At 43.3% G+C, this 71,182-nt stretch overlaps 2 protein-coding genes and 2 long non-coding RNA genes across 10 annotated transcripts; 3 read left to right on the top strand and 1 right to left on the bottom strand.

The window, feature by feature from the left end:
• Positions 1–766: 766 nt before the first annotated feature.
• Positions 767–3,356, top strand: LOC125401547 (uncharacterized). Its single transcript, XR_007232377.3, has 3 exons — positions 767–1,038; positions 1,248–1,297; positions 2,044–3,356. It is a non-coding gene; the product is annotated as an uncharacterized LOC125401547 (long non-coding RNA).
• Positions 3,357–9,419: 6,063 nt separating this feature from the next.
• Positions 9,420–26,541, top strand: Zfp62 (ZFP62 zinc finger protein). Of its 3 annotated transcripts, none has more exons than XM_048435902.3 (2): positions 9,420–9,527; positions 22,746–26,541. In XM_048435902.3, the coding sequence occupies exon 2, from the start codon at positions 22,766–22,768 to the stop codon at positions 25,523–25,525; it is 2,760 nt and encodes a 919-aa protein (XP_048291859.2). In that variant the 5' UTR covers positions 9,420–9,527; positions 22,746–22,765; the 3' UTR covers positions 25,526–26,541. The 3 variants fall into 3 exon arrangements, with proteins under 3 accessions (XP_048291859.2, XP_048291858.2, XP_048291860.2); XM_048435901.3 differs by having other exon boundaries at positions 9,446–9,523; XM_048435903.3 differs by lacking the exon at positions 9,420–9,527 and adding an exon at positions 9,630–10,049.
• A 17,687-nt stretch (positions 26,542–44,228) lies between these two features.
• On the bottom strand, positions 44,229–48,581 carry LOC125401498 (uncharacterized). The gene is made up of 2 exons (XR_015003566.2): positions 48,344–48,581; positions 44,229–45,575 (listed from the first exon to the last, which is right to left on the bottom strand). It is a non-coding gene; the product is annotated as an uncharacterized LOC125401498 (long non-coding RNA).
• A 4-nt stretch (positions 48,582–48,585) lies between these two features.
• Mgat1 (alpha-1,3-mannosyl-glycoprotein 2-beta-N-acetylglucosaminyltransferase) lies at positions 48,586–65,936 on the top strand. 5 transcript variants are annotated; one of them, XM_048435896.3, is made up of 3 exons: positions 48,586–48,691; positions 49,545–49,953; positions 63,467–65,936. In XM_048435896.3, the coding sequence occupies exon 3, from the start codon at positions 63,589–63,591 to the stop codon at positions 64,930–64,932; it is 1,344 nt and encodes a 447-aa protein (XP_048291853.1). In that variant the 5' UTR covers positions 48,586–48,691; positions 49,545–49,953; positions 63,467–63,588; the 3' UTR covers positions 64,933–65,936. The 5 variants fall into 5 exon arrangements, with proteins under 5 accessions (XP_048291853.1, XP_048291856.1, XP_085551010.1 ...); XM_048435899.3 differs by having other exon boundaries at positions 48,621–48,691; positions 49,612–49,953; XM_085694884.2 differs by lacking the exon at positions 48,586–48,691 and adding an exon at positions 48,920–48,937.
• The last annotated feature ends 5,246 nt before the right edge of the window (positions 65,937–71,182 follow it).

Genomic DNA, 71,182 nt, shown 5'->3' with positions numbered 1-71,182 from the left:
CAGTCATGAGTCGCCATGTGGAATTGAACCCAGGTCCTCTGGAAGAGCAGCCAGTGCTCTTAACCACTGAGCCATCTCTCCAACCCAGCAGTCCCTGCTTTAAGGGTCTCACATATATTAATTTAGTCTTTAAAACAATCCTACGAAGCAGCTATTATTATTGTCTATTTTGCAGATGGTGAAACTGAGACTCAGAGAAGTTAACAGCCTGAGGCTATACAGTTATGTGGTCACAAAAGAAACCCAGAACTCAACAGAGATAAAAAAGAAATACTTTGGACCTGGGTCATTTTTCAAGAGTTCTTCCTCCAAATTCGAAAAACAAAGGTCAACTACTCTAAAAACAGAAGTCATAATTACATGTATTTATTTATGTGTATGTATGTATGTGTGCCATGGTATACCATGTGTGGTGGCCGAAGGACAACTGTCAAGAGTCTGTTCTCTCCTTCAACCACGTGAGTTTGGGAATCCAACTCAGGTCATCCATCACAATTGGCAGCAAGTACTTTTGCCCACTGAGCTATCTCACTGGCCCAGGACAATTTCTTTGATTTCCTATCTCCTGTGTTAGTCCATGTGTACAAGTTCAGTTGTCTTCCTTTATAAAGACTCTGTCCCCCTTCATAAAATGACAGCTGATAGCAAGGATTGGCAAGGGTGTGGAGGAAAAGGCTGTGTGTGGTCCCTGTGGAAGGTAGCATGCAAATCTGCTCCTTCCTTTTAGAACTTTGTTCCGGACTTGCCCTTCAAAGGTTGAGAGCAAGCTTCTAAGGCCAGTCCACTCTCCCCTCCCCAAGTCAACAGTGCCACCTGCCACACACTCTGCACATCCATGAGTTTCCAGGTCTGAAAGGAAAATGGAATCAATCACTGGGCACATGGAAAGCAATGCTCAGGACAGATTTCAAAGGCGACTCTCCCCTTAAGGCAGCAGATGTTCCTGCGATGAAGAACAAAGCCACACAACACTTTGGGAAGATGCGCCTCTAGCATAAGGACAGGTAGTCCCTAGGGAAGCCACAGAACCAGGCAAAGGTAAGTTAAGCCACCGGATCCTCTCAGCCCGCACATTTGGAGAGAAATCAAGTTGCAAAGCACAGAACCAAAGTTTGCATCAGGTTGGTTTGGTTTCCTCGCCAGTACGTCCCTTGAGAGTTTAGCAGTCAGTCTGACTCAGTTTAGGTTTGGTTTAATTTTTCACTCATGAATGCATTTACTTATTATTGCAAATATTTATTCAACAGGTAACACAGGCCAGTTGACTTTGCCCCAGTCCTTGAGCATACAAGGATGGGTAAGAAGACTTGTATTTTGTGTGTGTGTGTGTGGCTCTTGTACTCTAGTTATACTGTGTATTGTGACTGGGGTCATGGAGTAAGCTGGTGTAATAAGGAAGTGAAATCGCTCACTTTCCAACTACCTTATGATGTTTAAATTTAGACTTGAATAAACAAATTAAAAAAGTCTCTTGGTTCAAAGTACAAGGTTAGGTACTGAAAATTCTCCTTTCCACCTCTGTCTTCCAGCAGCCCAGGCACCCCACAGTCAAAGTTAGTGGTTTCTGATCGAATGTTTGGGAGCATTTTTATGAGCATATATGAGTATGTCCATGCTTGTTTACCTTATATAAATTATATAGTATTAATGGCTGGGATATATAGCTTCTTAAAACACAATCTTTTCTCTCTTTTTTTTGGCGGGGGGGGGGGGGTAGTGTTGTTATTTTGTTTCTTGTTTGTTATGTTACCCAAACTTCCAGGCTCAAATGATTCTCCTGCACAAGTTCCTTGAGTTTCTGAGACTAGGCACCTACACCACAGCACCTGGCTTATACCTCTTTATAAAGAGTTCCACTCTTCCTTCTTCATAGCTCAGCATGGTATTAAGGTTTGACTATGTTCTCAAAGTGCATACCTTGACGTTCTAGCCCCCAACGCCCCAGAAACTAATCTAATTTGGATCTCAGATCAGTTCAGATATAAACAACTAAGCCAAAGTCATAGTGAAGAAGGTTAGCACAGTGTGTTTGTGTGTTTTTAGGTAAAAGTGCAACATTTCTATGCAAACGAGAGAGATAAGAGCATCCACAAATTCAGGAAGAACACTGTGAAGACAAAGGAAGAGACCAGAATAATGTGTCTATGTGGGAAGGAACACCAAAGACTTTCAGCAAGCCACCAGGAGCTAAGTAAAAAGCGTGGGATAGATCCTGTCTGATAGGATCCAGGAAGAACTGATCCTGGGCTCTTTTTTTAAAGCTTTGTGTGTATATGTACATGGGTGTGTAGGGCTGAGGTAAACAATAGGTGTCTACCTCTATCATAATCCACCTTGCTTTTGGAGACAGGGTCACTCACTGAAGCTGAAGCTCACTGATTCACCCAGCTACACAGTCACTGCACCCTGGTAGGGGGTTTCAGACCTATGCTGCCAAGTCAGAAGTTTTCCATGTGTGCGGGGGGTGGGGGGGAATCCAAACTCCAGGACTCCCACTCTCACAGCAAGTGCTTTACTCCCCGAGCCATCTTCCCAGTCCTGTAGACTCTTTTGACCTTGGATTTTAAGCTTCCTGAACTGTGTGACAGTAAGTTTTTGCTATTTAAGTCACATAGTCTGTGGTGTTTGATCATGGCAACCCAGGCAAACTAAGTACACATGGGTGTACAATAATTCCTTCTGTGGAGGTCCAAAAATGTGAGCCATTTTCACCCTGTCTGAAGGTCAGAGAGTTTGAGGTTGCTCAAAATTGTTGATAACAGCAAGGACTATACTCCTGACCAAGGGTGTGCTTACTTGGTTCTTTTGACATTAAGATGGCCCATACAGTTGGATCCATTCGAACCTGACCAATGGTCAGCATCAAGCATACTTCTTCTTTTGTATTAGGAAGTTTAACCTGGGAGTGGCTGCCTTCAGGATACTTGGTCTAGGGTGGCTTCACTGCCTAAATCACAGAATGCTAATGACTTGATGCCTCAAAGTACTGAAGCAAATAACTGTTCTAGCTCTCCTTTGTATCATGTTAAAGCAGTCTGTTGTCCAATAAGGACCTGAGACATACATGGATCTAATCTACATGGGAAGTAGAAAAATACAAGATCTTCTGAGTAAATTGGGAGTATGGGGACCATGGGAGAGGGTAGAAGAGAAGGGGAGAGGAAGAAAGGGGAGCAGAGAAAAATGTATAGCTCAATAAATCAATAACAAAAGAAAAATATCTGAAAATTTTTTAAAAAATTAAAAAAGGCAGTTTGTTCTCTTCTCCCCCTTTTTGTATTGGGGTATAAAAGTGTATGAAAAATTAAATGCAGGGATTTCAGTATTCACTGAAACGCCCTCCTGGTACTGCCCTATGTTTATGTTTTATTATTTTTACTTGTGTCTTTGTCCTCTTTTCTGATCCCTATGCCCCTACCCTGGCAAGTGGTATTTTTGTCGAGGCTGGTCCCCAACATCCTTCCATACTTTGGACTTTTAGGTGTTTCTCTACTCTGTTACCTAAAATTACAGCAATTAATCATCTTTTGCTACACCATTCCACACTTGTGTGTGTGTGTGTGTGTGTGTGTGTGTGTGTGTGTGTTAACCAGTTTTTTTTGTCACTATGACAAATGCCTAAGCTGAATCAAATTGGCGAAAATAATCATTTGATTTGACTAGCAGTTTCAGAAGTTCTAATCCATGGTTGCTTGGCCCTGTTGTTTTTGGTCTGTGACAGCAAAGTATATCCTGGTAGGAACAAGCCGCCTACCTTGAGTCAGCCAGAAAGCAGAGAGAGACAGAAAGGGCCTGGGGTCTCAGTACCCTCTCACAGGACATATTCTCAATGGCCAAACTACCTCCATTAGGTTCAACCAACTCCTAATAATGCCACGGTGCTCAAGCCTCCAACACATGAGTCTCTTAGGGATATTTTGGATACAAAATATAGCACTATCATTAAGCCACACGGTGAGTGTCTAGAACAGAACTGGTGTGTGTGGCAAAGGCTATGTGCACATGAATCCATACTGCCCAGTGTCTTCCCTAGAGGCTCAGTCAGGAGCTCCAACCCCACAGCAGATGAATGTGTTTCCATCCACATACATCCAGTATGTTATCAGGTTTAGGGCCTGACATTTTGATAAAAGAAAAAATGGTGTTTCTGTAAAATTTGGGTACGCATTGCTCGAAAAATAAAGGATTTGTTTATGTGTGTGAGTATATTGCTTGCATATGTGTTTGGACGTGCACTGTGTCCATTCCTGGTGCCTGGGTAGACCAGAAGGCTAGAACTGGAGCATAGGTGGTTGTGAGCTGCTATGTGGGTGCTGAGAATCAAACTCCAGTCCTCTGCAAGGGCAGCAAGTGCTCTTAACTGCTGAAACCAATTTTCCAGTGGGTTGTGCATCTTCCTCATGACTTCTAGAAAAGCTCCTTGTGTTGCAGGAGAAATGGCCCTTTGTGATGTAAGATGCAAATATTTTTCTTAGGTAGTAATTTGAAAATTTATTTTCCTTGTTGTGACTTTCCATAAAAAGTATTTGATGTTGGTGTGGTTATTTTTCCACTGTTTATCTTTTGTGTTATAATAAAAAAGAAAAGCATTTCTGTATTTCAATATGATCAGAAATTTTCTGTGATTGTTTTCCTAATACTTGTATGGAATTGGTAGCAGCAATGGTGATGGTCAATGCCTATGCATTTCCTTGTTTATTCATGACAGGTTTGCTGTGTTGCCCAGGGGAGCCTCGATACCCTGAGCTTAAGTCAGCTCACTGCTGGAGCCAATTATGTGTCTTAGACTACAAGCATGCACCTTCCTCATCCCATTCCTGGCTCATGCATGCATTTAACACACACACACACACACACACACACACACACACACACACAGTGTAGGCTGGTATGAAGACTGGGGTTTAAAGGGAAAAAAATCATTTTTAAAATGCTTCCCAGTTGTGCCATCTTCCCCATACTCATTTGAAATATGACCATCATACATTAAATGCCTGTCCTGTGATGCTCTATAGTTAGGGTTTATATGCATGCTTTGGAATTTTGCCCACTTAATTATTGATATGTTTTAGCAGCCCTCCCCCCATCGCTAGTTCTTTTTCTAAAACATTTTCTGGCTGGAAACAATCAAAGGTCTGTTCATTTTTCAGGTGAGTTTCAGAGTCGATGGTAAGTTACAAAGAAGGTTGTTGCTGTTTGCTACTGGAGCCATTACAGATAAGAAAAGGGGCGTCGTTCTGATACCAAGTCATTCCTGACATTTGAATCCAAGAAGCTTTGCACAAGTTCAGTTGCACTTCTGTATTCCCAGGAGCACTGCAAAATTTCCTCATATAGATCATGCGAGTGTTTTGTTAGTTCCTATTTCATTTTTGCTTTGTTTCTACTGTAAATGCACTTTTGCTTCATTTATTAGAATTATAGCTTATACATAAGGAAACTATTGCTTTCTTTGTGTTAATTTTGAAAACACATACTTTACAGTGTTGTCTTATTGTTTACTCTGGTTTTCCAAGTTAATTCCTTTGGGCTCTATAAAAGTAAAATCTTGTTATCTGGAACTAGGATAATTATACCCTTGCTGTGCAGTGTTTATATTCTATTTTTTTCCTTCTCCAGCTGCAATGGGAAATAATGATAGTAATGGGTAGCCTCTTGTTCTGGCTCTTTGAATGCTTTCAGTGTTTCCCCTGCTGCACTTACAAGTGCCTCCATCCCTATTGTTCTTATTTTTAGGACTCTTTACCATGTTTTGTCTGTTGATCCAGTAATCCTCCTTTTGTCAACCATTTCAAGAAGCATTCAGAAAAATCTTTGTACAGTATTGTTTATTATAGAACTAACTGGCTTTCTCGAGACTTAATTAGGAGTACCTCATAAGTGAACAAGAGAAGAATGGTTAATGCAATTCTAACTCAACAGAACATCACAGAAAATAGTAGCACCGTGGGAAATCATAACATATAACATTGCTTTTTTAAAATCACTATAAAAGTACATCCGTAGTTTGATTGCAACACTCTGAAAAATATCCATTCACTAATGGTAGAAAAGGAAGGGTGGCTTGGTGTGGTGACACACATATTTAGAATAGCACTGTGGAGACAGGCAGGTGGATCTTTTTGAGTTCAAGGCCAGCTACAGAGTGAGTTCCAGGACACCTACATAGTGAGACCCTGTCTCAAAAAAGGAGGAGGATCTTTACAAAGATGTTAATGGTGGTTGTCACTAGGTAATTGTTCTGTTTTTTATTTTTTTGTTTGTTTTGTTTTGTTTTTTGTCACCTTGACACAAGTGAGAGTCATCTGAGAAGAAGGAACCTCAATTAAGAAATAATGGACTACAATCTGTAAGACAGATGATGGGCCACAGTTGCTTTTGGTCATGGTGTTTTATCACAGCAATATAAAGCTAACTAAGCAACACAATGGCAAATAATTTTTTCCTCTTTCTTTCAAATTTTACATGATGAATTGATGCTTTGCTAGTCTCAGAAATGAGATTTTTTTAAAAAAAATAAAATTGTAACCAAATTTAACAGCTATACTTGGGCCACTCCAAATAAGAATAAATTAGAGGCGTCACCATCACGACACTCACTGGCCTTCTGAAGATGCACATCCAATTTTAATGGACATGCAACATTATTCACTATGAAATCTCTGATTTGGGCACATTTAGAGTAAAAGGGGGCATGTGAAATTCATTTCAACAATACATTTTATTCAAGTCAGTGTGAGACTGACCTCTTCCTGAGGCACTGGTAAGTTTTAAATACTATTAACTGACTGTTTCAATCTCTTGTGATCACTTATCGTTAACCAATTTGTTACACTTGAATTGAAAGAATCCCTTCTAATGTTCACCTTCCTGTAAATAGACATATATTGGAGGATGGGGCAATGGGACTCCTTAATTAGTAGCTATCTGACTCTCCCTTGCTGCTCTTCTGCTGGGATTACCTTGAGCAAAAACATTCTGACAGTTAAGTTGACTGGCCTTATGCCAGGATCTGCAGGGAATATGTATGGACACCCTGAGAAAAGCAGAGCTGGTTGGCCCAGGAAACCCACACTAGGACTATTTGAAACGGTCTGTACTGATGTTTTTGCTACCTCAGGCATCAGTAAACTCTAGATGACACTACAGCCATTTCTACCTTGGTTACTGGGGATACCTGCCTGGTGATCTGGCATAGTAATTGTGCTTAGAAGAAAGGCTGTGATTGTCTCCCAAAATATCTGTGATTAGCCCAAATACCCATTCTCAGGCTATATGAGCAGGGTGTTGAGCTACACTTACTGAACCAGCTGGGAGACACTCTCCTGCTCTATCTCCTCTGATGTCGCAACAACAGGTTCAATAAAGCCGTCTGTCTCACGGTCTGACCAGCTCTTGGTAGTGTAGGTTGGGCTAATAACACAGCAAGAAGCAACAGGGACATCAGAGAGTGGCAACGACGATGGTAGAGGCAGCACAGTGGCACCAGCAGTAACAGCAAAGCAGTTGGCAGACCAAACTGAAAGTCGTTAGACAGCGAGTTGCTTTACGGTAGGCAAGAAGCAACTGAACAGTTTGCCTAGCTAGAGTAAAACGAAGGGTGACAAGAAGAGGGAGACAAGAAGGTAGAGGCCTTGTGCTAAAGAGACAAAAGACTGTAAGAAGCCAAAGAGGAGAAGTGGCATCTGGCCATCAGAAGAGTGCCAAGAGCCATCAAGTCTTCGGGGCCAAGGCATCCCTAGGCTAAGAACTGTAACACTGACAACTGCCAAGGCCTAATCATTCTAATACCGAAGGCTTTGCATGGGGACTGTGACTCTAGAGCTCCTGGCCTAACATTGTCACTTACTGCCATCGAACACTGAGAGAAGTTAAAACTGCAAGAAATCACCGGTGCCTAAAAGCCTACCCATGCCTCCCATTCTGGTAGAGCAAAAGAATTCTTAACCAGCTGATTGGTGGCAAACGGAGCCCAACCATTATCACTCTAGCTTGTCACCAGTTTAAGAATAGTAATGTTCTTTTTTAATGTTCTCTTTTCTTTATTAGCTTGGACATCCAGTGTGGGTTTTATATTTATAATGTATCTTAGTTCAGAGTAGCCATAGCTCACGTGTTTTATAGCTACCAAGTGTTCATAGTAGCTCTGCAACGGGTAATCTTGCTCTGTTCCGAAGGGCAAGTTCTGACAAGTGTGTGTGTGTGTGTGTGTGTGTGTGTGTGTGTGTGTGTTAAGGACCAAAAAAAGTGCCTGCAAAATAGCAGAAATCGTGGATGTAAAAACCATCATCTACAATAAATATCACCCAAACCAAGATGCTTTATTTTGGTTTCCCAATGATCCTTCTCTGCTGTCCTTTACTGAACAAAGTGTCCCAATCCAAATATAGATATTGTTATACTTTGTTGTCTGAAAGAAAAAAGAAGCAAACAAAAAAATTCAGACTCTTGGGATGCAGACCAGCCTAATATGATAGCCTTTAGTTAGTCTATGAATTCTTTGGGAGGCCTGAAGGAATTGCCCAAAGCTCTTCCAAGTTGTGCTATCCAGTAAGCTGTCTCCTAGCAATATGTGGCTATTTCACTGAAATGTAATTAGACATTTGGTCGTCAGCTGCATTGGTCACATTTCTAGCGCTGGGTAGCTGTGTCTCAGTCGCTGTTTGAATTGTAGGAGAATTCTACCCCAACCCCAACCTGACCATGATTTTCTCTACAACTTGCTGCTTGCTGGCCGGACAAGGACCTAGGACTCTGCTCCATCTTAGTGTTCACTACGTCACAGCACATTTCCCACCGGCCCTGGCCTCCTTAAAGAGGCATAGAATTCTGTAGCTTAGTGCTCAAATGTGATCAAAGACACTACTACACCAAAACTTCCATTCCCTATGCATATCCACGACAGGGCTTGCTTAGAAAGAAATAAAAACAGGTATAGACTGATGCAGATTACAGGCTTTAAACTGGAGTTTTGTAGCTAAGAATAGGAGAGAGGGAAGGAGGGTTTCTTAGTGGCAGAAAGGGGAAGTTAGCTGTTTTCCCTAGATAAACTTCAGTCTCCAAACAGCTGACTTCCTGGAAATTTGAGCTCATCTGAGGGTCTTAGCTTTGGAGGGACCCCCATCTTTCCTCTCAGGCGCTCAACCCTGCCTCTTAAGAATCTCTCTTCGTAACTGTGGGCTCAGCTTCACAGGCAGGAAGTGAAGTATCTATCCTACCGCCACTGGATTATTTCACTACCCGCCCCCAATCCAGCCCGGAATAGAAAAGCTCAAGACAACAGGAAAACGCCCCCTACACATCTTGGGCATCGGGACAGAAAGACCTATCCACCCCGGTAAAGAGGCCAGCGCGCACCGGCAACCCGCGTGTCACGTGCGCGAACGGGGCCCGACCATCGAGTCAGTCCTCCAGCAGCCTAGAGCGGCCTCGGAAGTGCCCCCTGCGGCGCGGGTCTTTCCGGCCGGGCAGTCCGCGCTTTTGTCCCGCCGGCGGCCGGGCTCCCGCGGCGCCGTCACAGCCAGTACGTGAGTCCCGGGCCGCGCGCTCCCGCCTCTCCCCGGCCCGCCACGCCCTTCCCTTCTCGGCTCTCGGGTCTCGGGCGGGTCCTGGGGGAGCTCGTGACTCCGCACGCACCTCGGGAATCGTCCTCCAGGAGTGGAGGGGAAGAAGCCCAGGCCGGGGCCCCGAGGGCAGCTCCTGCTGTCCGAGCTCGTCCCGGCCGAGGAAGGGGCCGAATCCACCCCGGGCTCCTTGACTGTTCGTAGCCGTCTCGGGCTTAGAAAGGAAAGAGATTCCCGATTATTAGCGCTTGAAAATTTGCCCTGATTGCGGTTAAGTTTGTGAGACTTAGAGGTGACCTGGTTGGGTCACCCCTCCCCTTTATTTTGGTGGGAGAGGGGTGTTGAGAGACACCTGGGGTGTGGAAACAGAACCTTCCACTTCGGGGCCCTTTCCTAGGAGAAGATCACGTGTAGACCAATGGGTGCGACCGGAGAGGGCCGTCTTCCCGACCCCCACCAGAGCCAACGGAGAAAGTGTTGATTTAGGTGAAAGCTTCGAGAAGAGTTGGGGCGGTGATGTGAAAGATAAACAGGCCAGATGGAGACGTGTCCATGCTAGTGTGTTATCTTAAGATGCTTTATCTAGGTGGCCAGGACAGTTTGTATACGCTTTAAGCGTGTGTGTGTCTTTTTGAATATGTAATGTTCATGCGGCCATGACACTAAAATATTGAAAGATTTTAAAAACAAAAATACAAAATATAAAAACGTAAGATTTTCTTCCAGTGTCCTCAACGGTGGTCCTAGGCCCTATGTTAAAAAGTAAACACTTTTGTTAAGATCTTGAATAGACTAACAGGATTTCTTTATTCAAATACTAGCAAATACATAGTTCCTCTTATTAAGACAGGCGGTAGCATAACAAATCCTTCTGCTTCCTTGTTTCTTTTTACTGAATCCATTTTGCAGATCTCTACTCTAGGAAACAGGTTTGGGTTTGTTTTTTTGTTGTTGTTGTTTTTTCCAGATCTATAGTAGATTGGCCATTTTAAAAAATATTTTAGATAAGGATTGTATTTGATAATCTTAGAGTTGTTCCCAGAGTTTTGATCTCAAAGGGTAGTATTTGGAATGATTCTATACTAGAATAAGAATTGTGAAATTAGTGAGGAACTGAGATTAATCAAGTATTTTTTGTTTTACATTAACTCAATCAAAATATGCTTCATTACTTGCTTCAAGCCAGCCCCTACGTGAGCCCTTAGCTTCAGAAAATCTCTCCACTGCCTTTTATAGTCTTTTGCTTCCTTCATCCTTGGAGTAGCTAGAACTCTTCCTCCACTACTATGAGAATACGCCAGTACAAAAATCCCTTCAATCCTTATTCCTAATTTTTAAATAATAGAAACAAATCTTGTTTGCCATTTGTATGTGCTTTTTGTAAATTAAATACAGAAATAACCAAAGAATAAGTCATCCTCTTATCTGTGTGGCTCTTCTCTCTATAGTTCCATCTTCCATTTGCACAGTCTAGCCTTTAGGCGCTCTTGGTCGGCAGTCTCTCTTAATTTCATTCTAGTCATCTTAACATGTTTGAATGACTTTTAGTCATTTGAATGGCTATTATTCATAATAGTCATCAAATATGTTATCTGGGGATTTAAAATATGGAAACCCTGGATTACTCTTGAGATATAGGACATCGCCTTGTTTAATACAGTTAAAATTCAGAAATTCAAAGTTGGGGCGTGCGTGTTGGCACCTGTTTCTTCTTGCAGTCTCTTATTGTAGGAGCCATTTTCCTCTGAACCAGGATTACTTTCTTGTGAATTGTCTCAACCTTTGAGAAGTAACTTCTCACTGGCCAGAAAAGGGAATAATTAGGTTCTTTCTGTCTGCATACGCTTTTGTAAGACTTAGTGGTAGAATGTGAACAAGCACAGAAATAGCCCAGGGTTGTGAGTCTTACTAATTTGTGAGGGACAGAGACCTTTTCATGGTTGACTTCCACTGATGTTACCAGACTGTTAAGGCCATGCTGTCTATCAAAAACAGCTAGAAAGAGTTCCCATCTAATTTTGAGAAATTAAAACCTTTTTTGGTCCTTTCTAATCCTTTGTTAGAGGGGACACATCCATCTTATGATTATCTTATAACAACTTCATCTTAGAACTCTAATTCTTGGTTCTTTTGCCCCTCTCCCATTCCATGCCCTCACTGCTTGGTGGCGGTGGCAGCAGTAGAACCCTTAGTCCTCGGAGGCCGAGGCTCTGTGAGTCAAGGCCAACCAGTGCTGTATAGTGTGGCGCTGTCTTGAAAAGAAACAAAAAGAAAAACTAAGCAAAGTAAAAATAACTGTATGCCCATAGTTTCGGGGTTCTGCTACATTTTTCTCATCTTTGCCTTTTATTTTTTCTTGGTTGAAGCATTTTGAAGCAAATTCCTGATACTGTTTTTGTATTACCCACGTGTTTTAGTTATTAAAAGTGGCATATGCTCCTAACAACTGTAATATCATTATATTACAGCTCATTTTATCTTTGATTTTTTTTTTAAATATTTAGCAGCAGTAGTCAGACTACTGGGTCATTTGTCTACAGTAAGCTAAGTAACATTAATGGAATGTTTATAATCAACAGCATGGCTCTAAAGATCTAAAGTATTAATAGTTATCTGGCCCTTTGAAGAAAAATATTGCCAACCCCAGATTAATAATGCCTATGGTTCTCCTTTACTTAAAACTCCTGAGGAGTAGATGAGTAGATGAATTCTTCAGTTTGAGGCAGACCCTGCTGAGCCCACCTGTCTGGTTTCACCTGCTGCTCTATGCTCCAGATGTCTAAGTGTTACGAACATTAGGTCTCCCTAGTGTGCGCTCCTGAAGTTCTTAGTTCTTCAGGGTGAAGGTCAGCCCTCCCACCTTTTCTGCTGTCAGTGCTGATGCTCTCTGGGTTAGACCTTTTTTCACCTGTCTCTCCATTCCCTAGACAGCCCCAACCCTGTGGGGTGGGGGGGGGACTACTTGTTATGGGTATAATCTAAGTTCCTTGTACCCTCTAAGGTACATTCATAAGGATGGCAGGTATTTTATTACACTTCATTAATTGCCTTGCATACTAACAGCATTTATGCTCCTACTGTCTTGATGGACTTTGCCTATATTTTTGATTGTGTGGTCTACACTGGATGAGTCAAATAGCCTCTACCCAAACAGAGAGAGATAAGGAAGCTTTAGCCTCTGACTAGGTTGGAGAAGCAAGTAGTGGTGGTGGTGATTTCCTGCAGTTGAGGCCAGTCAGTTGCCAATAATACAGTCCCTAGGATTAGAGACATCAGAATTCAGTTTGTCAGATAATTGGTGGAAGGGTTGGAGACATGGCTTTTGCTATCCTCGGGATAGTTCAGGCTCCCATGTGAAAAGCCTGGAGTTGTACCGTACACCTGAAATCTCAACCCTGAGGAGGAGTGATAGGAGACTGATCACTGAAGCTTCCTAGCCAGCCAGCCAGCCAGCCAGCCAGCCAGCCAGCCAGCCAGCCAGCCAGCCAGCCAGCTGAACTGATGAGAAGCCCTGCTCAGAAAGTACAATGGAGAGTGATTGTTGAAGACACCTGACGTCAACACCCTTGGCCTCCACATGCACACACACGTTCACATACTTAAACTTAGGAGCCCAGCACACACACGAGGGAAAGGATAGACTGAGAATTAGTGAGTGCAGTGGCAGTGAGCAATAAGTCAGTGCCCATTTTGTGTCTAAGGACACACACGCTTGGGAAGCTTGATGTAGAGGATTTGGCCTGATGTTGGGGTGTGTGTTAAGGGTTTAGTTTTGTTTTTGTGCCACTCCAGCAAATCCTGCAAACTGGGTAATTTGCACAAGAGCCTGAGAAGTCCCAAATTAAGGTGTCATCTCTCGAGGCCTTCTTGCTATGTTTTCACATGGTGAAAGGCACCACATGGTAGATGAGCAGAGAGAACCATAATGAGTTCTTTATGAGGAACCCAGTCCCACAATAATGGCATTAATATGCAGTAACATAAAGACAGTGTCTCTATGACCGAACCCACCAACTTCTACCATGAACAGTGTCACACTTTTGTTATCCCAGATAATTGACAAGCTGAAGCTGGAATCTCTGAGCCTGAGGTCTCAAGTTCAAGGCCAGCCCCAGTGACATAGTGAGCCCTGTCTTATATATATATATATATATATATATAAATAAATATAAAATATATATGAATATTATATTGGCAGTTTAACCTAAGCGTGAATTTTGTCTTAGCTTGGTGTTAAAGTCTAGCAGAAAATGACCAAGTATATATTTCATAGCAGCTCTTAGAGGAAGAGTTGGGTGGGAAAAGAGTGAAGGAGACAGACTCTAGGGCAGCAGTCCAGAAGAGAATTGTGGAGGGCTGAAAGTAAGGCATAGAAGCCGATGCTCATACAATAAAATCTGCTAGTTTTCCAGGCTGTTCTGGATGAAGTGTAGAGAAATAGAAGAGCCTGCTTCTGATTTAGGGAAAGAGACCAGTGGGGTGGATAACAGGATCTGTGTTTGGATGAAAGGCTGTGGACCAAAGATGAATTTCTAAAGTCACCCATCAGAGCTGTCTGTGCAGAGGAAAGATTAAATGAAAGGATTAGGAACATATGAGCAGCTTCAGCTCTGCAAAGGAAGCATATAGAAAAAGCTAGTGCAGTGAAATTTAGTGGTGGAGTGAAAGAAATCAGGTTGAGTAGATGAGACTTAAAGGGACACAGGTCACTAAACAGGCAGGTGTGAGAGTGACACCTAGGAGGGATGGAAAATTGATGGAATTCTAAGTGATTTTTTTTGATATTTTGAAAACTTTGTATTTGAAGGTAATTTTAAATATACAGAAAAATCCTAAGAGTAGGACTAGCAAAGGGGGTTAGAGAGATGGCTCAGCTGTTGAGAGCACTGGCTTCTTCTATTCCAGAGGACCAGGATTCCTTTCCCAGCACCTGTATGGTAGCTCACAGTAGTCTAACTCCATTTCCAGGGGCTCCAATTCCTGGCTTCCTCAGTCACCAGGCGTACATGAGGAATACAGACATACATACAGGCAAACATTTATACACATAAAAAGAAATCTTTAAAAAAATAGTGAATGATATCTTTTATTCATATTCACCTGTAGTTAATATTTTATTTCATTTTGTCTTCTTGTTTTCTCATATACATTTTCCCTCAGGTTATTTGAGGATAATTTAATACATCATAGTCCTATCCTTAGATACTTTGTCATATATATTTTGTAATTTAAATATTAAATTTCTACCATTTATTTGCACATGCCAAATCGTAGGTATTTGTTTCTCCTTCCACTATGTAGGTCCTGTCAGTCTTCAGGCCTGCTGAACCACCTCACTGGCCCCCTTCCGTAATTTTTTTTTTATTAAATTATAAAAGTTTCCATTTCAGCCCCTCCTCCCAACACCCTCCCACTCCCCCCACTCCCTCTCCTCCTCCCTCTCCATCCCCTAGAGCAGTCAGGGTTTCCTGCCCTGTGGGAAGTTCAAATTCCTCCCCCCTCCCTCCAGGTCCAGGAAAGGTGAGAGTCCAAGCAGACTGGAGCGCCAAAATCCAGTATATGCAGAGGAAGCAAGTCCCAGTGTCATTGTCAATGGCTTTTCAAAAAGGCTCCGGACCAGCCACATTCAGAGAATCTGGTTGGATCACGTCCTCGTTCAGTCCCAGTACAACAGGCCTTGGTGAACTCTCATTATATCAGTTCCCTTGTATCAGTGGGTGCTCGCATCCCTCGCAGTCCTGATTACTTTTTTTATTTTCTTCATCTTTCTGTTCCTCATTTGGACCGTGGAGTGCTCAGTTCGGTGTTCCAATATGGGTCTCCATCTGTATCGCCATCCAACGTCGGATGAAGGTTTCCTCTGCCCTTGCCTTCTTTGCTCACGTTTTCTTTCCTTCTGCCTCTTATTTGGACCTAGGGAGCTAGGTCCAGTGTTCCAACGTGGTTCTCCGCCTCCATCTCCATCCATCGCCAGATGAGGGTTCTATGGTGACATGCAAAATATTCATCAGTATGGTTGTGGGCCAAGGCCGGTTCAGGCACCCTCTCCTCTGTCCAGAGAACCATCTGGGGATCTCTCCTTGGACCGGGGATCCCCTTTATAATCAAGTCTCTTGTAAACCCTAAAATGATTCCCTTAGTTGAGGTATATACTTGCCTGATCCCATATCCATCCTTCCTCCCTCCCCCCCATCCCAGTCCCCCGATCTTTCCCCAATCCTCCCCTACTCCCTTCTTTCTAACCCTCTCCCTTTCCGACAACCCTCCCACCCTCCCCCATGCACCCGAGGTTACCTGGGACTCTTGTCTATTTCCTACCACCTGGCGGATAGCTAAATAATCTTCATCAGGTTCATCTTCTTATTTAGCTTCTCTAGGATCACGAATAATAGGCTCAAAGACCTTTAATTATGGAACACTCATCCATTGTTGGTGGGAATGCAAACTTGTGCAGCCACTGTGGAAATCAGTGTGGCGGTTTCTCAGGAAACTGGGAGTCAACCTCCCTCAGGACCCAGCAATTCCACTCTTGGGAATATACCCTAGAGATTCCCTAACATACTACAAAAGCATTTGTTCTACTATGTTCATAGCAGCACTATTTGTAATAGCCAGAACCTGGAAACAGCCTAGGTGCCCCTCAATAGAAGAATGGTTAAAAAAGGTGTGGAACATATACACATTAGAATTTTACTCAGCGGTAGAAAACAATGACATCTTGAATTTTGTATGCAAATGGATGGAAATAGAAAACGCTTTACTGAGTGAGGTAAGCCAGACCCAAAAAGAGGAACATGGTATGTATTCACCCTTCCATAATTTTTAAGGATAGGGATATTCTCTTAACCAACTACAGTAGTCAGTTTTAGTAAGTTTAAAGTTAATATTTTATTTTCCAATTTTGTCAGCTGCCACTTTGTCTTTTGAGACAGATTCTTACTGTATAGCTCTGGCTGTCCTGGATCTCACTATGTAGAGCGGCCTGGCCTTGAACACAGAGATAGTCCTCCTCTGACTTGACTCCTGAGTCCTGGGATTAAATGTATAGACACACCCAGCTCTGGCACATTTAAAAAATGTAGCAGTTTTAACCTTCTTTAGCCTATAACATTTCTAGAACTTCTCTTTGTCTTATAAAGGTTTGCAAAATCGAGTTCCTCCACTCCCCACAGCCCCTTCAACAGAATCATCTTCATTTTGTATTAACCTGTTTCCTTATGGTTCAGTTCATGTAATAAATTCTCGTAGGTCCTGTCCTCAGGATGTCATTACAGGAAGCATATGATGTTTCTCTGCCCCACTAGAAATATTAATGTAGAACATCTGTCAAAGCTTTGCCTAATTTCATGCATAATTATTATTTTCTCTCTAAAAAGCATTCTGAGAAGGAATATTTAAATTCAACAAATAGCCCATTCTTTGTAAAACTTTCTCCCTAGACTTAGAATTCATTGGTGGTTTTTATCTAGTCTTTGATATTTACAGAATGCTAATATATTCTGTTTTAATCAAGAGGCCCCCCTTTCCTGGCTGTTATCTGTAGGGCTTGTGCTGTCCTGTTTTAGTAGACTATTTGCCATTACTGTGCCTAAACTGGTTGTTGAAGCCGGCTCTTGTAGTGCCTCACCTCTTCTGTTCTTTCCTTATCTGGAAATAAACACCACACCACAGCTCCTCCTGTGCTTCTCCTGTTCCTAGCCTTTTCTCTAAAGACTTGGGTCCTCTTTAGTATACCAGATACTAGAAGAAATCAGAACTTGATATGCTTCTACTGTACCACTGTGGTGGTTCTTTTCTCTTCTTGGTTTGCTGTCAACCAGAGTTAAAGAATCTATGTAAAAATAAAATGTATATATGTTTATACTTACATACACATGTTGTTTTAAAATGTTGAGTTTACACAATACTTGTAATTTATCCGTATAAGATTTTTTGTTCTGTTGTTGATGATGATGGTAGTGGTGTTTTTTTGTTTTGGCTTTTTTTTATTGTTTTGGTTTGGGTTTTTTGCTTTTTCCTATACATTATTTTTATGTCTTTTCTTTCTTCCATGAGAATCCTGGCTCCTAACAAGTCACATATGAGTTTCACAGCACATCAGAAATTGTTTTAGAATTGCGTCGTCTGTACTACTAACAATAATTCACTTGTTTGACATTCTCCCCTGCACCTCCCCACGAAATCTTCAGAAGATTTAATGTGAACAAGTATGTAATCAAATATTGTGTTCCTAAGTTACATAGATTAGACTTTTTTGTTTCTGTTTATTCTCTTCCCGTGGTTTTGTTATCCCTGTGGAACACAGATGAGGTCACTGTTTCTATTTACTTCCCATTTTAGCAATTTCCCCTCCCGCATATTCACAGATTTTATTTTATTCTTTGGTTATGCAGAACTATGTGTAGTACTGTACTATAGTCAAGTGTCTCTGCACCTCCCCTCTCCCTTATGCCTATTCTCTGACCCCACCCTTTGCAAATATCAGTGTTTCTTCATATTACCATAAAGATAAGCAGATAAAATACTTTTTTCTTCCTTTTTTTTTGATCTGCACTTTTTCACTCGTTCTCCTTCTCACGTTCCCCTCCTTCTCTCTCCTGCTCCTCCTTCTTTTCTGAAAGTTCATACAAGGCTTAGTATATTCCAGATGGGTCCTGATGGGTTCTAGACAAGACAATCTTGATTATGCCGGGAATGGCCAGTGGTTTCATGACTTCCAAGGTTGTCATTCGAGCACTTCAGATTTCTTAGATTTTCAACTTTCTACATTGTTGGACTGGTTATGCTAGAATTGGTACAAGAATTGGGCTTGAATACCTGGAATGAAGTTAAACTTCTCTTAACACCTTGGAGGCCCTGTTTTTCCAGGAACTTCTTGTTCCAGATTCTTAAAGGAGTCACTTTTCTAGGCCCTTTAGGTAGGTTGACTCAGATATTACTATGGAGTCTTCAAAGTCTGGCAGAAAGAAATCTGCGCATTCTCCAAAGTTTCTTTTGTCCTGGGTGGCAAAGGGTGGGGTGGGAGGTGCTGGGTATATATATATATATAAAATGAACATGAAGACCAGAGCCAGGTTTGCTTTTTACTTCAGTTTAGCCCTTGGGATATAACTTATTTTCTGTAAGGGCTGATCTTTGATAAACTAGCATGAGGTTTCAGGTGCTTGGGAATCAGAATTGTCTTGAGGGACTCAAATGTAATGGCCTGGTTCAGAGCGGTTATATCAGCTTTAAAGATCAGGACAGTGGGATTTTTAGGCTTAATGGCCAAATTGCCCAATCTTTCTAAGCACATGGATATTGGATTGGCTAGATTTCTGTTTGACTATATTCCAATTAAAGACAAATGTTTTGTCCCAAAACCATTAGAATGGCCTATCCTGCTATTGAAGTGTCTTCTCGTTTATATAGCTACAACTCCGGTCTTTAGAGGCATTGTAATGGTTCATACAACTGAATCAGCATTTAGCAACTGCACATCATCTGTACTTTGTTCTTCCTGTAGTGTTCCAGCAACAGCAAGCTCCAGCACATCGTTATGCCTTCACAGCAGTTCTAGTACTGAAGCAGCCACTCTGTTCCAGGAAGATTTCATTCTGCTTAGCTTAGAGTATCAGTAACTCTTGATGAGCAAAACAGGCTTTGGACAGATCCAGGCACCTTGTCATGCAACCTTAGGTCCTGAAGTAGAGTTCTTAGGAAAGTATAGCCTTTTCCCTTACCTCTCTCTTATCACAGCTCTGGCAGTGTTTTGTGCCATTTTCTCTTGAGAGTAGGGGTTAGAATTGTGGATATGCTATTTTTACTGTAAAAGCACATCAGTCTTCTGCATCTTGTTTATGATTAGGAAACTTTCCTTATACCCAGGTTATAGGGTTATGAACTTGTGTTTTTTTTAATAGTATTTGTTATTCTAGTGTCTGTTATATTATTTCTAGCTTCTTTATATTTAGAGATCTGTTCCATTTGGAGTTTGTCCCTTTGTGCGGTATAAAAGATCTAATTTTATCTTTGTTATTCCCCAGATGGCTTATATTTGTTTCAACACTATTTTAAAAAACTGTTTTTTTTCTCCAGTAATGCCATCCTCATCTTCAATTTCTGTGTGTTGTTGAGATAATTTCTGGCTATGTCTATTTATATGCCATTAACACATTTAAATTATAGAAGCACATTTTTAATTATAGCTCATGTTAATAGCCAGTATGGCTAGTAGTCACAGGTCTTTTTCTTCCCTAGCAACTTTTATTTTAGGAAATTGTTTTTTATGGCTGTAAGAACCTTCACATTTTCTCTTCTGAAGAAATTAAGATGGAGTGGCTAAAATTGAAAAGGAAATAGATAGAAAGTCTTCTGTTGTATTGGAAATAGCAGAGTATAATAATGTGTGCTCTATGGATTGTGCCAATGTTGTACAAAATGTCATTGTTCTAAACCTCTTTGTGATTGCTTATGCTTGTAGACTACTGTGTTCTCTGAGTGGAGCAAGTCTTTTCTACAGGGGGACAGTTAAGGAGGCCCAAGCTAACTAACTACCTCTTTGTTGCAGATTCAGTGAAGGAAAGAACTGGTTCCCAGCTCCCTTGGGACCCCAGACATTAGCACAACTGACTTCCATGATAGAAATAATTCAGGCCATAAAACTCAGCATGCAGACAATACCACCTGCCAAAATGAAAACAAAGATTTAATTCATCAAAGTATAAAAGTTCTGGAAAAGTCTCTAAATGTACTACCATTGCTTTTTGACTTCTATAGCTCTGCTTCTGGCTAACTGTTCTTGTTAACTGAAATATGTCAGGCCATGATATGGTTTTTGCACTTAAAAGCTCACCCTGGGAAGGGCAAACACCCAGTGTAGTCACAGCTGTCTAATAAAGACTTTCTATTGACTTAGAAAAAAATATGCTGCTGTTGAAGCTTCTGGAACTACACTAACCCACCCATGAGTTCCACTTTTGAAGTGTTGTGGGCTCTACCCAAAGTAATACAGGAAGTCATGGAACTAGGCTAGGCTACCATTCTTCAGTGACCTCATACATGGGACTTAATGTTATATATTTTTTCAGCTGAACTAGCTTTTGTTTTAATGTCTGCTTGGTGATTCTTTATCTTCTAAGTGGTCTCCTAAATGTCTTGCTATTTCTATTCCTAAAGGAGATCATTATTTCTATGGAAATGAGATGGGTAATATGACTCTTTACACATGTTCACTACAAATTATGTATCTTTTATTGCCCTTTTTCCCTCAGATACTTACATATAGAGTTTTCTAAGATTCACAGAATTTCACAATAGTGTTCCAAAATGTTACCCAGGGTAGGAGAGAAAGATCACAATTTATATTATTAGAAATGCTTTGTTTTCTAGGATTTTACAATAAGTTAGAACAGTTTCTTCTTAGAAGTTGGTATGTCAGAAAGTAGGTATTGATGCATGTAAAATACCTTCAGTAGAACAGGGTCCCTACTTGAGTATTATCGTCTGTTTTGGGAAGTTTATCTTTTTCTGAATCATGCTTTTTCTATACATTTTAACCCTGGTTCAATAGCTTAACCTTTAATACCATAATAAATAATAAAATGAATTTTATTAACATTTTGCCCTGATCAAGGGACATGTATTGTTCTTACTGGTTTTACATGGCTGTCATCTAATATTTACAAATGATGCTATTACAGATGAAAAAACTGTTGTACAGAGAAATTAAGTAGCTTTCTCGAAAGTCATATAACTAGGTATTTGAACCTAGTCAGTATTCTAGTCATATTCTGACCTATATGAGGGGTTGGTTTGAAGCTCTCACAGATAGCAGAGTATAACACAGATGCTCAAGTCCCCTATATAAAATGATGTAGTATTTACAAATGACTTTCACAAATCATCCTGTGTACTTTAAACCATTTTTTAAATTACTTACAGTGCCTAAAAACAATACAAGTCTTTGTTATATTGTATTATTTATGGGCTAATGATAAATATTAAAGACTATATATGTTCAGTACAAAAGTAACTTTGTTTTTCTGAATATTTTTGAGCCGTGGTTGACTGAATCTGCAGATGTAGAACCTGCAGGTATGGAGGACCAACAATACTTTGCTCAGTGGCTTGAGGTGTTGTCATCCTTGTCTCACCATCCTCAAGACAAGGTCTTACACTGTAGATCAGACTCACCTAGAACATGTAGTCAGTCACCTTCCTACCTAAGCCTCCAAAGTGCTGGAATTATAAGATTGAGCCATCACACTTTGCTGTTTATAATCTTTGACATGATATATGAGTAAATTATTCATAAATAGTAATGAAAACTTCATTCTTTGGCAGGCTGGAACATGTTCTGCCATATAAGTTCTTCCACAATTAGCTACTTTCCAAGGACAGTGTTTTCTGTACATAGAAAAGTCCAGAAGGCCAGATCAGTAGCTGCAGGTTTCTTTCTTTCTCATTTCTTGGTCATTGTCTTCATAATCTTATAACACCAACTACCTGTCTGATCTCTCTTCTAGGGTACTGATTTAGTTTTACCTAAAACTTATTAGTTTTACCTACTCTGTCTTGATTTATGTCTAACTTTCCAAAGAAAAATTAACCTTGCCTTTGTTTTTCCAAATTTTTTTTTTCTGTCATCTGCTTTTCAGAAACTTTTTGTTTTTCTGTGAGGTGACACTGAAACTGATTGGCATTGGCTGTGGTTCTGTGCATTAGTCCAACCCATTTCTAACTTATATTCATGCTAGGTCATTAATGCAGGAATGAAAAAGCTCTTTGGATCGTTAATAATCTGGGCTCTAGTTTAACAGTAGTTCTGAAGGTTTTGAAATCTTATTAATGTTCCCTATTATATATCCCCAACAGTTAAAATGGTGCTTATGGGACTGGAGAGATGACTCAAAACTTAAGAACACTTAATGCTCTTGCAGAGAACCTGGGTTCAGTTCCTAGCACTCGCCAGAGGATCCAGCTACCTTTTCTGAACTCATTGGGCACCAGGCAAATACATGGTGCACAATCTTACATGCAAGCAAAACACTCTTACACTTAAATTTTTAAAGATTATTTTTAAAATGGTACCTATCACATAACAAGCAAATACCTGTCAAATGAATAAGCTGATTTTGTTATTTGCTATTGTTATTCGTTCATTTTTTTTCTAAATATATCATTTTCATTTTCTTGGTCTAGTGTCACATTTGAAGACAAGCATGGAGGATGAGGAATCAGCTAAAAAGAATGAAAGTAATTCAAATGCAGAGTCTCAGTGCACAGATGTGGAAATTCTTCACAAGGCTCATATGCAGAAATTTCAGATTGGTGACACTTGTGATTGGGTAGAGAAGCAATTGGAAAGGCCTGAATGGAAAATAATGAAGGAAAACAAAAGTAGCATCAGAGAAAAGATTGACAAATCTAAGAACACAGAAAATATAAAAATAGAACAGGATGATGAGGCATCTGAAAAAAGTCTGTACCCAAATGTAAATACCATATACCAGATTATCCCTATTGAACCAAAAATTAGTGAACAAGGTGGGCACATGGAGAACATTAATGGAAACATGCGCCCTACTCCACAGGAGAATTCTACTGCTGTTAAGAAATCACATAAGTGTGATGAATGTGGAAAATCCTTTAAATACAATTCTCGCCTTGTTCAACATAAAATTATGCACACTGGAGAGAAGCGCTATGAGTGTGATGACTGCAGGGGAACTTTTCGTAGCAGCTCCAGCCTTCGAGTCCATAAGCGCATCCACACTGGGGAGAAGCCCTATAAGTGTGATGAGTGTGGGAAAGCCTACATGTCCTACTCCAGCCTTATAAACCACAAAAGCACCCACTCTGGGGAGAAGAACTGTAAATGTGATGAGTGTGGGAAGTCCTTCAACTACAGTTCCGTTCTGGACCAGCACAAAAGGATCCACACTGGAGAGAAGCCCTATGAGTGTGGGGAGTGTGGAAAGGCCTTCAGGAACAGTTCTGGTCTGAGAGTCCACAAAAGGATCCACACGGGGGAGAAGCCCTATGAATGTGACATCTGTGGGAAAACCTTCAGTAATAGCTCTGGCCTGAGGGTCCACAAAAGGATCCATACAGGGGAGAAGCCCTATGAATGTGATGAGTGTGGGAAAGCCTTCATTACTTGCAGAACACTTCTAAATCATAAAAGCATCCACTTTGGGGATAAACCTTATAAATGTGATGAGTGTGAGAAATCTTTTAATTATAGCTCTCTCCTCATTCAACATAAAGTCATCCACACTGGTGAGAAACCTTATGAATGTGATGAGTGTGGGAAGGCCTTCCGGAACAGCTCAGGCCTTATAGTGCATAAAAGAATCCACACAGGAGAGAAACCTTACAAGTGTGACATCTGTGGCAAAGCGTTCAGCTATAGCTCAGGCCTTGCAGTCCATAAAAGCATTCATCCTGGAAAGAAAGCCCATGAGTGTAAGGAGTGTGGCAAGTCCTTCAGTTATAACTCACTTCTCCTTCAGCATAAAACCATCCATACTGGAGAGAGACCTTATGTATGTGATGTGTGTGGCAAAACATTCAGGAACAATTCAGGCCTCAAAGTCCATCGGAGGCTCCATACTGGGGAAAAACCATACAAATGTGATGTGTGCGGGAAGGCTTACATCTCACGCTCGAGCCTTAAAAATCACAAAGGAATCCACATGGGGGAGAAGCCCTATAAATGTAGCTACTGTGAGAAATCTTTCAACTACAGCTCTGCTCTTGAACAGCATAAAAGGATTCATACAAGGGAGAAACCCTTTGGGTGTGATGAGTGTGGAAAAGCCTTCAGAAACAATTCAGGCCTTAAAGTACATAAACGAATTCACACAGGGGAGAGACCTTATAAATGTGAAGAATGTGGAAAAGCCTATATCTCACTCTCAAGCCTTATAAATCATAAAAGTGTACACCCTGGGGAAAAGCCCTTTAAATGTGACGAGTGTGAGAAAGCCTTCGTCACATACCGAACCCTTTTAAACCACAAAAAGATTCATCTTGGAGAAAAGCCCTACAAGTGCGATGTGTGTGAGAAGTCTTTTAACTACACCTCACTACTTTCTCAGCACAAAAGAGTTCATACTAGAGAGAAACCCTTTGAATGTGACAGGTGTGAGAAGGTCTTCAGAAACAACTCAAGCCTTAAAGTTCATAAAAGAATACACACTGGGGAGAAGCCCTATGAGTGTGATGTGTGTGGAAAAGCCTACATCTCACACTCAAGCCTTATTAACCATAAAAGTACGCACCCCGGCAAGACACCCTTTACATGTGATGAATGCGGAAAAGCATTTTTCTCCAGCAGAACTCTTATAAGCCATAAGAGAGTTCATCTTGGGGAAAAGCCGTTCAAATGTGTTGAATGTGGGAAATCATTTAGCTACAGCTCACTTCTTTCCCAACACAAGAGGATCCACACAGGGGAGAAACCTTATGTATGTGATTGGTGTGGGAAGGCATTCAGGAACAGCTCAGGCCTCACAGTGCATAAAAGGATCCATACAGGTGAAAAGCCCTATGGATGTGATGAATGTGGAAAGGCGTACATTTCACACTCAAGTCTTATCAATCATAAAAGTGTCCACCGTGGAAAGCAGCCCTATAATTGTGAGTGTGGGAAATCTTTCAATTACAGATCTGTCCTTGACCAACACAAAAGGATCCACACTGGAAAGAAGCCATACCAATGTAATGATTGTGGGAAGGCATTTAATATCAGATCAAATCTTACTAAACATAAAAGAATCCATGCCGGAGAGGAATCTTTAACTATGTCAAATATGGAAAGTCATGGTGGCACATTCCAGAAGATAATCTACTTTGAGGGAGGTAGTGCTCTGGAAGGGACCAGGATGCGGATGCCTATGCCTATATGGGAGGCACAGCCTACCAAGTCTCAAAGAAATCAAATAGAAGAAAAACTTTATGAATGTAAGAATTTCTAAAATTCTTACTTATAATTTTTATAGTGTAAGTGAAAAATTATAAATGATGATGAGCAATTCTTTCTACATGATTCAGTTATAGCAAGGACAGTCCTAGTGTCAAAATAGTTGAGCCCTTTAGAAATGTAAAATACCACTAGATATAAAACCTTTCAAAATGATGGAACATTTAATAAAAATCCTCCCAAGTAGGCATACATTTCTGGACATAAACATGAAGGCAAAGGACTTCAGTTAGAAATCATATTCACTATTACAAAGATGCTATTTGGATAAATGAATAAGAATGTAGAAAGTCTGACATAATTTTGAACTTTATACTTTATCAGTAGGGAAAAAGATCCAAGGGCCACTAACAGGCAAATTCAGGGAGAGACTAGCTTCAGGGAATATCAGTTTATTAGTGGTCATGAGTTAGAGACTTAACAGTAATGGTTTGTGATAGGGAAATCACAACTTTTGTAGTTGTCCTACAAAAGATAGGACAACTTTTGAAACAAGATGTTCTAGGAAAAGGAATGGCATAGTCAAATCTGTGATGTAGTCATATTAAAATGCAGAATTGTTAGAATATACTACTATATTAAACTGATAAGACTTTTAGAGTTTCAAGTGAACTCCCTTAATAAGTAATATATATGATAAATGAAAACCTGGAAGGTGGCATTCACACATACTAAGAATGGAAAGGATTTCAGTATCTTCAGTAAGTAAGAAATGGAACACATCTTCAACATGAGTTTGCACCTTACAGAAAAAATTCAGGGAATCCTGTGAAAAAGATGTTTCAAAGAAAGGCATTTTATTACAAGAGCAAAGTAAGTATCAGTAATTAGGAAGAGGAAATTCATGTTTTTGAAACTATTGTTTCAAAAGTGTTGTAAAGAATTCATGTACTACATGTGTATTTGTCTGTTGTAAAATATGAATATGTTCAGAACTCGCTTTGCCATAAAAGGCAGATAGTTATGGTAAGGTAAGACAAAACCCCAATAAAGAAATGCCTCAAGTATAAAGACTGTGACTTACATGGAATAATGTAGAAAGCCATTTCTGTGTCGTAGCTTTTCTTGTAAGTAGTACAGGACCTAAGCCAGACAGGCTTCTGTCTTATCTGTGAAGACTCATCCACCAAGCTGATATCTGAGGTTTCACCGGAAGTTAGATCGTGCTTATCTCAGGAAAAACATGGTATTTGAAGAGAGCATGAATGAGCAATCTGATCCTGATACTGAGACTGGATTATAATTTGTTAGAGTAGGTAGGCTCTATGAGTGATCTAACATTATACAATTCATCATGAACAGAATTTAATACACAATATTAGTAATTGTAGTAGTATTAGGTATCTCAACAGTAAAAGTAGACTTTTCCTGAGTTGAGCTCCAGTCATAGTATTTGGTCAAATTATTAGTACCAGGTGAAGTCTCAGTTTGTTCTCAGGCTTCAGAATCTACAGTCATTACAAAAGGCAGTCTCCAGCCAGATCTAAATTTCTCTAAGGATTTTTTTCTCATAAAATAATCCCCATGTCTCTCTCTGGGAGTATTAGAGAGTACTTTGTGCATCGAAATCCTCACCAGTGAGTTTTGAAGATAGGTGAAGAAAGGGAAGATATATTGTTACCACTCAGTGCTTCAGTATAATGCCCATATTTGCATTGTTTTCTGCATGAGACACTGGTGAATGTGACCGTATCCACAGATTTAGTTAGCAAATGTTTGTTGAGAATCTGCTAGGTACAACACACTGTCCTGGCACTAAGTAGGGGAAAGTGGGAGCAGGAATTAGTTAAGACTATCAGCAAATCACTCTGATAGTCATACACATATGTGCACACATACTAGGGCTAACTTCTAAAAGTGTTCAGAGAAAATTGGCCATAGCCAACAAGGAAGAAAGGTATGGATGGATATTGGGTTTTTTCCCGAGAAGTGAGAAATAGAACATCCTGAATAAAGACAGTAGAACAAGTGTTCAGGAATCCTCCAAAATGACTTCTGGGGCAGGCAGAAAGACCAGATTATCTGCTCCCAGTAGCTGTTGAACAAAGGGGTTGGACTTCATTTGCTAAAGAAAAGACTACTTTCCATGTACCTTATGCCCAAGTAGCCAGTGACTTCAGTCCCATCCCTCTCACACTCCTGTCCCCCCACGTGAACTCCAACTCCACATAAGGTATTATTACCTAGTTTCAGGGGTGACACAGATTAAGTAAAAATGTTGAAGTTGGCCACCACCTTTCAGAAAAGATTGTGAATTTTGTGGTGCTGTCGATCAAACTAAGTAGATTTATACCTGCTATACATGTGTTTTACCAGTGAGGTCTATCCCTGGCGCTGGTCACTCTTAAAAAGTTTTAATATTTCCTCTTAATTTTATGTATTATGGGGCTATGTGCTTGTGAATGTATATGTCTGAGCAAGTTGGAGGCATCAGATCCCACTGGAACTGGAGTTTGAAGTACTTGAAAGCTACCTGATATGGAGACTAGGGGCCAAATTTGGGTCCTCTTGGAGAGCAGGTCAAGCCCTTAAGTACTGAACCATCTCTCTAGAAGCCTTTTAGATTGGCATCCTGATCACCCCAATGGACTGAATGCTGGGGACAACTACTGCAGCCCCCATCTATTCAGAGGTGGGAAATAAAAGGGCTAGTGGCCTCTTGACTTGGCCTTGGGTATTATATTTGTGAGTTTGAGGCCAGCCTGGTCTACAGTACTATCCCAGGACAGCTAGAACTGTTACACAAACCCTTTCTCAAAAACCAAAATAATAATAGCATGGTAGAAGAAAAAGTGAAAACATTCCTGGTTTTACTCAAGTTTAGATAATAGCAGCCTGAGACATGGCAGACACACGAGAAAACTAGCTCAATTTAATCTCAAGTTAACACTTAAATTACCCCCCTTCCTTTTTCCTTTTGTGGCAAAATCACTGTATCCAAGGTTACCCTCAAAATCACAATCCTGCTCCTGCCTTCTAAAGTTTTGAGGTTAGAGGTGTGTGCATCCACACCCAGTTTCCATAATTAATTTTTACAGCAATAATCTACAAGCAAAGATAATCAGATATGTTAGGAAAACAATATAATAAAATCCAGTAGAAAGAAGCATACATAATAGGCTTGCCATACTGAATTAAAAGTGTATTTATAAAAATACTTAAAGAAGATTATAATACTTAAAGGAGCACTTGGCAACAGAACAGGACACATGAGAAAACAGTTTTGTTTTGTTTTGTTTTTCTCAATTGAAAGATGTGTGAAGTTGCCTAGCATGTAGCTTCAGAATGGGAAGATGTAGTTGTATGGTGAAATTCCATTGACATTTGTTTTTCAGTGAAGAGAGACATTTTTAATACTTAATCATAGTTGAGAAGGAGAAAGATGGGGGAAGGGGACTGAGCTGGGAATTTTCCAGAATTGATATCTGCAGATGCAAAGCCCCAAGACTATAAAGTGGATAATTTATAAGAATTGCATTTCACTACACTTGGGGCAGAAGAAGGTGTATCTCTGAGTCTATATCCTCAGAAGAAAAGAAAAATAAATAGGCCTCAGAAAGGCATGCAGACACAGTTGAATCTCATGATGCTTGCCTTGGACTGCACTAGGGGATTAGGAATTCTGGAAAGAAGCACCTTATTTTTAAGGTGAACCCACCTTCGTAGAGGTGGCTGGTCCCCTAGCCAGGTTCCTGCCACTGTCCAATTGGATTCACCATTAAGACAAGAGCATGTCTCTACTTAAAAGTGGATCCCAGTCTTTACATGCCCATTGAGAAACTTCCCATTTAGATTCAGTTTCTTCTCAAGCCATGAGTTGTTGTCAGAGGTTTCTGTCCCCCTGGTCCCATAGCATTCAGTCCCAAAGAAATACACAGAGGTCTATATTAATCATAAATTGGTTGGCCTGTTAGCTCAGGCTTCTTATTAACTCATCTTACATCTTAAATTAGCCCATTATTCTTCTGTATGTTAGCCACGTGACTTGGCACCTTTATCAGCAAGGCATTCTCATTTTGCTTCCACTGCATCTGGGTAAAGGCTGCAGATTGTGTTTTTCTTCTTCCCAGAATTCTGTTCTTGTCGCCCTGCCTCTACTTGCCTGGTTACTGGCCAATCAACATTTTATTAAAATAATACAAGTGACAGGACAAAAGGCCATTGTGCCACAGCACTCCCATTTTTTTTTTCAGAACAAGAACTCTGAATCTAATATCCTTTGTTTCGTTTTTCATCCACACCATTATTCATAACATCTTGTATCCAACACTCTGTAAACAAAATATCCATAATCCATTTTTGGGGAATGTGGGTATAGCTTTCCAGGCTCCTTCCTTCTGTTTGTGGTGCTGATAGTCTTATGGGATCTAAAGAAAATTTAGAATTATAATTAAGTCCTGACTAGAGTATCCTATGAGGCTTGATCATCTCAGGCAGCAGTCTTGAATCTGTTCTGGATGTAGAACTCAGACATCTTGGCGATCTGCTCCTATCACAGATTTCTCAGGGGCTCTTCCTTGATCAAACCTGATTTTTCTTAACCTGGGATGAATCCACAGCTTCTCACTTCTTGTGGATTTCTTCTCCAAAATAACATACGTTTTTACTTCAATTTTGAAGTCAAGGCATTTTCAAAATGCATATGTTGGGTTAATCTAGCAACATATTCAAATGCCTTTTAGCAGCTGTTGCTCCTTCTTCAGCCATCAAACGATTCAAAGACAACACAATAATATACAGTATCCGGACTCTGTGTATTTTCCATCTTTACATGGTTTTATTTTAAACTCCCATTTCTTTTTATTTTTGGTTTTTTGAGACTAGGTTTCTCTGTGTATCTTTGGCTGCCCTGGCACTCACTCTATAGACCAGGTTGTCCTTGAACTCACAGAGATCTGCCTGCCTCTGCCTCCCAAGTGCTGGGATTAAAGGCGTGCGCATCACCACCCGGCTCTTTCTTTTTTATTTTAAGAACTTTATCCTTTTTCTTTTCTCTCTCAAGCCTACATATATTTTTAAACACACTGTAAACCATTTAGAGGTTTTCTTCATCTGAATCTATCTTTACTGTATATCGCTCTTTTTCTGGCCACGTGAGTCTAATTTGCTAAGTGGCGTGGCTAGGATTAAGCCAGGGGCTTTGACGGCTGGACCCACCCCATTCCTTAGCTTTCTGAGAGTCTAGCCTCATGACGGAGGTACTGGCTGGAGCCATGTTTATTGCCACAACTCTATGGGGTTTTAAGGTCCCTGCCACCATCAAGCAGCATTCTATCAGCAAATCATAAACACCATTTAACTCTTTGCTGGTGGTTCCTCTTAAAACAGCTGCAAGGTTTTTGTAGCTAAAGCTGAGTCAGTAAGCCTCACTTAAAGGAGCTGCAGCATGCTGCCAGCAAGGAGAGCCCATCTGGGAAAAAAAAATGCGGCTAAACTTTGCTTTTTTAGTGTCTAAAATTCCTTTCCAAGCTTTCCCAGGTTTTACATGGATTTAGTCAGCCCCACATTGGTATGCCAGTTTGTTGTCAGAGGTTTCTGTTCCCCCTGGCCCTGTAGCCATTCAGTTCCAAAGAAACACACAGAGGTCCATATTAATCATAAACTGGTTTGCTTATTAGATCAGGCTTCTTATTAACTCTTTCTTACATCTTAAATTAGCCAATTATTCTTGTCTATATTAGCCACATGGCTTGGTACCTTTTATCAGCAAGGCATTCTCATTTTGCTTCGTCTGCGTCTGAGTGACGACTGCAGACTGTTTTTTCTCTTCCCAGAATTCTCCTGTTCTCGTCCCATCTCTATTTCCTGCCTGGTCACCCCGCCTCTACCTCTTGCCTGGCTACTGGCCAATCAGCATTGTACTAAAATAATACAAGTGACAGAATAAAAGACCATTGTCCCACAGCAATGAGTAGTGTTGGTTGTGCTTAGAAAGCAGTGAAACCCATGCAAAGAGGCAATAAAATGCAGTGGCTGAAAGTAGGATTTCTCCACCAGGAAACCTGGATTTAAAAGAGGACTCTTGGCCAGGCAGTGGTGGTGCATGCCTTTAATCCTAGCATTTGGGTGTCAAGAGACAGGCAGATCTCTGAGGGTTTGAGACCAGCCTGGTCTACAAAATGAGTTCCAGGACAGCCAGGGTTACATAGAGAAACCCTGTTTGAAAAACCAAAAGATAAAAGAGGACTCTCACTTATTCCCAGATGGTCCCAACCCAGTAACTAAACCACTTACTTTGGTGCTTCCTCACCTGCCTTTTGTCAGGATAAGAGTTCAAAGGTTGTAAAGAGATTAGAAAAGTCAGTGTATTTGCAGCCCCAGGAAGCGTGCCTGAAGTGAGAATAGTGTAAAGGAGGATGTATCAAGTATGGCTGGCCAAATAGTAGCTCTTTTCCAAGCACTGTGGAACATTAAGACACTGAGGTAACAGAAGGCAATTCTTAACTGAAACTCAAGAAAACTTCCCAAGGTTCATGCCATATACAGATAATAAATTTTCTCAGTGGTCATTTGCTCTAGAATAAGCCATCTATTGTTCTGAGTAATGCTTTATCTTTGCCAGAGGGATTCAGCAAGAAGAGCCTCCAACTTGAGACTAGCATGAATTTTCATTTCTGGTTTAGACAGCCTTAGGCAACCTAGACACTCAGGTTATGCACATTTTGTTTCCCTTGACTCCCACCCCCACTTTTAGCTTTTGTTGCAGTTAACTTTGGTGGGTTTTTTTTTACTTAGTTATTCTCAGATATTCTAGAGATTATGCAAAAAGAGTTAATGAGTGCCAAGCTTCCACTATCTTAACTATGGCTGCTTTTAGTAAGTGTCCATTAAGGTCTAAAAAGATAAGAAGAGATCCTGGGGTTGTTAGAGACTCACTGAAGAGAGCAGACAAAGTTCATCTGGTCTCAGCTACAAACTTAGGGTGTATATTCCAGTCAATGCAGTGATTATGAATTTATTTCCTGTCCTGCTTGCAATTTTCTCATCTGTAAAACACAATTCTTTACGGATTAATAAAAAAGGGTCAGCAAAATTGCTCAGTGAGTAAAGACACGTGCTGCCATACCTGACAATCTGTGTTTGACCTACATGGTCAAAAAGAGGACTCCTGTAAATTGTCTTTTGACTTCCACACATGTGTCCACATACATATACATATGAAGATTGAAAAGTTTTTATGGCCCACTAAACCTCTCCACCAAAGCAATAATCCAAATCAAACTAAATTAGAAAAACCCCAGGTTTAATGGATGCCAGCACTCCCAGGTGAACTTCTAGGCCCTCAGAAAAGAGATGGGGAAAGAAGACAGAAAAACCACGGGGGGGGGAGGGGGGAAGGGAAGACCTTGTGTTCATTCTCTGGGGGTCAGTTTAAATACCCTGTGGGAGTGGTCTTGAGCCTCTGTGGGGAGGGGCCACTGTTTGGCAGGTTTTCTCACATGTGGAGTCTGAACTGAGGCAGCTCCCAGAGGAGGGGGCTTGGGATGGAACTTTCCACCCAAATATTCCAGACATGGATGCCAGGAGCGGGAGTGAATCCTGAACCCAAACATCCCAGACTCTTTGGGTATATGGATGCCAGGGGCTGGGGTGACACTTCCAACCAAACATAGATGTCCTGGAAATTGAACTCAGTTCATCAGGCTTTGCAGCTAGCACTTTCAGTCCCTTGTTTTGTTTTTGTTGTTTTGAGACAGCTCTCACTGTGTTTGCTTAGCTGGTTTGGAACTTGCTCTATAGATGAGACTGGCCTCTAGCTTGCAATCCTTCTGCCTCTGCTTCCTAAGTGCCGGGGGTTGTAGGTATGCAGCACCACTCCCAATAAAGCCTACATTTTCTGTTAAAAATACCATGCAGACAGCTGCTTCCAGGGCTTCTGTTACGCTCACTCCCCTGAGCTCTAAGTCAACAAGTATAACTTTCCTTTTTCCATCTTTCTCTCTCTTTTGGTCACTGGTCAAAAGCCTAAGCATGCTGCCCTGACACCGGTCTGTCTTATTCTTTCTCCAAAACTCTCCCACATCTACCATACAGCTAGCTGTCTGGTGTCCTCCATTGCTAAACTTGCTTGCTTTCTTGGACACTAATTCAAAAGGCATGGCGAGCTCTCTTCCTTTCCTCATCTCCCACCCACCAGCTGCCAAGGCTTTCAGCTCGCCTTTCCTGTTGTTTTTCTTTCAAACTCTAATAATACTGTCTTGGAGTTACAAAAAAAAGTACTATATAGACATTGTGAGACTATATAATGTTCTGTCTAATTTTCAAAAGTTCAAAACTATGAAGAGGAGAATAAGCATTAGTGAAAAAGACAACAATAAAATAGAGATCAACAAAGTCAAGGCCGGCACTTCAAGGGTAGGGAAATTGATAAACTTTTGGTGTGATTGAACAAGAAAAAACAGAAAAATATGAATAATCTAAGTTAGAAATGAAAAGGAGGGAATCATAGTGGAGATTCCATAAGAAGTTAGTTTATTTTTAGATTCCCTGACATTTGGGTGTCCTAGATACAGTTTTGTTATTTTACTGTGTTCAGAAAACACACTCTGTATTTGCTGTCCTTAAAAATGTGCTGAGACTTTTCTTTAGATCCAGCATACTTTTCCTTTAATGGAGGTTTGCAGCATTGTAAAAGAATGTGTGTTCTTCAGATGCTGGATGCAGTCACCTCCATGGAGATATTACACTGATTCTGTAATGTACCATACATATTCACTGTTGCTAGTGAATGGTAGTTTGCTGAATTACCCTTCACTGTGGATTTGGTTTTGTGAAGGCCACATGGATGTAGGCTAGCAAGTTGAAACTTTACAGAAGAAAACTTGATTCTAGTGATGCCTTTTGCTTATTTAGTTTCTTTTTTTCTGACATTAATAGGCCAACTTCTTTCTGATTACTGTTGCATGGCCTAGCTCTTTCTATTTTTTTTACTTTCAATGTTTCTGTGCTTTTTTACATGTTTGATGTGACACTTAGAAATAACATGTAGCATTATTTAATCCAGTCTAATAATTCATTTTAACAGGAACATTAATTAGCCTTTTAATGCATGATTGATGATTGCTTTAGATTTAAAACTTATTGAATATTTTTAATTTCACCTGATATAATTTGTTATATCATATCATGTCTTTCAACTATATCAGAATTATTCTATTTGAATTCTATAATAACTATTTTATTTTTATCCTCTAGTATGAAAATAATATTCTCTTAGATTGAATTAAAACCTATTTTTTGAGTTAGGATTTAGCTATATAAATCAGGTTAGCCTTTAACTTGTTGTCTTCCTTTCTTAGCCTTCAGCTGCTGGAATTCCAAGTATGTCCCACCATGTCAATTTAAGAGACAGTTTTGTCAGGAATGCATCTCTTGCTGAGTCCCATGTTCTTTTGTCACAACAAACCACCTGCCTTTGAATTTTACGCTGTCCATGTTTAATACATATTTTAAGACTTCTTTTAAGCTTTGCTTCGGTATCTTTGACTTGCTTGTGTTTTGTCACTAAGTATCTTAGTGTAGACGATTGTTTTAGTGATCCTATCTTGGTTTATTTGTGCTCCTACAGTTGTGGCTTTATGTCTCAGCAAACACATGCTCAGACACTAGCTATACATTCTTCTCTTCCTTCCATGATTTAAATAAAGGCATATTTGACCTTCTCACTGTAGCTTGCGTCCATTGGCCTTTTATTCCCATCTATCAGTTCCCCCAAGTTTCATTCCTTATCTAATTTGTCTTTCAGTCTACTGGTTTCTCTTCAGCTATGTGATCTGCCACTAAATGCATATATTAAGTATTAAGTTATGAATTTTTGTTTTAGTTGCAGACTTCATAGTAAGCAGCATTCTCAAATTTAGCTTTAGTTTCCTTGAAAATAGTATGTCTCCCCCATTTTTGTTTATTTTAGGAAGATGGCAATATCATTGTTAGATATTGTCCATCTTCAATTAAGACAAAGTTTCCCATTCACTTGAAACACATCAAGTAAGTTAGACTAGTTGGCCATCAAGTACTAGGGATCTATCTGCCTGACTGCCTGCTCAGCATTGGGATTACAAGCATATCCCATCATTCCTGGCATTTGGAGAGTAGGTTCTGGGGATCAAACTCAGAGTCTCATGTTTGGAAGGCAAGTCCTTTACTGACTGGGCCATCTTCCCAGCCCCTAACGTTTGTTACTTTGCTTTCTCTAATGCTGTTTTTTGAGTAGTCACTGGTGCACATCATTAGATTTCCTCTGTCCAAGTACTTAGTGGCTTTTGGGGAGTGTGCACCTTTAATCCCAGCAGTTGGGAGGCAGAGGCAGATGAATCTCTGAGTTTGAGGCCAGCCTGGTCTACAGAACAAATTCCAGGATACCAGGGTTACACAGAAAAACCCTGCCTTGAAAAAACAAAGACCAAACCAAAACAAAGCATGACTGTTTTTTTCCGTGTTGAAATCTGATTGGCTACACTCTGGAAGCCTGTGAATTTGAGCCTTACATTTCCTCAGAATTATTTCACAGCTCACATCGGTTTTTGAGAATTTATTATTTTTCAGGAATAAGGAACTTGGCTCAAGAGCTAAGTAAGTTTTGTTCTAAAATCAAGATTCTAAAATGAATTCAACTGAACAAAAATTACCCTGTTCAAAATCTGTTGGCCTTAGTAATGCTCAGTTTTGGGGGTACCAATCCCATTTTCTCCATTTTGTTTCCGTTTATCTCTTTCAGAGCAATTTTATCTTCTACTTTTTCCAAAATAATATCTGAGAAGAGATTTGCTGCCTATTGATAGTTGTGGTACCTTAAGATATCTTAAGGTGGGGCTGGAGAGATGGCTCAGAGGTTAAGAGCATTGCCTGCTCGTCCAAAGGTCCTGAGTTCAATTCCCAGCAACCACATGGTGGCTCACAACCATCTGTAATGGGGTCTGGTGCCCTCTTCTGGCCTGCAGGCATACACACAGACAGAATATTGTATACATAATAAAATAAATAAATATTTAAAAAAAAAAAGATATCTTAAGGTATCTTAGCCAGGCATGGCGGCACGCCTTAAATTCTAGCACTCAGGTAGAAGCAGGTGGATCTTTGAGTTTAAAGGCCAGCCTGGTCTACATAGTCAGTTCTAGGATAGTCAGGACTACACAGTGAGGCTTTGTATTTTTTAAGAAAAAAAAAGTATATTCAATTTCTATTTTTTAAATTGTTTAAATAACTTGCAGAGTTTTTTCTAGGCTCTGTTTTCTGAAAATGCCATTAAAACAAAACAAAAACAAAGCCAAGGCATGGAGTGTCCTACATTCCTACTTTATCAGGAGGCTTCTTCTTTTAAATTGAAGATGAAGCCTGTTATTATAATAGAAATACTGTAATAGTAACACTGACTGATTGTTTCCTCTCCTCCTGTCATTTCACCACTTCCCTCCTACTAAAAAGAACTTAAAAAAAACCCTACTTTTATGGAAAAGGTTGCAGCTTTACTGAGTTCCACTCTCACCTTCTCCCACATCTAGAACCTTGGAAGCGCTCTAGTCCCCCCCCCCCCGAAACTAGCTCTGAAGACTTGGCTATAACTTGAGCCCCTCCACCCCTAAAGTTTTCATGTTCTGGAATCTCCATTCCCAGAGTGATAGTAGAGGTGGATGGAATCTAGTACTAATGGTTAAGTTATATTGGCCATCACTGCTGGAAAGGGCCTAATGCTGGTCTTCTAAAGCTAGTAAGCTCTTTAAATAGGTTGTTAGAAGCCAGGCAGTGGTAGCGCATGCCTTTGATCCCAGCATTCATGAAGCAGAGGCAGGCGAATCTCTGTGAATTTGAGGCTAGCCTAGCCTACAAGAGCTAGTTCCAGGACAGGATGGAAAGCTACAGAGAAACTGTCAGGGGTCCAACCCCAACATAAACTATCTCTCTGGACCGACGTGGAGGCGCGGGAATAATTGAGACAGTTCACACAGCAATATCGGAAAGGAGTCTCAGGGTTCATTCAAATCCTGAAGATCACCCACGTTTATGCTCCAAACAGCTTTTATCTCCAAAGGTAAACTGAGGGGGAAGTTCATTAGCGTTCTGCTTCCAGGGTTGCAGGACTAAAGTCAGATCCACAACTATGGCTGCTCTGTCACTAGCTTGGATTAACACCTCTTCCCAGGCGGTCCCCATAATTACAAAGAAGGGAGCAGAACAACATCAGCGTACCTGACTCAGGCAGCAGCCAGTCTGTAAGTGCTAGGTGAGCACCTCAGGTGCCACTGTGGCTTGAGCGCCTGGCCACCAATACAATGCAGAAATATTTGGCCTGTATAATATTGCCCCACAAGAAACCCTGTCTCAAAATAAAATAAATAGGTTGTGAGAAAGCCAGTTACAACCTTACATTTCTACACCCCCCCCCCCCAGTTTTTTCAAGACAGGGTTTCTCTGTGTAACAAACAGTTCTGGTTGTCCTAGAACTCACTTTGCAGACCAGGCTGGCCTTGGTCCGCTTGCCTCTGCTCTGAGTGCTGGGATTAAAGGTATGGGCTACCACCGTCTGGCACTAACCTTACATTACTAAAACACTTTATTCTTTCTGTACATGGCTGATTCCCCTTTCGGTTCTCTGCCAGGCTGTGATGCAGCCAGGTAATCCTCAGTAGAACTCTGGTACAAGGCTGTTTAGAACCATTCAACTGTCAAAAACAAAACAAAACAAAACCCCACTGCATTATAATGTACACAACATCAAGTACCTTGTTGTAGCAACAGAAAACAGACTAATACATTGGCTAACACTGGTGAGCCTTTGAAAGGATATGTTCTGAGTCTCTCTTGTCCTCACGAATCTTTAACTTAACCTGAAGTTGACTGTCCCATTATGACTGAGCATTTAGGAGAAACTAGAATGTGCTCTGGAGTTCATTACTAACTCCATCCTATGGTGTCTCATCAGTCAGGAGCAGAGGACAGTGCCCCAATACTGTGCCTGAACTTTTCAAAGAGCAAGGCCTCAATGACTGAACAGCCTTATGGCACTTACTATGGCGCCTACTTGGGGACTCTTCGCTCAGCTCACCTCTTTACTTTCCTGACAGTATTCCTTCAGTCATTCCCAGAACTGCAAGATTGTAGGTATGCTAGGGATGATGAGGGAGAAGGGACCACATGTTGGTTGCAAGGTTAGACCAAATTCTTGATTAGCCAGGGACTGATAGATTTAACAAAAGGAAGATAGTGGCTATGGCAGAGAAGAAACAGATTCCACACACCACAACGAAGCTCTACTCTGTTGTCTGAGATCCCTAAGAAGATAGGAGCCAATCAGAGCTGAAACATTCCTTCCTTGTAGAATACAACTACTGTAAACTCAAGTATTATGTATGTTTTGGAAGGAGCTACACTAATAATCCTCCCATTTATACTTCTAGGAATTTGTTCAAACAACCTCCTCTTAGTTCCTGAAACAGCCATAGCGTCACTAGGGCAACATGTGGGGGAAGTCAAATCAGCAGCTTGGCACTGTTTTTAACTGCTACTCAGCATCATGCCTCCAAATGGGTACTTTCCTCTGCAAACATATGGTTTTGATTTTCTAACAAAAGGGATCTAGCATTACCGCATTTGCATTTATATAGTGACTCACGCGCTTGTGAAAACACACATATCTTTTTGCATTCTTCCTGAGGAATTCCTAGTTAGTTATCGTCACTGTTTAGTTAATTCAACTAGCCTTTTCACTGCGTCCTTCAATACTTACTGTAGGAAATCAGTGGTTACACTAGCCCTAGACATTGGAAAGAACAGTCTACGTGTTTCCATCTAATCCTTCCTTCCTATCCTGCCGCAGTAGGCCCATGTCACAAAACTGAACTCTTTCCCAGGCAGCCTGGCCCTTAGCTCAGTTTATATTCTCATGAAAAGATAAGGTCTATTTACAGATGGACAACCCTAGTTGGTGACTGTAACAAATTGCCACAGGTGTGTGACTTAAAACATAAAATTAGTATCATTGTGTTCTAGAGATCAGAAATCAAAAATGGGTCTCACTGAGTTTCCTCACTGCTGAGGAAAGGCCAACACTTGTGCCCTGATGGCCTCAAGAGGCCCTTTAGCTGCTGCCCTGGGCCTGCTCACCTGTGAACATTACCTGAAGAACAGGATGGAGGCCTGCCTTGTTGAGGCCAGTGGATTGGCCATAAGATCATGTTCCCTTTCTGTTTTCTCTTCTAGTTTTTAACAACCCAGGGGGTTGCAATCAAAATGAGTTGAACACAGGACAGAGGGGAACAAAAACACCATATTATCTTTTGCCGAGCAAGAAATTAGTATTTGGGGCCAATAAGCATTAAGTCGCTGAAGCTTGTATATCCTACCTTGGCTTATAAAACATCCACTGACCTCTATGCTACTAGTCAGAAAAGGTGAGGTTGCTATTACAAAGAACACCACAATGAATTAAAGGTAGAGTGACCAACATAATTCATTATACAGCTTGTTCCAGTTTGATTATTTTCAAGTGTTTCTGGCTGGGTGATAAATTATGTGGATGTTTATTTAAAGAGAAAAGTATTTTGTACCACTCTTGCTTCAGGCTATGTGTTCTTGCCTGCAATCTCTCTGCTATATCAGGGTATTGCTGTTAATTGGATGGGTTAAGTTGGGTTGTTACCAGTCAAAGTTATCATAAATAACCTTTTGGATTTCTTAGTTGTAACTTAGTCTTGTAATTAGGCCATAAGCATGAAACCAAGGACTTGACGGGTTTTTGTTTTGTTTTATTTTTTGTTTTTTACTTGAGTTTGAGCTTATATAGATTCACATGTAGGGAGCTGCGAGACTTCAGAGATCCTGTTACCCTTTCACCTATTTCTCTTTTGTAACATCTTATAAAATCATAGAATACTGTCACAACTATGACGTTAAAATTGTCACAGCCCAAAGATCTTGTATATTGTTTGTCTGTTTTTTCTTGCATTATTCTACATTTAATTCCATACAACTTTATAAGTTCTATACAACGTATTTATGCCAAGATTTATGTCATTCAAGATACAAAACAGCCAAGTAAGGTTTTGCCCACTGTCATTTTCCCAAGGCCAAGCATGATCCACATAGCACAAAGAAGACCTCTAGTGAATAGTTGCTGAATGATGAATTATACACTAATGTGGTTCTAAGGCTCTGTAACTGAAATGCAAAACTCTGTAAGTATGCATAGGATACTTGTAACAAGCCAGGGTAGGGTTGACAAGACAGCCACTCCACCAGTATCTCTAGCTCCACCGCGTTCCCAGCTAGCATGCATGGAAAGGTAGGTCCTAGACCAGCAAGGGCAAGAGGTGGTATATCACATTTTCTCATATTCTCTTAGCCAGTACTTAGTTGCAAGTATATATGAAGCTCAAAGGAAGCTAAGGTATATTTCTACAGTTCTTTTTCTACCTGTCTTTCACAAGATTCACCAGGATGGAGCATATGCCCTCATTTCGCTGAGGCTAGGCTCTGGCCAATGGAGTGTGAGCAAAAATGATAGTGTGTCAGTTGTGGGCTGAGATCTTGAGGTGATTCAAGGATTTTGTTTCTTCTCCCACTGGCACTGCTGCCATCCTTCGTGAGTTGAGTCTCAGTTGGGTAGCCATTAGTAAAAAGCATCAGAGGCAAAGGACACAACTCTAAATTGGTCCACAGACTGGAGCAGTGTGCCTTTGATGACATGTGGGAAAGCTAGTTTCTTTATCAGCCACTAAGATTTGGGTGCTGGTTGCCACGAGCTTGGCCTTTGATGGGAAGAACAAACACTTGTGAAGCATAAGTATTTTACAGACATGAAAGAAGCTGCTCCCAGGACAAAGCAAGCAACTCTACTTGGAGAAGTTCATTTAGGAGTTCGGAGCATAGGTGGCCAGATCGGTTGCATGACTGCAATGTAAACCTGCTTTCCACGTTTAGTGGGGAAAGGATAGACTGGTCAGTCAAATGTGCGGTGATGAATCAGGAGCGCATTTGCCTGGAGGCATCTTGGGGATTAAGGCCAGAAAAATGATGGAAAACTAGGTCAAAACAAAACATTAATAAACCAGGTTGGAAGGTCTTCACATTGAGTAAAGTGGTGCTAACATTGTAAGCCTGAAATAAGTGCATTTGAAAATAGTACTTACTTCATGTCTGTCTGTCACTAAGAGGCCTGCATCATCAACTGAAATCTACTTCTAAAGGATAATTTCTCTAGAGAGCTTCACTGTCTCTAACTTATGCAAACCGAATGCAGCTTTTTATGGGAAGCAGCTCTCTGAACTACTTGCTGATTATTCTGCCAACAAGAATTTGGGTAGTAGAAATGACATTGATTTTTTTTTCCCCTACTTGATTAATTGCTAGAGACAGAAAAAGTAAAAAGCTCTTGAGAGCATAGCAACTTGGGTGTGAATATCCACTTTCAGGTGTATGAATTAGCCTCTGATCACGTATTGGCTGCTAACATGAAACTGGCTGAAGAAAATAAGATGATTAACACATTTCTTCAAATAGGAATATATTCTAACTTTGACCCAGTTTTCTCTTAATTCCTTATGAAAAGTATTAAACACTAAGGTATCAACACACTGGAACTATAAATGCCTTCAACTTACATTCAATGTGCCAACATCTTACAAAATTTGAATTTTCTTTTCCAGAAGCACATGGATATTAATATTTCTAAAAAATATAGTAGAAAAAGCACAAAGATTGCTAAAAATCCTTCATAATAAACCACCTAATAAAGACAATCTTTTATAGAATTTACTCTTATTACATTAAAGGAACTTAGCAATTATTCTATTGGTAATCACAACTAATATACAAGTCATTAAAAACTAAATTTATGTGATGGTACATAGCACTTATGCCATAGTGCATGTGAGCATGTTAAAGGACAAACTGAGGAAATTGGTTCTGTAGCTTTGGTGCCTGTCCTAGAACAAGCTCTTGTAGACCAGGCTGACCTTGAACTGACAGAGATCCGCCTGCCTCAGCCTCCCGAGTGCTAGGATTAAAGGCGTTCTTTCTTTCCTCTACGTAGGTTCCAAGACTTCAACTCAAGATTGTCAGACATGGTGACATGCTTCCCTACCTTCTGAGCCATCTCTCCAGGCCCTCTAAGTCATTTTTAAAATTTTCTAATTGTCTCCTGAAGATTTTTGTGGAACTTTAATCTATGATGCAATCAGGGTTTGAGGGTTCCACCTGATGGCTAATCTGGAAAATCTTCCCCACATTTCCTTCTATATGGTTTTGACATGTGGCATAGACTTGAGAAATTTGGGTAGCTAACTTGAAGGCTGCACATTCTTGGCTTATCTATTGCTTTCCAGTGTCATTCGCTTAAGTAGTATCACCCTTCAAACAAAGTCTAAAAGTCTGATTAGACTGGGGTTTAACAGTTTTTTTCAAGAACATTTCATAGGCACCATGCAAAAACGCCACTAATTGAAATCTTCCACAAGGGATGAGTAATGACTAAGGCTTGGTTGGGAAAGTAACTGCCATGTTTCCATGGGAAAGCACCTTTGCCTAGAAACAGACTGGAACACATAGTTTATATGCTAATACATTGTGAGTGGTACAGTCTTATGAAATCAAATGAGAAGGAAAAACAGAAAAAAGGGAAAACTACAATGAAGTCCCTACCAAGCTTTCCAGGGCCTCACAGTATGGCTGAAGAGTAGAAACCCTCAAAGGTCCTGTGTAGCAGTCTCTTCACGGAGGAGACTTTCCGTGTAACAAAGGTCATGGAATGTTAATGCACTGGGACTTCTGAACAGAGTTCCTGGTAGTGGAATTCCAGCAGAATCGTATCTAGTATGTAGGGAAAGAATTGGAAGGGTTGTTTTCTAGTAGTTTGACTTTGAATAAACTGCAGGAAACAGTGACTGTTCTCTATTATCTATAGAGTTGTTTTCTGAGGCTTCGCAGCCTTTGCCTGACTTTGGCCACAAGCTGGTCCTGGCACACTTCAATGTCTTGCATTACTTGAATACTGCAAACAGTGCATGAGTAAAGCTGCAGGAGTGTGATGCTTTCCTTCCCAAGACATACAGGTTAGATTAGGGGCTTTATTATGAGGAATTTGTTTTACCCAAAAAACAACTTTTGTGTAACGATTACCAGATATGCTTCTGCACAGCAGTTCGAGGTTCATCGAGACTGTTCCTCCCCACAGCCACAGAGCCTGAATTACATTCTAGAGTGACCTTTCTTTGATTATCCCATGTAACTCAGAACATGGACAGTGACTGTTCCTGGCAAACCACTGGGGAAATGCAGAGCAACTATGCTTCCTGTGATACTGACCTGCTATTGCAGATCCAACCCTGGCAGGTGTAATGACAACCTTGCCAAAGGCCTATCATCTGAAGAGATCAGATGAAAATTGGTGGTGGTCGTGGTTATCCAGGAATCAGGACCAGTACCTTCCCCCAGCCTTCCCTGCTGGTCCCTTTCCTACAATTCTTTCTCCTCCTGCCACTATACAGTTCTAGTTGTAGATGTATTTGTTTGTTTTTCGAGGCAGGGTTTCTCTGTGTGTCTCTGGCTGACCTAGAATTCACTCTGTAGAGGAGGCTGGCCTTGAACTCAGAGACCCATCTGCCTCCACCTCCTAAATGCTGGGGTTAATAGGTGTGTGGGCCACCATACCCGGATTGAACCCTAGTTTGCCATTTTATTGCTGTGATAAACACAACCAAAGAAACTTGGAGAGGAAAAGATTTATTTCAGCTTATCGAGAAAGGAACTGAAACAGAAGCCATGGACAAATACAACTTATTGACTTGCTCAGTTTGCTTTTTAATACAACCCAAACCCCACCTACCTATTCAGGTTGGTACCACCCCCAGTGGGCTGGGTCCTCCCATATCAGTCACTAATCAAGAAAATGCCTGTTGGTTTGTCTATAGGCCAGCATGATAGGGACATTTTTCTCAAATGAGGTTTCTCTTTTCCCAGATGACTCTAAGTTGTGCCAAGGTAACAAAAAACTAACCAGCAGTGTTACCATGTGGCAATTTTTGAAAAACTAATGCAAGGAATGATGAAGTATGTTTTTGGGTTTTTTTTTTTTTTTTTGAGGGGGGAGGATTTCTAACCCCACAGGCTAGGCCAGTCTTTCAGGGCACATCTATCAGTCTGCAGTTCTACATATAATTGTGAGAAGCAGCATAGTGGCTAACAGTCACATAGAGGGTCTTGAAAAAGTCTGAGTAAGTCCTGGCTATGGAGCTCTGTTGAAGTTGTACAAAGTATCTGTAACTTGGTTTCACCATCTCTTAGTCAGCTGTTTTGTGCCTGGATTTATTTTTAAGTATTTTAGCTGACTTTCCATATTTTCTAACATCTCATCTGCTTTTAGAATTAACATTTTCTTTAACTGAGCTTCCATTTCTTCTAACTTCTAGCCAAGACCTGAAGTTCTCTCTTTCATGTCTTAATTTGTATACTTTCCTATTCAGCAAGTGAGGACATCTGGGCACAAAGAGGGGGTACAAGGTTTTGATGGCAGCATTTGATCTCCAGGCTGCATCGACTAAGGTGTGCTCTTATCCTCTTTGCCATAGCTCCTCCTGTACAGGATAGACTCCTGCATCCCCAGATTCTCTCATTTTCTAATGGGATGATGTATGTTGTTTTGTCCCGGGAACACCTATTTTCTATTTTCCATTATTCTACAAACTTGGCCCTCCTGGTTCAGATTTCTACAATGTGCAACTGATTTTCTAACATGTTTTTAGCTGTATTCTATTTTATAGCATTTTTTTTATTTCATTGGAAGCAGTAAAACTCACTCATATTTTAATTCCGGCCTAGAAATCCAGTTTTTTTTTTCCTCATAACTCGCCAAGTTAAATCTTCAGCATTTTATAACTCTTTTTTTTCTCCTCCTCTTTCTCGGTTTTGATTCCATAGCCTCTTCTTGGGAAAATTTCTACACAGTGAATCACCAGAACCAGAAGTGGTTCTTCCATGCCTGCTCCAGTCTCCTCTGTACCCAGGGCTGCTCACTCTTCCAGCTCTTCTCTGGATGTTACTGTGGTATTGTAGATCTGAGGAATGCAGAAAGGGATAAGACCAGGGTCCGTTATTTTGGGTGGATTTCAATATAGGCAAGGGAAAAAAGTATCACCCACACAGTGAAGCCTCAAGTAAAATGGCATTTAAGTTGGTAATAAAGTCTGATAACTTCATGAAATGGAAGACAGGGGACATCCAAGGCTGAAAGCAGCTGGGTCTCAAGTCTTTGGGCACTTCAGGTCAACAGTCTGTGGCCTCTTCCCTGAGATAAACTGCCTGACTTGTTTCCAATATTGACAAACCCTGGAAAAGGTACTCCCCGCCCCACCCCGTTCTCTCCAGCTGCAGCTGAGGAGCTCCGATCCATTTTATCTATTAGCCAGCTCTCTACTGAAATCCCAGATGTTCCTCAACCACTCAAAACAAAAAAGCCCAAAACATGTCAGAATGCAAGCAAAGAAGCTTGCTAAGCCTAATCATGATCTCAAATGGTTTGACTTTTTTAGCAGGGTCAGTCATCTGAAAATGCCAGCTCTTGACCAGTTCCTAGGACTAAATCCTAGTGGTCTTGGTCTCTCTCTCTCTCTCTCTCTCTCTCTCTCTCTCACACACACACACACACGCACAGTCACTTATCAGTGAGAACACTGTGAAGTGGCAGACACGTTGGTAGATTGAAGTGTTATGAAGCCTGTGGTCTCCTCACCCCACAAACTGGACTGCTGAGTCAATTTTACACTTTTCCATTGTTCTGAAGGAGTTTAGTGTTTGGTCTGAGAGGGACGATATGGTCAACATATTTGTCTCACAGTACGGATAAAAACAATGTGTCACACATCTAGCAAAGAACAGAGATTGCCCTGGGGAAGATGAGCAGATGTATTTCTCTATATCCTTAATAAACATTATTATTTAAAAACAATAACCACTTAAATGCTTTCAGTAAGTAAAAATGGTTATTCTGGCGTTAAAGAAACACTTCAAAATAGACAAAGGAATTACAACATTGTAAGTTAGTTGACATTTGTAGCATGAACTCTAATTGGTCTTAATAATACCTGGAGCCAGATATCGGAGTAAAAGCTGAAGGATCAGAGAAGCAGGCAGGCAGCCACTAGAGAGTTCTTACCTCTACCAATGCTCAGACAAAAGGGGCGATCCTGTCTCTACAAAACCTCAGATTGCATCTCAACTCCTGTCTCCTCCTACCTTATATTCCTCTTTCCACCCAGCTATATCACTCCTGTCTCAAACTCCCTGGTGCTGGGACTAAAGGCATGGGATCCCAAGTGCTGGGATCACCTTTATGTAAGCGGTTTCTCTTTTAGACAGTTTCAATCTCAGGTCACCCAGGGTGACCTTGAACTCAGAGATCCACCTGCCTTAGTCTCCCAAGTGCTGGGATTAAAGGTGTGTGCCACCACTGGCGGCCTCTCTAGTTAACTAGTGGTTTAGCTCTGCACTCTGATCGTCAGGCAAACTTTATTTGTTAGATCACAAACAAAACATCACTACAGACATCGTTTTCTCCAAAGTTCTGATGTTTTAGAGAGGCAGAGGGAAGGGATTTGGTCAGGGTACATGATGCACTGGTCACTGGAATCTGAATCAAGCTCTTGAACTTGAGAATCAGAACCAGTTTGGAATTTAAAAAGCACAACTATTCCCAGTTGAGTATGGTTGTACTTGAAGCAAAGGATGTATTTCTCACACTAATACTCACACTAACTGAATAAGGTAAAGGACTTTCATTATTCTTATTGTAAATATGAGAAAATAGAGGTACAAAAAGTTCTAGTAACTTTTCCACATATCACAGTTGATTGTTGACAACAATGGAATAAAACAAAAACCAGACTCCTGAGATTAAAGGGTATTTTGTATCCGGGAAAATAAGCAGTACAATCTGAAACTCTAAGTCTGGTACTTCAAAGAATAGTTTATTTAAAACGATTTTTAATTTATGTGTGTGAATGTTTTGTCTGAATGCACAGAAGTGCACTATACATACATACATGACTGACTGGTGGCCCAAAGGTCAAAAGAGGGTAAGCGATCCCCTACAACAGGAGTCACAGATGATCTTAAGGCACCATGTGGGTGCTGATAACTGAATTCAAGTCCTCTGAGCCCTATCTCCAGCCTCAAGTGGTTCTTTTAAAACAGGTGGCACTTGATAGAGGCAAAATCATGTGAACAGGTGTCACAGATTTGGTTAGTTACCCTAATTGTAAGACTGGGGTAGGCTCTAACAAGTCTGCAACCTCCGTTATGTTTCTGTCGCTGTAGGAGACCGTAGCTGGGGATCCGACCTGTGGATATTCGGTTACTAGTTATAAAGAGCTCAGCATAGGGCGTGTTCAATAAACAGTAACCGGGAGCTTTCCATCCTCTCGGGAAGGTCCTACCTCAGTCAGCGATGCAGTGGGAAATAGCGATACATGAAATAAAACTTTTTCTGGCACTGCTACCCAGGAAATTCAGCTCGGTAACAGGTTTGTGCTAACAGGCCTGTGGTTTACTTGGCATAAGCCACTTCAACCAGGCCGTTGCTAGGCGACCTTCCGGCGGTGGGATAGAGGCAGGGCAGCCTGCGCAGGTTCCGCCTCCACTTCCCGCCCAAGTTCCCTCCCCCTCGGGCCGTCGGAGCGTCAACTTGCGCGACTGGCCGAAGCCCGGCGGCGCATGCGCGCTACTTCCCGCGCCGCGCGGAGTGACGCACGCTCCGGCTCTAGGCCTCAGCCTCCGCCCCGCCCCCCGGCGTACGGCTCCCGCCCCGAGCCCCGGGCTACGTCCTCACTGGATGCTTCTCCAACGCCTCGTCCTCCCTCGCCAACAATGTAGAACTGGCTCAAGCGTGCCACCTCCCTTGCTCCCGTGGCGGCGGCGGCGGTGATGATGGGCCGGCGAGGGCCAGGCCAATGGGCGGGATGTGAGGAGGCAGCGGTTGCCCGGGACCTACTTCCGGAGGACGGGCGGAAGTGGCTGCGGTGCCTGGCGGGAGGGGGGGGAGAGGAGCGCGAGGGGAGGGCCGGGCCACAGGGGGTCGAGGGGGTGGGGCCTGCTGGCGGCTGGGACCCGGCCCCGGCCTGGAGCTGGAGCTGGGAGGGCCGAGGCTCCCAGCCGGGATCAGATGGGCGGGGTCCAGGTAAGGAGCCCGCGCGCCGAGGGACCGAGTCGCAGGCGCGGCGGAAGCGAGGGTTCGGAGTGCTGGGAGGGTCTCCGTGTCACCGTGCCGTGGGAACGCCGAGCGCCCAGCGCCGTGTTCGGAAGGGAAGGGTGGGAGGAGTTAAGTTCTTAGTGGGGGGGTGTCCTGTGTCCGCCACGCCCCTACAGGAAGAGGGGTGCGTGCCTGTGCGCGCGTGTGTCCGTCTGTCTGTAAAACTCACAGAGGGTAGGGGCACCAAGGAGGGCTCCCAGACTGAGAAATTGGGGCTTCTGCCAGCAGGACTGAGGCCTCTGATAGTCCAGAAGAGTGCTCTCGGGAGTGGCCCTGGGAAGGAGTTTGAAAGAAATTGGGAATTACATCCTTGGCATAGTTTCGGAAGCGGTGGGGGAGGTGAGGGTTGCAGGGGATGCATGTGGAAGGTGCCAGCATCTAGGTCTGGGTAGGATTCAGTCCCCATTGACAGGAGGTAGGAGATTAAAACACTGAACCCCTGGAGAAGCTTGAGAGATAGGATTAGTGAGTGGTGTTTTAGAGCGTGGGACCTTATTTTCTGTATTTTTTAGAGGACCGTCTTTCCACACTGACAGTACTTTTGGTTGCATTTCTGTACTGAGTAGAGTTAGGACCCAAGCACACATACACGCATGCTCAGAATGATGGGGATACAGTTTGTGCATGAAGTATGTACTTTTTGTGCAAATTGTGTGGAGTCGTTAAGGAAGAGCGTTTGTTGGCTGAACACGGTAAAGGACTATAGTCAACATGGTGGTCTCAGAAATCCACGTGGGCATTATTAGATTGGAGAGTATCATAATATTTAAATGTTCCACAGGTTCCCAGAGAAAGCCACCTGGGCCATGTCGATGTTAAAGCCTGTTTCTTCTTCTGAGCCCCAGCAGAACACAAGTGGACCAGTGGATGATTTCTCTTACCTGAGCAAGAGATGGCATAATACCTGGAATCTGCCTACCACGAGCCTCTGAGCTTTAGAAGCCAGCTGGATGAAGGGATGCCATAACCGCCTGGGAGGGACACGGAAATCAGCAGTGGGGGGGGAGGGGCCTGGACACACCCCTTCCCCCCCAGACTCCTCCCGGTCAGGGTCCACCCGGCCATGGACTTTGGACCTGGATAAGTGGAGAGAAGCTGTACTTTGGCTGATCTGATTCAGTTTTGAAAATGGAGTTTTAAGTGGGGGGCTTGATGATCTCCAGGGGAGCAACTGAGAGAAGAAAAGAAAGGTAAGGTTCTTCCTCCTTTCTCACTTGGTGCCATGCTGTTGCTGTGCAGGAGATGGGAATGGGGACAGTCTGGGAAGGCAGCCATGTCTGAAGTCAGGGCACCTCCTGTGCACTGATGAAAACGAACCCTTATTCTTGATGGTACACAGGAAGCATCACCTCTCCCTCACTCTGTCAAGGGGCAGATCTGTCCCTAGCTTGTCCCTCACTGAGGCTACAGCAGATAGCTGGTAAAGGATTTGAGTGCTTGCAATTGTGAGCTCAGATCGGTGAGGTGAGGTGAGGTCAAGGAGAACATGCAAGGAAATCGGGCTGCAGGGCTGTTGGATTAGGTGCCTTTAAAGGCCTTTCTACTAGTGAGCTAATAGGATTTCAGACCAGTCTGGACTGACCGAAATAGATTACTCACTCTGGCAGAGGCAGACTGCTTGGTTTTGGGAATCTATTAACAGGATAAGACTTTAAGGGAGGGGTAGAGAAGGAGCTGGAGTAGGAAATGGCTAGATAACTTCCTAAATTGTCTCTCTGCCTTTTTCCCAAGTAAGGAAGCTGAGGTCTTGAACCCACATGGAAAGAACAGAAACAGCTTGAGTTTGGGGAGCAGTAAAAGTTGTGGTCTAGCTCCGACTTTCCTGTTCAGTGTGCAGCCTTCTGTTAATCACCTTCTGTGCTGTTCTCGTCACACCAGACGATACTTGACTCAGGTTCCTACTAGGGACAAATGGAATAAGTTTGCATTTTGAAAGACCTTGTTCATATAAGACAGCCACATCAATTTTACTTGATTTCTTGTTTATTGTAATACATAGAAAAGCTCTGGATGAAAGTTCTGTTCTTTTATTGAATGAGCATGCCTGCCAGAGCCTTAAGCAGATATCTTTGTTTTTCGAGACAGGGTTTCTCTGTGTAGCAGCCCTGACTGTCCTGGAACTCTCTTTGTGGACCGGGCTGTCCACAAACTCACAGAGACCCCTACCTCTGCCTCCTGAGTACTGGGATTAAAGGTGTGCGCCACCACTGCCAGCCTTAGCAGACATCTTATTTAAAGGCCTGCCTGGCGTTTATTTCATCATGTTATGTAAAAGGTGAACAGTTTTAGGAAAGCTTAACTCAAGGGATCCTGTTGATGCTGCATTGGCTCTGATGGCTCTCCACTCAGCTTTGCAGCAACTTCCTCTTGGGGAAGTTTTAAGTCTCAAGGGTCAGTGAGAAGACCTAACCCAATTTCTTGGAGTGGGTGCTGAACCTTTTTTCCGCTCTCAGATCCTTGTCTGCTCTTTCAGGTGGCTCCAAACTGACATCTCTTGGGCTTTTATTTATCTTCACATTGATCATAACCCAAGCAAGTTTGTTATTAGCTGTCTTTGTACCTGCCTGCTCCTTCTTTGAAAATTTCCCTACAACAAGGTGCCTGCTTTTCCTAGTGATGATAAACAGCAAAGAGCAAGGGACGCACGCACAGCATCTGCATCTGCGGCAGCAGCGTGTGGTGGCAAGGGCTAGGGTCATGAAGCCTGTAAGTCAGTTACAGAGGGACCTCACATCCACTGAAAACAATGCCTGTTCTTCCTTGCCATAGAAGTCCTAGTCTTTCCTCAGTGGCCTGAAGGCTGGGCAGTCCAGCCTGAGTAGGTCTTCTGGCTCTGAACTGTTGTTTCTCTTGTCTGCAGCTTGTCACGCCCCCCTTAGAGGCCAGGCTGCTGTATATGTATGAGTCTCAGTGTTGGTGTGTCATCTTCCCCAACTCTACTGAACAGGTGCATAGTTACCAATCTTTGCTTATACACAGGAATCACAGTGATCTCTTTATGGCTATGCAATCCCAAGATGCCTCCTGAGCCACCTGCAGGGCATGGTGTGTTCTGGAACTTTCCTTATCCTACATGGAGTGCCTACAGCACCCCAAGTACTGAGGAGAGTTGCATTGCATTGACAAGTGTTCATGTCAGTCAAAGCTGTTATCTAGCTTACCTCACTCTAAGGAAGCCCTTGGGGATTGTTTTCTTTGTTTGAGGAGGAGCTATAGAAGCCCTGAGCAGGAAGAGCTCACCTAAGGGGTGTGGCATATGCATATGCTTAACACTTGTGCAGTTGAGTGCTGAGTTGCCTTACAGCAGCCTCCAGGGAGAGAGAGAGAAACTCGGTGCCCTGACAGCCTCCCTGGTAAGTCATTTCCTCTTTAGTGTGAGCTAGAGTCTTTGACCTGCCAGAGCACTAGGTCTCCCATCCCCTGCTGATTCCTCTGCTAGACATTTTTCTCAAACTTTTTCACAGGGCTAGCAGATTGCTAGGGTACCACACTCAAATGTTTAACAAGACTCTTAGCCGGGAGGTTTTACACTGAATTTATTTAGACCTTCCTTTATTCTAAAAGGAATTGGAGGTGGCTAATGAAAAGATTTCGTAGGCATTGCTTAGTGGTCTGTTGTTAACGAGCTGAGTTGCTGTATCGTTCTGTGGTTTGGGGCAGACATGTTAGGAGGAATGATAAAGGAAACTGAAACACGAGTTTAACACTTCCGTTTTGCTCCTCTTATGTTTTTAAGTAAAAATCTGTCACCAATTCAGAGCCTGAATCCTTCCCAAACTGCAAGCACTTTGGGGTATTCAGGCTATAGTTTATAAGGGGCGGGCAAGTTCCTGGATTATTTTTTACTTTCCTTGTTAGGTTTTTTTTTGGGGGGGGGGTACTAGTAGAGTAGGCAGGCAAGCGTATTACCTTTTAATTCTCTGTTATCCTGAGACTAGATCTTCCTGTTTTTCCATTTGCACATAATCTGATCCCAGGCTCATCCCCAGAGTCTCGACACCCAGCTCCTGTTTCTTCAATTCTTCCCCAGTGCAACCTCTACCAAGGCTTCATTACTGATACATTCTTGCTGCTTGGACCAAATGCTATCTATTACTCCTGTTTAAAAACTCATCCCATCTCAACTCCGAGTTCCTGTCTTGGAGTGGGGTAGGCTTCTTGTGTTTGGGGAACATCTTGGAATATAAGCAAAGAACTGCAAAGATGGACATGGTGGTCAGTTGTGTTCTCCCCACCTGTTTCCTGTCTGCCTTAGAAGGCCTGGGCTGCTCAGTCTTCCCATCTTCAGGACCCATTATGTGTTTTATCCAGGATGGTGATTTTAGCTACTTATATTTTGGATCTATGGACTAGTTTCCGAACTTTTTATACTTATAGAGAAGTTACACTTAGTTGTTTTTCTTAACACTTTGACACTAAGTGTGAGGGCTGTAAGCTCCTTTATTACTTTTTATGGAAAGTAAGAAGAGGACCAAGGTGTAGAAAAACAGTGGCACTCTCTTGGCACATGCATGGGCTTGAGTTTCCTGTCACAGTCTTTGCAGTCAGCTAAACTGGAAATGGTGGGCATTCACTCATCACACCCACACCCAGTCCACTCCACTGGCGGGTCAGCCCTTTCCTGTACTTCAGGGCAGGATTCCAACTGCTGCTATCAAGATTTCTCTGCTGTCCCACCGTGTTCCTGTCACATGGGCACAGAGCCATCCCAGCAGTTCTCAAGGACACGTGGGTGCTAGTTTTGGAAGCTGGAATGCCTAAATCTAAAATCTGGCTAGGACTTATGACTTGACAGAAAATGTATACTTAACACAAAGCCTCAGACTTGTCTGTAGAATGGGGATGATGATGGGAGAGTGTACAGAGAGGTCAGGAGAACAGACTTGAAGGGAAGGGTGACTCTATGCCTAGTGACTCCTTAGAATTTTAACTCCTCGCCTGCCTAAGGAGCCCTAAGAGTCCCGGACAGCGGTCTCTGTAGTGTCACTCACTGAGCAGCCTGTGGTTACCTGCTCCCCAGTCTTAGGTGTAAGAGATGGGTGGTGGGAGCCCAGGGTTATGCGAAGGGTCAGGTACAACAGGTTGTGGGAGGGTGAGGTTGTGGTAGAGGTGAGTGGACAGTAGGGATTCCCAGATACCTCTCTGAATTTCAAAATGGCCCAGCCCTTGAAATCTGGCTTGCTCTGAGTGGTCCATTACCCAGGACTCAGACCTCAGAAGGTGCTCCAGGGCCACTGCTGACACCTAGGTCAGGCCCTGAAGTTCCTGGTTTGCTTTTCCCCTCCCCTTTCTCAGACTGCTTGAGGCTCTGACTGAGGCATTCTTTGCTGAGCACGTAGGTCCCCCGGGGTTCTGATGAGTGCTTGTCTCCGCCCTCCTCAAACTCCCTCCAAGTTTCTTTTACTTTAAAACACTAAGGAATCCATCCATCCATCCATCCCCCCCCCCCCCGTCACTTTTAAAATTACTACAAAAGCCTCTGATTGATTCCTTCCCTCCTTTGGGCTTAGGTCTTACACTGCACAGGCCTATCTCTGGTTTCCCCACCCACAGAAGAAAAAAAAAACCAGAAAGAATCAAAATGACTGGCTCTGGCTTGCCTTGGGACAGCAGGTGTTTCCTCCCCTGCTTCCCTTTTTGCACCTAGTACTTGTTGCTTGCACGCACTGCACTTACCCCTCGTCTTTCTCCAGCTCGAACTCTACAGCTTTCCTGGTTTGGGTATAGGCAGTAGTTCCCAGGCTCTTCGGGTTGGTTTTGATGAACGCTCTACTCCACCAAGTCCGCACCCCTCAAAGTCGGTATAGCTCTAGACTCATGGGATGGGCTGGATTAAGGGACACTCTTGGGGAAAGTAGTCTGTACTGGACAAGGCTGAGGGTGTGAGTGGGATCCGCATCTACACTGAGAGTTGTGACTAGGGAAAGGGCCCCAAACAAGCATCTCTTCTACCACTGCCTTTCGAAGTTGGGAGATTCGGGGAAACCAGCTGTTGAGGTCTTGACTGGTGATCAGGAAGTCAGCAGAAGAGGCAGGCCCCGGAAGGAGGGGCCAGCACGGACTCACCCGTGGTAGGGCGGGGACCAACAGAGGGGGCTGTGGGAGCCCCGCCCCGCCCTCCCGGGGAAGGGCCACGTTGCCCGCTGGCAGGGCCCGGCGGGCGGCCGCAGGAAGACCGGCGAGACGGGACGCGGCCGCTCCAACGCTGGGTCTCGCCGGTCCGGAGCGAGCCCTGGTCCGGGCAGGAAGAGTTGGGAGTATCTGGTGAGTTGGGTCGGCGGATGCCGGCGTCCACAGTCCCAGGAGGGCAGGAAGCTCGGCGGAGGGAGGCCGCGCGGCCAGGGGAGTCGGGTCTGAGTCCCGAGTACGACCGAAAGCCCGGGCTGTTGAAGCGGGGAGCGTGGCGGGCCCACCCGGGGCTGCGCAGCGCTCAGTCTCCCCCGCGCGGGGAAGTGGGAACTTCACGCTCAGCGGCAGGATTCCTGGCCTTTAGCTGGGTGGGGGGGGCGGCTTCTCCGGGAGGAGCTGTTGTGAAACTCGGCTGGAGGGCACTGCGACTGCGGGTCGGGGAGAGGTGGGGTCGCCTTGAGGGAGCAGGGGACTGGAATAGAAAGTGGGCTTTCTCCAAGCCTCATCCGAGTCTAGGCTTCATAAGTTACTAGGGCTTGTTTTTGCTCAGCCATAAGGAAAATTGACTCAATATTGAAATATGTAAATTGGCAAGAAAACTTTTCCCTGACCTCTTTGCTAATGTGTGTGGAATGGGGGCCCCCAAGAAGTGCAGAGCCCCCATTTTACGAAATGTTCAGAGGGACTGGCTCACCCAGTTGTCTCTATGGAAGAGTGGCCTTAGACTGAAGCCTCATTTTCGTTAACCCTTGCTATTGCAATGGCTTTCGTGCTTAAGAATATCGTTGGCCCGCATTATTGTCTGCCTATTTTAATACTATCAAGACTGGAGAATTCTTGATTCTGGGGTCTTCCCATATTCAATCATTACTACTTGATCTTTTTTTGTTTTGTTTTGTTTAGTTTTCGAGACAGGGATTCTCTGTAGTTTTGGAGCTTGTCCTGGAACTAGCTCTTGTAGACCAGGCTGGCCTTGAACTCACAGAGATCCGCCTGCCTCTGCCTCCCGAGTGCTGGGATTGAAGGCGTCACCGCCTGACTGACTACTTGATCTTTTAGTGTGGAGATCGCTAATAATGGCATTGCATCCCTGCTTCTGTTTCTCAGAAGGTTCCATCACGGTGTTCAAACTCCGTGGCAGTTGCAACAGGTTAAACTAATTTTCTGCTTAGGACATCAGGATGTCCTTGTAGAAAATTGTCATTGTTATCCAGACATCAGGGACCTTGGAGATGACCAAAGTCAACTTGTCTGTTTACAGATGAGGAACTGATACAATGGTTCATAAGGTTACTGGTTCAGGGGCTTTTGGGGCTTGCTATTGCTGGGCTGTGGGACTTTCATGCTTTTACTGTACCAGCATTGTATTTCTCTCTCACCTTTTCCCCCAGGTCTTACCCTCTACACCCTTGAATTATTTAGCATATCTACTCTGACTCCTTTTCAGTTCTTCCTTCCCTGTTATGGAGCCTGGTACCTTATATAGAGTAAAACAACCAGTAAATAGTTCACTTAGATAGCCACTGTCTGTGATGTGTTGTTCTTGCTCTGGATTTTTTAAGCTGTGCTTTTTAAAATAGTGGGCAAGGCAGAAAGAAATAGGAGGGACAGTTCAGTAACATTCCTTCCATCTTGATACTTAAAAGCTAGGTATAACATTTGCTTTACTGATCCTGGTTGGAAGTTGACCGTTTGCTGTTTACTTGTCGCTTAGGGAACACCTTTGGCAGAGAGGGAGCAGGCATGGATGGATGGAATCAACGTTAGAGGCTAGATGCGGTAGTGCAAGCTTGTCATAGCAGAACTATACCTGCTGTCTTGGAGCCCTTGGAAAGGACACATGATGGTGTTCCAGCCAGCTCTCCAGCTACTGTCCCAGTTTATGTCAATGTGTTAAGAGAATGACCATCTACAGGAGCCTAGCCCTCAGCATGTGAGTCTTCCAGCCCAAGGCCCTGACAGATGACCGAGACAGGTCCTTCCCTCTGCCCCATTTTCTAATTCTTCAATTATTGACATTGGGTGAAGGAATAAATGATTGTTACAGTTTTAAGCCAATAAGTTAAGTAATTTATTATATACCAAAAACTACTGATAAGAAATGATGAGAGTAGAGCAGTCTTTAAAGTCTGGGCTGGGGACCTGAGTGGAGGTAGGGAGGAGCATCCACCCTGCTTATCAGAGATTGTGTTCCATTTTCTCATTATTTAAGTACTGACTGCTGTAACGAATCACCCCAAACTTAGTGACCTTTCTTGTTGCAGTCAGATATAGCTGGTTCCTTTCCATTCTTAGTGGTTAGTTCTAGCAGTGAGCGGGAATGCTAGCTGAGCTTGTCAGCCGGAACACCTTGAATGTCCTGTCTTGCTATGCAGCCCAGATTAGTCTTGAACTTTCGGCATTTCCTTGCCTCTGTCTCCTGAGTGCTGAGACACTACAGGTGTGCTTCATCATACCCAGCCGTCTTGTCTTTTAGGGATAGCTTACAGTCATAGGTCGCCTCAGAATCACAGGGAAGGTATGTGGACCCTCCCCTATGGAGGACGAAGAGCCATCATTTTGAATGAAGAGCTTCCAAAAGGGGAGATGTGGCAGTTCTCTGTGGAAAGTTCAGTTCTTCACTTTTGCTGCTGTTTTCATCTTCATTCTCTATGGTTTCGTTAATAGCACAAGTGGTCCTTCACACAGCCTTCAAGACTTCACCTGACCAAGCACTGTAGCAGGTGTAGAGGACATAGAACCTCTTTTCCTAAGGAGTGGGATAAGAGCTAAGGAAGGGATGATCTCAGATTCTCTTACAACGTTGTGGAGAGAGTGCGGATTAAGAGTAGTCATAGGGAGGTTTGGTTGTATCTGTCTGGGATGTTTCATACGCCTAGAGAATGTGAATGTTTTTAGGTGGAGTGCTGGTAACAGCACTTCAGGAGCAAAGACACCAGTGTGCGGAAGCAGTTACTGGGGAAGGACCTAGGCCTAAGGCTCTTGTGGGATCCGTGTCATTCATGGTAGAAATGAGATTACAGAAGGATGCCCATCAGTTGTGAAGCCCATTTCTGTTGTTGGGGGGCTGCCCCCAAACTCCCAAATAAATCACACCTGGAGGCTTATTTTTTTTTTCTTATGAATTCCTGGGCTTAGCTTTGTTTATTTCTAACCAGCTTTTCTTAACTTAGATGATTCTGTCTACGTTTTGCCTCTGGACTTTTATCTTTATTCTGTATACCTTTCTTTACTTCTTACTCCATGGCTTGCTCTGTAGCCAGGTGGCTGCCCCCTGGTATCCTCTTCTTTTCTTACTCCTCCTTTTTCTTCCCAGATTTCTCCCATTCTCTCTGTTTGCCAGCCCCGCCTATCCTTTCTCCTGCCTTGCTATTGACCGTTAAGATCTTTATTAGAACAATCAGATGTTTTAGACAGGCAGAGTAACACAACTTCACAGAGTTAAACTAATGCAACATAAAAGAATACAGTACACCTTTGTATCATTAAAACAAATGATCCGCAACATAAGCAAACTTGACATGCTTTTGTCAAACTAAGGAGTTTGAATTTCTTCTGTGTGGGCAGTGGCAGCCTCTTTTAATTTGAATGTGTCCAAGTATCTCCTTTAGAGAGACCACAGGTAGGTCACTTCAGGTGGGGAGCTACATCGGGGATTCTAGATTAAAACAGTATTCATAGTAGGGAAAGAAAACAGGTTAAAGGGGTTGAGGGCTTGAAATAAGAATGGCGATGAATGGGGAACTATTTCAACCCTTGGCATAAATCTGAAGCTTTTAGGTCTAGCCATGCTTCTGAAGTTAGAATCTAGTACGGAGTGGGGAGTTGTTCATGAGCCCTCTCCCCTAACCGAGGAGCTGTTGACAGCCGCTGACTTCGGGAGGAGAAAGAATGAATTTTCTTTAAAGGTGTGACTGCTGCTAGGTCATCCATGTTCCAGTGGATGGCTCCATACCCATGAGTCTATGGGCGGCACAAATGGGAGTGCAAAACAAGAGGAGTTAAAGGGTGGATTTGGACCTTGAGTGTCTGTCTGTGTGCGTGAGAGAGAGAGAGAGAGAGAGAGAGAGAGAGAGAGAGAGACTATGATCAAAATATTACTGTATGGCATTCTCAAAAAACATTGATTTTGTGCACTTACTCTAAGAACAGTGCATGATAATCCACTATGTTCATTTCTGTAGACACTCAAGTGTCATTGTGTAGACACTCAAGTGGGGTGGAGAATATAAACAGCCTCATATTAGATTAGATCCCATGCCACTAAATGAGGAGCTGTGAGATTTTCTTGTCGAATGAATTTAGGATACTGTTTGTTGGTGCATTTTGGATTGGAAATAGCAGTGGAGGGATTGTGCATATGTGTGGTGTCCACACTGAAGACACTTAGGTTACATGCACATTTGCTTGCTGAAGTTTGTAGTTTGGCAGTGCTTGGAGCTGATCCAATCCTTGTGTTGCCTTTTGCTGGTTTCACTGGTGTGAACAGTGATAGGGAGGTGGACTATCATGATCTGAAGACATCAAAGATAGCGACATTTATTTTGTTTATAGCTATCGCTGTTCTAAATGCGCTGTGGGTTGTCTCATCTAATTCTTAAAGCAGCATACTGAAGTATTCCATGATGGTTTTCATCTTAGAGGTGATAAAATTGAGTCTTAGAGATGTAGAAAAATGCAGGATGATGCCAAGCATTGCTTCGTGGCTGTCTGACTTTATACCTGTCTGCTATGTCCTTCGTATGGTCCTGAAAGGACTCAGGAGCTTGTCCACCCTGCCAGCCAAGGTCTGAATTGGATCATACCTCTGACATGGCAGCTGCTGTAGAGGGCATCACTCGTGGTCAGTGTGTGTTCATGGAAAAAAGGCTGAGCATGCCTTCTGTCTGTGCTTGTAGTACCTCAGTCCGTGCCCTAATGAGCTAGTATCTGAAAGGCTATTGCCTGAATGAGTTCCCACAACAAGAATTGTGCTCTTCCTGGCAAAACAAACAAGTGCTGTTGAAGAGTTCATATGGAAGGGCTGGGAAGGAGGGCAGGAAGGAACCAAGAGCCTGAGAGAGGTTTTCCCGTGAGCCATCCAGTCACTCAAAATGTTTGTAGACTTGCTAAAAATCCTGCTGACAGGTAATCCTGACTTACTTTGATCTGCATGCTAGTGGGTGCATCGACATCTAGAGAAAATGAAAAGTCGTTTGAAGGTGATTTCTTGAGGTTTTGCCACCAGCCGGAAAACTTGTAGGTAGGTTTGAGGTTTGAAGTGTCTCATTGACAATTCAAGGACAGTCCACTCCCCTATTCCAGAAGACAGCACTTAAGTTAATGAAGTTCTGTCTCTTTGTCTTTCTCCCATCCTTTTGTATTAAAGACCTTTCCTGCTTAGACATTTGCTTAGAAAGCAGAAAGATACGGTACCCTGAAATCCTGGCCATTGGAATATAGGGAAAGTTTCAACATTGACCACATTTTGAAGGTGAGGAGTAAAGGAGAACCTTCAACTGGTACATCTCAATTCTCCCAAGAAACTAGTATAATGAAGTAGGGATGTATGCCACAACTGAGTGGAAATGACCTAAGGTTTCTGTGAATACTGGCATTCTAGGAACTGCGGGGACAGACGGGCTTGGGGCGACAGGACCCAGATCACAGGGCTGTAGAGAGTAGATCTGGAACCTAAGGTTTTGAGCTAGGATAGAGAATGGAGGTGTGAGTGCAGCGAAGGGCCAGTGAGACCATGGCCTGGCAGGAGCAGGTATGCAGTTGAGAGAGTCAATGTAAAACTAGTCAGTCAGCTTTGTTCCCCTTACTGAATGTGCCCAGCTGGGACAATAGCTAATGGATGAAGTTACTCAGATGGAGTCCACATTGCCTTATTTTATTTATTAAAGAAACTTTATTTAGAAACAGTTTTTACAAAAAAGTTTCAGGAATGAAAATGGCCCTCCAGAGTGACACACAGATACTCAGGTTCATGTGCTGTTGAGGGTGTTGAGGGTGTGCCCCATTCCGCCTGTGCGCTGTGCTGCTTCCTGTTCTGAGCTACTTGAGGGCAGCTGTCATGGACAAGCTGCCCTAAATATTTCAGTGTGTATTCCCTCAGAATTGGGGTGCTCTTTTGCATACCTTAATTAGATACCAGTTATTATAATATCTACTTTAACTTACTGTCTAGGTCAGTTTTACTTTGTATGATTAGTATCTTAAAATTTTTAAAAATTTTAGTTTTTGTATTTTATGTGAATAAGTGTTTTGCTTACTTCTACGTGTGCATTCATGGTATCTTCAAAGATTTAAAGGTGTCAAATCCCCTGGAACTGGAGTTGTGGATAGTTGTGAGCCACCTTGTGAATGCTGGTGTCTGAACCCTGGTCCCCTGCTAAAGCAACCACTGAGCCATCTTCAGCCTTTAGTGTCTTTTTTGTAAGAAGAGTTTTATTGACATATAATTGATATACAGTAAACCACATGTGTTTAAAAAGTACAGTTTGTTTTGATAAATATATCCATAAAACTATTACTGTAATCAACATGATAATCAAGACAATAAACATACCCACTCACCCCAAAATTTACTGGCGTAGTCCAGCCCCAGATTGAGAGCTTCAGTTCTTCAGTGGTCACTAACAGACTTGAGACAGGTTTTAATTTTTTTTTGTCAGTCTCATGAGTAATATTTAATTTGCATTTTGCTTATGCTTGAAGTTGAACATTTTCTGATATGTGTAAGGACTATATGTGTTTCTTATGAGCTACCCTTATTGGCTCATTTTCCATAGAATTGTTTGCCTTTTTTTTTCTCTCTTATTTGAAGTCTTCCCCTAGTGTGATATTGTATCTGTGATTGGTGCTGCAGAACTGCTCAGTCCATTTTCTTTCCTTGTGTTGTTTCTACCCAGGTAAAAGTCTTTCAAGTAAGGAAAACATCAGTTTGCTTTTGTTGCACCAAGAGTCAAACCTAGAAAGCCTTCCTCAGCACCCATATTTTCCTCCTAGACTTTAGTTGTTGGTTTGCTTGTTTTGTTTTTAATTTGTTTGAATTTCTGGTGCACTTGGAAATTATCCATATATAGATGTAATTTTATACCTACATTTTTCCAAATTCCTGTGTAATAGTTACAGTCTTGTTCTATTTCATTGGATAGTCTACTTATTTATTACACATCTAATTGCAGACTTTTAGTAATTATTATTTTGATACCTCCTTGAACAAGTCCCTCCACCACTCTTTTTTGCAAATATTCCTGTGTTTTTCTCCATATAAAAGCAGATTTATTGAATTTTTAATAGTCCAGTGTGATTCAAGTAAAGGGATGTTGAAGTATTTTACTTTTTTAGGAATTGTAATTTTGTTTCATATGGGCTTTTGAATGATTAAGTTTATCTTTAAATATTTGTTTTCGTAGATTTTGCGTAGGATTTTTATCTCTATTCTTCTAATTACTAATTTTTGTGGTTATGAAGGCCATTGCTCACTAGTATGTTAGTGATTTTTGCCATTGACTGCTGTGTAGCCCTTTCTAGAAACCTGCACAGCATTAGCAAACAGATAGTTTTGCTTCAGTCTTCAGTTGTTTCACTTGTATTGGCTGACTAATAACCACTGAGACTGTGGGCAGCATGATTTTTAAGATTAATGTAATTACTATTTTCTTCTTCTTTTTCTTCTTGTTGTTTGTTTTGTTTTGTTTTGTTTTGTTTTCCCAGACAGGGTTTCTCTATGTAACCCTGGCTGTTTAGACCAGGCTGGCCTCAAACTCAAGAGATCTGCCTGCCCTTGCTTCCCAGCTGCTGGAGTTAAAGGCATGTGCTGCCACATCCAACCCCTCTTCTATTTTCAAGTTGTTGTTTTGTTGTTGGTATGTTATCACAATGCTATCAGCAGGAGCTGAGTAATGCTCCCTTGTATATCTGTAGCACATTTTGTGTGTCTGTTGGTCTGTCACCAACACTGAGACTGATTCCGTAACTTGAATATTGTAGGCAGTGCCTCCATAAACACGAGTGTTGTTGGCAGCCTGACGTTATTTCTGACATCATTGTATTAAACAGAATAACTAAACACAGAAACACAAACATTTTCCTTCATTGTGTTTCCTTACTAAGTCAGGTGTGATATTTGGTTTTTTTAAAAATCAATAATTTCAGGGTAGTTTGACTTGAGGAATGGGGGTTAAATGGTCTTACCTCTCCCTCTTTCTGAACTAGACTCTGGCTGAAAGACAGAACATGAGATCTGGCTGGTAGGGAACCAGGAGTGACTGACTGACTGTTCCTTCCTTCCTTTCTTCCTCCCTCCCTCCCTCTCTCCCTCCCTCCCTCTCTCCCTCTCTCCTTTCCTACCCCCTCTCTCCCTTCCCCACTGTCATCATTCTCTGCCTCCTTGTCAAACTAACACTGTTTTCTGAGGACTGTTTTCTCATTTTGAAGTGGTAGAGCATGCTGTCCTGATCCTGCAGTCAACCTCCTTGCTTCCCTTTTTCCTTAGTTACTCCCTGTGCCCATCCTCTCCTCTGTGGCATGTGGAATTATACATACTTGAGGTAACAGTTGATTTTTTTTCTCTCCTCTCTTTAGGTTCATGACTTCTTCCTAATCTCAGCGCAGAAGAATCAACCCTTAGATTGGGGAAGTGAGCCAGGCAAGGCAAAGGCAGCCTTGAGCCCTCCCCTTGCCTGCCCTCCCCTGTGGGGGCCAGGATGCTGAAGAAGCAGTCTGCAGGGCTTGTGCTTTGGGGTGCTATTATCTTTGTGGGCTGGAATGCCCTACTGCTCCTCTTCTTCTGGACACGCCCAGCACCTGGCAGGCTACCCTCAGACAGTGCTCTTGATGACGACCCTGCCAGCCTCTCCCGTGAGGTGATCCGCCTGGCTGAGGATGCTGAGGTGGAGTTGGAGCGGCAGCGGGGACTGTTGCAGCAAATCAGGGATCATCATGCTTTGTGGAACCTGAGGTGGAAAGTGCCCACTGTGGCCCCTCCAGCCTGGCCCCGTGTGCCTGTGACCCCCTCACCAGCTGTGATCCCCATCCTGGTCATTGCCTGTGACCGCAGCACTGTCCGGCGCTGCCTGGATAAGCTGTTACACTATCGGCCTTCAGCTGAGCGTTTCCCCATCATTGTCAGCCAGGACTGTGGGCACGAGGAGACAGCACAGGTTATTGCTTCCTATGGCAGTGCTATCACACACATCCGTCAGCCAGACCTGAGTAACATTGCTGTACAGCCAGACCACCGCAAGTTCCAGGGTTACTACAAGATCGCCAGGCACTACCGCTGGGCACTGGGTCAGATCTTCAACAAGTTCAAGTTCCCAGCAGTTGTAGTCGTGGAGGATGATCTGGAGGTGGCACCAGACTTCTTTGAGTACTTCCAGGCCACCTATCCACTGCTGAGAACAGACCCCTCCCTTTGGTGTGTGTCTGCTTGGAATGACAACGGCAAAGAGCAGATGGTAGACTCAAGCAAACCTGAGCTGCTCTATCGAACAGACTTTTTTCCTGGCCTAGGCTGGCTGCTGTTGGCTGAGTTGTGGGCAGAGCTGGAACCCAAGTGGCCCAAGGCCTTCTGGGACGACTGGATGCGCAGACCTGAGCAACGGAAGGGGCGGGCCTGTATTCGGCCAGAAATTTCAAGAACGATGACCTTTGGCCGCAAGGGTGTGAGCCATGGGCAGTTCTTTGACCAGCATCTTAAGTTCATCAAGCTGAACCAGCAGTTCGTGCCCTTCACCCAGCTGGACTTGTCATACCTGCAGCAGGAGGCCTATGACCGGGATTTCCTTGCCCGTGTCTATGGTGCCCCCCAGCTGCAGGTGGAGAAAGTGAGGACCAATGATCAGAAGGAACTGGGGGAGGTGCGGGTACAGTACACTAGCAGAGACAGCTTCAAGGCCTTTGCTAAGGCCCTGGGTGTCATGGATGACCTCAAGTCCGGTGTCCCCAGGGCTGGCTATCGGGGCATTGTCACTTTCCAGTTCCGGGGCCGGCGTGTCCATCTGGCACCCCCACAGACCTGGGGTGGCTATGATCCTAGCTGGAATTAGCACCTGCCTTTCCCCGCTGGGTCTCCTTGGCATACCATGAGCTGAGACAGGCCTGCAGTCCCTGGGCTATACCATCCTGTCAGTGTTTCCCTCTTGGGTCTATAATCTTTCTATTTCTGTGCCCCCCCCCCCAGTGGCATTCTAGTGCAAAAACCATGATGAGGGTTATACTCCTGTTATCAGGAGAACTATTGTGTGGTGTATTTGGTGATACAGAAACCACTGTGTGGTATGGGGAGGCTTGGGCTTGTTGGGGCTAGGGCGTTCTCTCGAAGGGCATCTGCAGAGAGCTTGGCAGCTCTAGCTCTCTTGACCAGGCCTATTGACCCTGACCTGACTTCTGTCAGAACATGAACCCACCTTATATACCTATTCCCCCTTTCTTCACCTTTCCCCAGTGTGGGGCTAGGTTATGGAAGAAGGAATGGGTTTGTGGCCAAATGAGACTAACCAAAGGGGCTTCACTCTCAGGGTCAGATTGGCATTGTTGGGGTGCCAGGGCCGCTGCCTCCTGGCCTCTCTTCCTGCTGACTCTCTGGTGTTCTTCTCCTGCAGCACAGCAGCTTGTGGTTGGGAGATGGGAGGTGGAAAGGGAGCGATTTCTGTGCTAGGGCCAGCTGTTGGGGGAGCCTGTACTTGGGCACCCCTGCTTTCTGGAAGTCAGTCCCCTCTGTGTCCGTTAGGAGGAGTTGGTGCCAGCCTGGTGGGAGACAGTGGACTGACTTCTGTGCCTCTTTCCCCCTGGGGTTTGGTGTAGAGGCTCCTCCCTGGGGGCTGGCTCCTGGTGGCCATCTCAGAGCAAAGTATCCCAGGACATCTCTGGCCCCAAACCAGCTTCTGTCCTGCCTTCCTAAGCATTCCCACATCTCCCCCCGCCAAGCTGCAGGTAGCAGGTTGGAGAGAAATTTGTGTGTTTTTGTTTGTTGCCTGACCTTAGTTTCATGGAAGAAAATGAAATCTACAGAATTATTTTCAAAAATAAAGTAAAGGCTGAATTGTCTGAATTTCCTGTCTGTGTCCTAGGAAAGGAGGTAAAAGGGGTGGGGGGACAGAGGGAGTGAAGTCTACAGGAAGAGCTAGGCAGGTAAGAGAGCATGAGGACACTTGAAGGACAGAAAGAGAAAATAGGGTAGGTGTGACTGGGGGGAGGACAAGGGACAGCTGAGGAGGGGACCAGGTGGGGTAGCCAGGCTGACTTGTGGGGAGGGCTCCAGGCTGCAGGCCTGCTGTTAATCTTCAAGTTGGTTAAGTGGGTCTGGGAGTGGTCTGCAGAAAGCATGGCCTCTCAACCCTCCTAGGCTGTCTTGTGGCATGTGCCCTTGGCTCACTCAGGCAGTGTCTACTGGGCACCTCAGCAAGGTGCCCTTGAGTCCAGGGTTTGCGGATATAGGGCAGGCTATACAGTGGCACTTGAGACTCCCGATTGTGGCCTCAGTGACAGCCAGAGCACATTTGTCCCACCCTCAGTGTTTACTGAGACTCCACCCATATCAGTCAGTGCCCTCCGAAAAAGTTTCATTCCCTGCTAATGTGTGTGTGTGCATGCGCACATGGGGGCATGCGTGTTCATGTATGTGTAGATACACATGTGCACTTTTATGGAGTCCAAAGGTCAACCTCATGTCACTCCTCAAAATACTGTCTATGTTACTCTCCCGCTAGCAGAGAACTTACCCATTATGCTAGGCTGGTGGCCAGTGAGCCCCAGGGGTGCACCAGTCCACCTCCCCGGTGCTGCGACAACTGGCCTTTTTACATGGGTTCCAGGAGTTCACCCCAGGTCCTCTTGTACAGCAAGTTATTTATTAGCTGAGCTACCTCCCCAGTCCAAATTTTTTACAAAGCAATTATTTAAAAACCTGGATCTTAACTGACTGACAGTCAAATTTGGATCTGGCCAGTTTTGGTAGAGATCACTGGATAAAGCTCTGTCCAGAAGGGAAGAAGTAGGAGCTAGTGACTGGTTTTGGGCTCAGGAGTGCAGGCTAAAACGATGGACTCTTCACTCGTCTTCAACTTTTACATTGGTTGTGTCTCCCCTTGATGCTCTGAGATGAATTATTTAACACTGATTTGAAAGGAGATAGTCCATTGTTTGTGGCTGCAGACGCAGGGCGGAGAGGGGAGACACATCATCTCTGACCATTGAGTGAGGAATAGTTTGGACTTCATGTTCTCGGCATTTAATGCATTTAGCAGCCTCTGGCCAAATGCTTTGTCCTGAGCTCTGCCAGGATTGTGTTGCTGCTGTTTACCAGTGGAGAAGCAGGCACAATAGGGGTGAACTTGATCGGGGATGCTTGGGGCGGACCCAGGATTGGAATGGAATGTGTGCTGTGAAGAACTGAGATACGGGACTGGTCCATTTTATCCTTCAGTGCCTTCACCCCTCCCCAGCCTCATCTGGCCCCACGGCAGCCCGTGATACCAGGCCGCCAGAACAACCTGCTGGTATCTCCTGCCCTGGATGGTGGGCCTGTTAGTGTGAGTCCAGGAAGTACAGAGCAGGAAGAGGAGGAAGGGGATGATTTGAAGCCTGCCAATGCCGTGCAGAGGTTTAAGAACAGCCTGGCTTCTCAGGTTTTCCTCGAAATGAAGAGCCCCTTTTTGAGGTCTGTTCATATTCTGTTTGCTTTTGAAGTATTCCTCAAAGAGTTAGCTTTCTGCTTTGAGGGTTATGTGTGCATAGTGGACAGGATCCCTGAAGCTTTTGAGGACAACAAGGGGGTGTGCCTGCTGGAAAGCACCGCAGTGTTAGATGTAGAGTTGTCTTCTGTTACAGATCAGAGATTCCACAGTCCCAGGTCACCCGCCTTGGGGTTTGCTGTGGTTCTGCTTTTGTTCCTATTCAGCACCCCTTGGTCCACCCCCTGCCATTCCTCCTTATGCCCATTCACTCATGACTCCAAGGGCTCAGGATCACTATCTTTGCCTTCCCTGTGGCCTAGCCCTCTTCTCTAGGTCAGTGAGTCATCCCAGTGTAGACAGATGTATTGGATGTAGTCACTGGCAAGGCTTCTGAGTCTTCAGTAGACTTAATCTTCTCGTTTCCATTTGATCCCTGTCGGGTGGGTTGCCAGGAGAACTGAACCTCTTAGGAAAGACCAGAAGGGTGGGAGTAAGAAGGTAATTATAGCACTTGATTGAAAATCTTACTTTAAGAATGTCTTCTCCCCTTTATTCCATATTTGTTTTAGGAAGTCAAAACAGATTACAGTAATATCCGTGCCTCTTTACCAGGTTTATATTTTGATGCAGGATCCTACCAGACTTCTTTCGCACACAAATAGAACATTTATTTATCAAAAATTCATAAAATTCTGCAAATACTTAGCTTATGTAAGTTTATGTAACTAATAAGTTTATGTAACATAATGTTAGCCTCATTTTTAAGAAATATGGGTCTCAGATTTCTAGGTGGGAATTTCGCAGCATCAGGTGGCTTGGCTCTCCAGGAGCCCTTGGCCCCGTTTTCTACTTGACACTTGGCTAGCCTGGGCACATCTCAGGGAGTTTATGTTTGAAACACAGGTTAGAGGCCCTTTCAGGTCAGGTGCCGTGGTCTCTGAGGCTCAGAGACCAAACATGGTGGCGCAGATTATCTGGAGCGCCCGTATGCGAGTTGGGAACTAGGCTGGAGACTTTAAAACACACACACATAGAGACACGGGGACATGGGTCATCCTTGATACAAGAATGCCAGCTTTATTGTGTTCCAGGGAAGCTTATGTAGGATCCTTAGCTGATAGCCACTCCCCGGCTCTCGGGATCTTTCAGCTGCAGGCCTCACCAGAACCCAATCCCCTGCCATCATGGTCTCGTGCTCAGAGCAGCTGCAGACACAGGTATACAAGTTGTTTGGCTCAGTTCACTCCAGTAGGCAAAGGGTCTGAGGCAGGCAAAGAAAGTCAAGGGGCCAGGGGTCTGCAGCCCCCAACAGTGATCCAGGTGATGGGCCTGACTGACCCCTGCACTAGACCCCATTATCTGTATGTCTTACTCTGGAGAAAGCAGACCTTGGAGCCTGCCAGAACTTCGTCCTGTGAGATCAGTATCTTCTGGAAGGTTATGAAGATGAATTAATGTCTGGAAGCAACATGAAGACAGTCCCGTGGAACTCCTTTGTTTTCTTTCCCGGTGCTCACCTTGGTCCCCCTGCTTTGTTTCACATGGGTCTAAAGGCAGTTCAGTGGCCATCTTAGAGGCTGTGGACATGAGGACCACGTGGTGCTGAAGTTGGAGCGCTTTGCCTCGTTGCCTCCCCTCGCTCATTTGAAGTCTGGTTCTCTCTACTAAAACATAAGTGACTCAGAACTAGAGTTAGCTGCAAACAACAGGAAATTTGGATCTAAAGAAGTGAGAGATAGGGGCTGGCGAGATGGCTGATCAGTTTAAAGAGTGTATACTGCACATGCAATAGGACCCAACTTCCGTTCCTAGCACGTACATCAGGCAGCTTCCAACCACAGGCAGCTCCAGTTCCACGGAATCTGAGCTCATGCTTCCTGGGACATGTTGTACACAGACATACAACAGGCATAGACACACAACTAAAACAAAATTTTTAAAGAGGTTGGTGATGTAGAGCTGGCTTGGTGCCTTCTGATGTCATCAGAGCCTCAGGTACATGTTGGTCTCACCTTAGCATGAAGCTTCCATTCTGGGTGTTACTTCTTGGCTACAAGAGTTCCAGCCATCACCCAGGTTCAGCTGAAGGAAGGGAAGACAGGCTAAAGAAGGGCCATTCCATTTCTGGAAATCTGAAGTCAGTGCCTGATCACAGGTCCGTGGCCACAAACAGAATACACAGACATGCTCTCTGCAAAGGAAACAATCAGAGTAACTGCCTGCTAAACTGAGTTTTAGTTAAACTGGGATTCCTGCTACTGAGGAAAAAGGGAGTGAGGTGTGGAAAGCCATCTGTGTTGTAATGCCTGCAAGACGAGCCAGTCATGGCGGGAGAAGGTTCTTGGGGGAAGGGAGGGTGATGGTGTTATGGAAGTGCGTTAAGAATCCTGACCTGGAGAAGAGCAAAATTAAGCTTCCCAAAACCCTTCCGGGGTTCCATGTGAACTATCCTATCGTGGTGAGGCCTGCCCAGGGTCACACGAGAGTAGTTTTAGGTTTTCCCTTACCGTTTTGTTTATTTTTTCAAGACAGGGTTTTTCCATGTAGCCCTGGCTGTCCTGGAACTCTCTGTAGACCTGGCTGACTTCAAGCTCAGAAATCTGCCAGCCTCTGCCTCCCGAGTTCTGGGATTAAAGGCATGCGCCACCACTGCCCAGCTAAGAATAGCATTCTTCAAGACCACACCCATCCACCGAAGTGCTGATTGACAGGCACTGGCAGATGGAGGAAGGAACCATCTTCAACACGGCTGTAGGTTCACCATCCAAGACGGACCTAGGCATCAGGAAGGAGTCAAGGCAAAGAAGGACAAACAGTTCTTCACAGGCTGACATCAGTGCCCACATCACCCTCCAGTGCACACAGGCACACATGTTCACAGGCTGACATCAGTGCCCACATCACCCTCCAGTGCACACAGGCACACATGTTCACAGGCTGACATCAGTGCCCACATCACCCTCCAGTGCACACAGGCACACATGTTCACAGGCTGACATCAGTGCCCACATCACCCTCCAGTGCACACAGGCACACATGTTCACAGGCTGACATCAGTGCCCACATCACCCTCCAGTGCACACAGGCACACATGTTCACAGGCTGACATCAGTGCCCACATCACCCTCCAGTGCACACAGGCACACATGTTCACAGGCTGACATCAGTGCCCACATCACCCTCCAGTGCACACAGGCACACATGTTCACAGGCTGACATCAGTGCCCACATCACCCTCCAGTGCACACAGGCACACATGTTCACAGGCTGACATCAGTGCCCACATCACCCTCCAGTGCACACAGGCACACATGTTCACAGGCTGACATCAGTGCCCACATCACCCTCCAGTGCACACAGGCACACATGTTCCATTCGTTAGAACTTAGCCCAGCCCGGGTCTCTTGGTCACAGGTAGAGTGGGAAATGGAGTCTCAGCTTGACTACAGTGTGTTCTGCTAACGCTCTTACTTAGGGCAGGCATAGGTGGGGTGGGATGGTTAATGTCCTGGCAGTATTTGTGAGTGTGGAGATGTGGTACCTTTGTTATATTTCAAGGTTTCTATTTAAGAAAAAGAACAAACTCAGGCCCTGAAAACTCACCAAGACCCTCCATACCTTC

This window comes from Myodes glareolus, chromosome 9 (assembly GCF_982192425.1).
Source record: "Myodes glareolus chromosome 9, mMyoGla1.1, whole genome shotgun sequence".
Taxonomy (NCBI): domain Eukaryota; kingdom Metazoa; phylum Chordata; class Mammalia; order Rodentia; family Cricetidae; genus Myodes; species Myodes glareolus.
This window is presented reverse-complemented; position numbering and strand designations above follow the sequence as displayed.

Bases quoted from the DNA above. Each gene is read 5' to 3' on its own strand.
- Mgat1 (XM_048435896.3), top strand. From the start codon at position 63,589: ATGCTGAAGAAGCAGTCTGCAGGGCTTGTGCTTTGGGGTGCTATTATC.